The sequence below is a fragment of the Theobroma cacao genome, chromosome 10 (genome assembly GCF_000208745.1).
Source record: "Theobroma cacao cultivar B97-61/B2 chromosome 10, Criollo_cocoa_genome_V2, whole genome shotgun sequence".
Taxonomy (NCBI): Eukaryota; Viridiplantae; Streptophyta; class Magnoliopsida; order Malvales; family Malvaceae; genus Theobroma; species Theobroma cacao.
Window position 1 is genome coordinate 16,740,173 of NC_030859.1, and position 72,089 is coordinate 16,812,261.

Here is a 72,089-nt window from a genome sequence, read left to right on the forward strand (position 1 = left end):
TTGGGTTGAAATTCATAAGTTGTCATGGAAAATTTTTCCTCAAAGCTCGTCGCTTGTTCCTAAAATCATGCCAAAGATAGGATCAATACACTACCAAATGAGATTCTCCTTTACATTCTGTCTCTCACGACAATGAAAGAAGCAAGAAGAACATGTGTTCTCTCACACCGCTGGAAACAGCTTTGGAGTTTTATCCTGAGTTTTGAGTTTTGACGGTTCAAAGACACTATATGACAGAACATGATAATGCGGAAGAAAAGGAAATTTTAGCTTTAAAAAGGTTAGATGCATAAATTGGGTGAATTCTGCCCTGGAATTATGCCAGGGTCTTGCTATAAATAAATTGAGGATTTAATTTGACTTGGATCAATGCTACAGGATTTAATTTGACCTTGGCTGTGTAACTCAATAATATCATAAATAAAACGATACCTGTTCACTGAGAAAAAAAAATACTAAAAAAATGGTGTCTACATCCATCAGAGATAAAAAAAGTTTCCATTTTCGTCATATATTTCGAGATGAAACCCCATCAAAATCTTCGAATATATACAAACAGAATCTATTCGTAAATGAAGTTTATATAGGATGGCTAATTTGTTTAAAATTAAAGGTTGCTTTCCCCGTAAGCCTCTATCAAATTTGGGGAGATTGAGTAAACGAAGAAACCAGTGATTATGAAATCATGAGGTACCGGCAGCCAAGTATGACCTCTTCCAACCAAATTGACTCCTTCTTACACCCTACTCCAACATGGTTAGGTATATATTTAGGTTGGAAAAGACGGAAAAGCACATTCGAATATTGGAGGTAAAGCATCATTCATTTCACTAAGCATAAAACTCATGGTGCCAGAATTAAATGGTATCAAAGGAACCATTTTTTTCAAAGAAATTGACTTTTCTTTTTATTGTTTTGGAATGCGCCATAGACTTTTGTTCATCAATCATCATCATAATTTACGACCGGGAGAGGAGAGAAAAACTTATTTAGGATTTCTTTCATCTCTTTGATTTCAGTAATAACAATAAATCACCTGTTTAAAGTTGTTGACATTAATCACCTATATATATTTTGTCGAGACAACAATTTTAATTACTTTAACTTATTTCTATCGAACAACTAAAGAGCACTGACACATTTTAGGTTCTACCAAACAAAAAAAAAAAAATTAACCAGCTTATTTTTGAGCATACAATAGTAAACTTTCTTATTCTACCAAGATGAAAGAGGAGGGATGCTTTGCTCGTGCCTGAAAAAATTCTGAGGATCAACCAATGTCTTCACATGCACCAACTTATTGAAGTTATTCTTAAAATATTTAAAACCCCAAGTGCTAGCTTGTGCATAACTTGTATTACCTTTATTATTCACTCCGATGTCCAGATCCCTATAGTTGGCATATGCTTCTCGAGGAGATTTTGAAACGTAGGGAGTCATGTGACGATAAATTCTCCGAATCCAATTTATGTACTTCTGAAATTCCAAATTTTCTTCTTGAGCTCGACCAACATAGTATATGATTTTGTACATGTTGCCAGCTCTATGCGGGAATGGAGTTTCAGTCTCTGGAATCTCATCCATTCTCCCCCCATAAGGTATCAAGAAAATTATGCCATATTTTCCTTCTTCTTCGTAGAACTTTTGCCACATTCCCTCAAATACAATTTTTGGAATAGGTTCCTTCACATAGTCAGATTTTACTTTAAACAAAGTTTTGTTAACGGCAGTCCTGTCAAGCAAAATCTCCGGGCGTTCTATTGGAAATTGATCCAAGTATAGAAGAGACTGAATCCAACTCATTTCAATGCAGTCTTGTTTCACAACTCCGAGCTCAGGAAATCTTATTTCCATCAATGAAATGAGATTATCAACCCCACCCAAAAACAAGGCAGTAAAAGCAGCTTGAATTGTATCCTTTCCTTCTTGACCAGAATTTACCCTTGTTATGGTGACAATAAGGAATATATCATCAGGAAGCTTGTGTGCAACATACTGCCAACGATGGATAAGTTCGGTTGCATTTTGTTCCAGGGTCTTTGTGATTGAGAAAACAGTCACGGTTGCTGGAACAGGAACCAACTTCAATTTCCAAGCAAGGACAATCCCATAGCTACCTCCTCCACCTCCTCGGATCGCCCAAAACAAATCTTCTCCCATGGATTGTCTATCAAGAATTCTTCCGTTAGCATCAATTAATTGAGCATCAATAATGTTATCAGCCGCAAGACCATATTTTCTGAACAATCCGCCGTAACCCCCTCCACTAAAGTGGCCGCCAACACCAACAGTATGGCAAATACCGGCTGGGAAGGCAAGAGTTCTACTTTTTTCAGCAATCCTAAAATAGAGTTCACCTATAGTAGCCCCAGCTTCAACCCATGCAACGCCATTCTCAACATTGACATCAATTGATCGAAGATTAACCAGATCAATAAGGACAAATGGAACTTCTGAAACATAAGAAAGACCCTCAAAATCATGACCACCACTTCGAGATCGAATTTGCAAGCCAAGTTCCTTGGAACATTGAATTGTTGCTTGGATATGGGATGCATGCAATGGTGTAACAATGACTAAAGGCTTTGGGATATCTATTGTGGAAAACCTAAGATTTTGAATAGAAGATTCCAGAATAGATGAATACGAATAGTTGTTTTGTGAGTAAATGACTTTAGAAATAGATGATGAGTCGTTGGAACGAAGGGAAAGACAATGAAGGAATTTCTCAGGTGACTGAGCTGAGGTCTCCCATGAAAATGAGAAGAGAATGGCAAAAAGAAAGGCAAATGTTGAGTAATGAGCGGACTTCATTTTGTGGAGTTGGGATAGTTGTGCATGCAAGTTTGGTGGTGGAGTTGCCGTATTTATAGTGCAGAGTACTTTAAAAATGTGAGCCTTAATGGCCACGAAAACCAGGAGTGATGTGAGAACTGGATCAACCATATCTACATTGTCCTTATCGGTAAAAGTTTGAACGAGGAAAATTCTATGTAAATGTGATCGACTTTCGTGATGATTTCCTTTGACAATTGCCAAAATACAATTAAACAATCATCATAGTCAATAATATATATGCATTACATTTGGACGTGTCATCTATTTCATATTCAATGTTGGGTGACCTTTCATATAATATACTTAAAATTCTTGACTTCATTACTTTTCTTGTGATTTTTGTTTGAAACTTGAAGTAATAGTTTGTAGCAATCTTTGATTCTTATGTATAATAAACTTAAGGATGATAAAAGATTTTATATGCTTCATTGACTATTCAGGTGTGTTGAAAAAATAAATTACCATCTTGCAGAAGTCACATTAATGCACCTGATTCAACTGAAAAAGTCTATCACGTAGATGTGAATGAAGTTTCCTCGAAATTAAAGTTAAATCAAAAAAATTTTAAATCTGACAACATTTAATGGAATTTATAACCAATTTTATTATTAATTACGAATCATTTCAGGCAGTTTCTGCCACTTGCTCTAAGATGGTCCTATGTGACGTTCCATTCTTCTAGATTATACATTGATACTTCAGAGAAAAGAGTGATAAAATTTCAAACTGTCTGGTTTGGTTGTCCTTGCTTAAAAATTAAGTAAATGACAACAACCTTGTGTTTTACATTCATATCACGCAAGAGTACTAAGCTATTTATCAAAGGTTTTATTTTTTCTTTTGGCAAGAATCAAAGGTTTTTTCATTCTACCTGCCTATGGATAAGGATCAGCAAAGTCATCTTATACTTGGGTTTGTTTTTTATTTTCTTCTAAAGATAAATGTTTATGGAAATATGTCATCCAATGCCTTAATTAATGGACTGGTATTTCCTTCTTCTAAAACTTGAGTAAGAGCCTGTTTGGCTTAATCTCTTATGAGAAATAATAGTTTTGAAAATTAATATAAAGCTATTTGGAAAGCTATTCGAAAAAATAAATTATAATTTTGATTAAAATTAATATAAAATGTATTCATATCATCTTTAATTACCTAATAAACTAAAGCAAAACGAGTCTACTTCGAGTTTCATATGTTAAAATCGAAAAAATTCATACACAGAACACCTTTCAAACTTTGTAGTAATAATATTAGATTTTCGTTGATCTAGAAAGCAATCCGATCATGATGATTTAATTCCAAAAAGAATAAAAAAGAGGAAACGATGCACGTGACATTAAAATCCTTTTTTGTGAAGAAGAAAGAAAACCTTTAAATAAAACCTAAATACAGTTTTGACTTTTGGGTCTTCTTCTCTCTTAATCTTTGTAAGAATAAAAAAATTTTAGATTTTGCTATTTTATTGTTGGGTCTTTTTTTTTAGTATAAAGAAGATAGAGATTGCAATTTGCGTTGGAGAAGGGTGATTTGCAGAAAAAGGGAAAGGAAAGAGAGATCGATTGAGAGGGAGAGGGATATTTCTTGAAAAATTGGCATATTTTTAAAAGAAAAGAAGAGAAAGCTCCTCTTTAAAGCTTATCTTTAAGCTCTTTCTTTCTAAAAGAGCTTCTCAAAATCCTATTTGGTCTAGCTTATATTTTTAAGAGCTAGATAAACTAAAAAAACACTAAGCCAAACAAGCACTTATTCTCTTTTTTTCATTTATATATAAATACCATTTATTGATCAATTGCTTTAAAGTTATATACTTAATTATATGAATCTCAAAGATAATAACTATATATTTATGCTTACTTGATTTTGGGATATACATGCTTACTTCAAACAAATTACTTTAATTTTTTGAGGAAACAAATTACAAAATTTTAAAATTAAATATCTTAATTTATTATAAACTTTGTAGCATGTACTATTTATTTTTTTAAGGGAAACTTTGTATTTTTCAATTTGGTAAATGTAAAATATAAACAAGAAAAGTTTTTAACATGATTTTTTCTCATACTAATCTTCTTTTTGGTATCTATTGAAATTTATATTTGATGCTTGCATGTATACCATGGTAGTGCAAAGTGCATTGACCTCCTTGTATATATTACATGCATGTGCTGTCTGCGGAAAGATGGTAAACAGTATCACCTTCCTTACTAATATTGACAGATGTTTCATATTAGCATAATCATCATATTAGCATTGCAGATATGATGCTTTGGCGGTCCACCTCCTCTAATTATCATTCCTGTTTTCCTCCCTATTCATGCCACTAATAACTTGCACTCAGTCCTGGGCTGCCAAAGGAATGAAAATACAACATATATATTATCATCCGTTAAGCCTGGACAGAAGGCAGCAATCTTTTTCTTGTATGCCCAGTGAATGTATAATAACCTGTTATGCAACAGCATTGCTGTGTGATTTGGAACCATGGACTGATGTTCAACTATTACATATTGCTTACATAAAAATCATCTTGTCATCCTTTCTGTAATCATTGCCAATTTCATGCTGTAACTCAAGTTATTGTAAGAGGAACGTATGTCTATTATCTGGTATTTGCTAAACTTATTCATTCACTATAACAATTATAACAATTCATCATCATTAAATTGAATATCACTTGTAAATAATCTAAACATATTTACAATTTGAAACATTAACTGTAGAATAAAAAAATAAAATAAGATTGATAAGAAAAAAGCCTTCGGCTGTTCTACAATTTAGAATCTTGTATTCTTCGAAATCTTCCACTCATTACCTAATTAATTTCAGAGACCTCCTTCGCATCTTTAACCTTGATCATGGCAAAACCAAGCTGTGATTCAGGTCCAACTCGAAATGACCAAATTTGTACAACCGCCTCTGGCTTGAGAGTATCAGCATTGTTCCTGACAATTTGATTCCACTGAGTCTTGAAAACATATGCAAAGCTTCCTCCGATGAGCCACTTGGTCAAGTGCACTCTAGATACCTCAAGACATGGTTCTACCAATATAACATCCATTCCCTGATTATTCTTCAATTTTTCGTCCTCAGCTTCACTCAAAAACTTACTCCTAACTTGTTTCAATGTCATTGACAAGCGATTGTGCCCCGGATTCAAATCAGTAGGCTTTATGAACTTCTGTGTAACCAGCTTTATGTCAGTCCCACCCAAGTTTTCGATACGATTCTTGAACGCTTGAGGCATGTCAGGGGGTGGTTCTAAACCTAATGCAGTAAGCTCTGTGAATGGGTCGGTACCCTTTCTCTGGTTTTGCTTCTTCTCACTGCCTGTCTTGTGCTTCTGCTTCTGCTTCTTCCCACTGCCAGGCTTTTGCTTCTTGCCATCGCTTGTCTTCTGCTTCTTTTGCTCCCTAATCCAGTAGTCTTCGTTTTCTTCTTCAACAGAAGGACTTTTGCTTCCAAATCCAGTTCTGAAGCGACGCTTGATGCCTTTTTTCTCAACGATCATCTTCTTCTTCTTCCTTGCACAGTAATCTATAAACCCTAACAACACCATCACATATAGCTTGTTTTGCCGTTGGCTTTCATCATGAGTCCCTACTTCACTCTCCTTCTTCAGCTTCTCCCACAGACCACCATCATCAAGATTGTCTAAATCTTTTAACTTCAACATCTCTGATTCTTTTCAATTTCTTCAAGAACTTAAGAGATTTCTTGATAAAGAAATAATGAAAGAACGAGGATATATAGTTGCTGAATATGAATATGTGGAGGTTTTAGATTCCTAATTTTAACTGGAATCAAGTTACTCCTTGGAGTAGCTTAGTATTTGATTTTAACAAGGTAAGTGGGTTGAAGAGATGAAGTACAAGTATAGCTCTTCAAGTACACTTACTCACGGCTTAGCTTTCTAGAGTTTTGCTTCCTTGAAGCTTCCAATTGTTTATTTAATAACTTATTCTCTTTTAAATAAAATTAAAATTATGAAGCAATTTTGTTTCTTCCATTCTCGCTGATTTTCTCGAGAAAAAGAACGGCGAGCGAAGCTTGGTGGAATTGGAAAAATGTGGGGGACTCGTACATTGGAAGAAGGTAGTTGAGGATATGGATATGGACCGTATGCTTTTATTCATTTTCCCATCAACTCAAGTTTTAAGTTTTTTTTTCTTTCTTTCTTTACTTTTCTAATTAGCTTTTATATATTTATACTTTTCATATTGCTATTATAAACTCATATTTATTTCTACTTTCCTGGACTGGCCTATGAAAAACTTGTATCTATGCCATTGCTATCCACCATTTATTGCTCAACAAATCTCCTAAAACAGCAGATGATAATGGCTGTATGTTAATTCCATTCATCCCTTCTTGATATAGGCATATGGTTTTTCAATTTTAGTTTTACTCTTTGAAAGGAATATCAATCTCTTCACACAGGGCGGACTTGGAAAAATATTTCTTCATCAGCTTGCAAAGAATTTGATTTCTATTCTGCTGCAAGTTGATCTTGACAGAAAACCAACTGCTGAACAAGTATATGATCTGCAAAACTAGTTTGTTCATTGATTTGTTTCTTGGAATCTCAAATTTACAATATATACCTTCAAACAGTTTCTGGCTTATCCATGGGGGATCCAAGCACTTTACTTAGCTTGAGAGGTAAAAACATGTCTTCCTCTATTAAAATTATTGGGTTCCAATCTATTAAGTTGCTTCACAACAGACCAAATAAATCTTTATAGATTTAAAAGTTAAAAATATTTATGGTCTATACTTACCAAAAACTAATAATTATGGATTTATATTTCTATGGATAGCAAGTGGGGATAGAGTGAGGGCAGTATCATGTAGTATTAGCTCCTTATTATTTATGAATGAAAAAATAATAATAATCAAAGAATTATTTTGGGGTTTGAGGGGCTTTGTGAGAAGTGAAAGGTAGCTTAGAAGGTAATTAGATTTAAAATATTAAATCTGTAATGAATGAAAAGGCAATTTTTTTCTCATTGCCCTACATTTATATAGCTATATGTGGCATATCAAGTGAAGAAATTATGAAAACTGAAATCTGAATATATACTACACCAATTAATTAAGAACTACAAGTGATTTATGATTTAAGTGTATTTATGTTGTTGAAGCTGAAATGTAATTAACGTCTTTCAATAACTCTAAATGCATGTCACTTTCGTATTCCTATAACTTATAAATCATTAGTTTTGTTGTAAAGTGAATTATGAAGCAGCATCAAAGTCTCCTGTCAACAAAAATAAGGGAAAGAGTTCTTTTTTTAAATGGGTCCCATGCATAAGGTGTTTCTGACAATAGATCTTTTTATAATTTTAACTGTTTTTAGCTAAGAGAATTAAAATTTGAACAAAATTACCTTTAATGAAATCGACCCATTTATTTAGCTCAGCGCCTCAACCCGAAACCTATTAACAGGTCAAGTATGTTTAGGTCTGCGCCTCAAGACGACTCATATTTTTTGAGCTTTTCTTGCCAGACTATTCATCTCTGGAGTATTCTTTACCAGAAAGAAAAATGTTTAAGCATTTTGAGCATTTTAGAGTAGTTTTTGATACACGAAGAAAACTTGTAAGCGTTTTTGAGTATTTTTAAGCATTTTGGAGTGATTTTTGATATATGAAGAAAAACTTTTGAACATTTTGAGCATTCTTTGTCAAGTAGACATATTTGTTAATTATGTTGTTAAATGGAATATGGTGTATCGTTTGAAGTTGTTGATCTTGTTAAATGAAATACAGTAGTTTTGGTGATTTTTGAGAATTATGTTACTAGTTTTTAGGTATTGTGTGACTGACTTTGGACATTACGTGACTGACTTTGGGCATTGCATGACTAATTTTGGGCATTGCGTGACTGACTTTGGGCATTGCGTGACTAATTTTTAATAAGGCATTGCGTGATTAGTTTTTTATTAGACATTATGTGACTAGTTAGTAAGGCATTGTGTGAGTAGTTAGTAAGGCATTGTGTGACTTAGGCATTATTTAAAAATCAGTCACGTAATACCTAAAAACCAGTCACACAATGCCTAAAACCAATCACGTAATGTGTAAAAACCAATCACGCAGTGATTAAGTCACGTAATGCCTAACAATCAGTCTCGCAATACTTAAAAAACAACTAATCAATTTCAACTCTTTAACTTTGGAGTTATATGAATAAACCAATAAACTCAAGAACCTAAAACACTTTTTTTTTTTGCTAAGCCATGAAATTGTGCATTTCATAAAAGATAGGTTACAAAACTCCATAACCCCAAGACAAAATAAATCCCTATCAAGAGGGCCTTGCTCACTCTCCTTATGCAAAAACAAAATATACTCCTTTTACAAAATATTCCATAAACAATTTCAATTCAAAATCTCATAAAAAAATCAAACTCCCCAGCAATCATGCTTAACAATCATCCCAATCCCAGACACAACAAAACCGTGAACCACCATAAAACCCATCAAGCATACTTTAGCTATTTCTTCTCCTTGAGCCCATCATCTTAACCAATCTAATCCAACTCATCACCACAGGCATCTCCATTGCAGCACACGTTTCGAAGCAAGTCATCACCAAAAAGCATTCAATTATCAAATTCATCATGCTGCCTGCAATCACCATAGAAGAGTAAAATCGTTGTTCATCGTCTTTGAAAACCCTAAGATCCACCATCTAAAAAAATAAAACAAAATAAAAAAGAGCTTGATGTCATCTTTGGATGGCAAGATAGACAGTATTTGACTAGAGAGAGAAATTGAGATTTAATTTTAAAATTTTTGTTTGAATGGCAAGATAGAGAAAACTGAAATCATTTTAACTTGTCTGAAATTGTTTAAAGGGTATTGTCATCAACTCATGTCAAAAGTTAGCTAAAAATAGTTAAAATTATAAAAAATGATATTTTTAAATTGAGCTTATGAGAAAGGTTATTTCTCACAATTTTCTCTAAGAAAAATTATTTTTTAGAGTTCTTTTTTTAAATGGGCCCCATGCATAAGGTGTTTCTAACAATAGACCTCTTTATAATTTTAACAATTTTTAGCTAAGAGAATTAAAATTTGGACAAAATTACCCTTAATGAAATCGACCCATTTATTTGGCTCCACGTCTCATCCCGAAACCTATTAACGAGTCAAGTATATTTAGATCCGCGCCTCAAGCTAACTCATATTCTTTGAGCTTTTCTTCCCAGATTACTCATCTCTGGAGTAGTCCTTACTAGAAAGAAAAAAGTTTAAGCATTTTGAGCATTTAAGAGTAATTGTTGATACACAAAGAAAACCTGTGAGGGTTTTGAGCATTTTTAAGCATTTTGGAGTGATTTTTTATATATGAAGAAAAACTTTTGAACATTTTGAGCATTCTTTGTTAAGTAGGCATATTCGTCAATTATGTTGTTAAATGGAATATGGTGTATCGTTTGAAGTTGTTGATCTTATCAAATGGAATACAGTAGTTTTTGTGATTTTTAAAAATTGCGTAACTAGTTTTTAGGCATTGCGTGACTGATTTTGGACATTACGTGACTAGTTTTTGATAAGGCATTGCATGACTAGTTTTTGATAAGACATTGCATGACTAGTTGATAGGCATTGCGTGACTTGTTAGTAAGGCATTGCGTGACTTAGGCATTACTTAAAAATCAATCAGGCAATGCCTAAAACCAATCACGTAATGCCTAAAAACCAATCACGCAGTGATAAAGTCACGTAATGCCTAAAAATAAGTATCACAATACTTAAAAACCAGTTTAATCAATTTCAATTCCTTAACTTTGGGGTTCTATGAATAAACCAATAAACTCAAGAACCTAAAACACATACTTTGTTTTTTACTAAGCCATGAAATTGTGCATTTCATAAAATATAGGTTACAAAACTCCATAACCTTCTAAAGCAAGACAAAATAAATCCCTATCAGGAGGGCCTTGCTCACTCCCCTTATGCAAAAACAAAATATACTCCATTTACAAAATATTCCTTAAACAATTTCAATTCAAAATCCCATAAAAAAATCAAAATCCCCAGCAAACATGCATAACAATCATCTCAATCTCAAACACAACAAAACCGTGAACCACCATAAAACCCATCAAACATACTTTAGCTATTTCTTCTCCTTGAGCCAATCATCTTAACCAATCTAATCCAACTCATCAACACAGGCATCTCCATTACAGCACACGTTTCGAAGCAAGTCATCACCAGAAAGCATCCAATTACCAAATTCATCATGCTGCCTGCAATCACCATAGAAGAGCAAAATCGTTGTTCATCATCCTTGAAAACCCAAGATCCACCATCTAAAAAAATAAAACAAAATAAGAAAGAGCTTGATATCATCTTTAGATGACGAGATAGACAGTATTTGACCAGAGACAGAAATCAAGATTTAATTTTAAAATTTTTGTCTGGATGGCGGGATAGAGAAAACTGAAATCATTTTAACTTGTCTGAAATTGTTTAAAGGGTGTTGTTGTCAACTCATGCCAAAATTTGGTTAAAATAGTTAAAATTATAAAAAATGATATTTTTGAATTGAGCTTATGAGGAAGGTTATTTCTCACAATTTTCTCTATTTTTTATTCATAAAGATTACAATAACAAGTTTGAATGTTTATGTTCATTTAAGAATTTTGATCGTTGTGACAAGTGGAGCCATCATGGCTCAAGATATTGATCCAATCAAAGAAATTAATTGTGAAAGCAAGAGTAAAATGAGCAAGCATTATGTTACTCAAGTTTTCGCCAAACTTGGAAGGATTGTTATCAAGGTATAATAGTCTTTTGGCCAAAGTTTGATATGTAAAACATTAATTCATATCAAATAGCTTTTTTTCTTGTTTAGAAAATTTATGTCTATCTCGTGATCACCTTCATCTTGTTATATCTTTATGAATAAAAAAATAATTATATATAAGAATGCTTGGAAATGTTGGTTTGAGGTAATGATTATCTTGTCATTATGTAGACCCGATAATGTTTCAGTTTCGATACACTTGTAGAGGCAGAGTGCTTGATAAGAGTAAGCAAAGGTTGAACCGCGCTTCAAATGCTTAGAGAACAATGGTGATATGGTCTAGTTAATTGATATTACCATTGGTGAAGGAATAGAAGTGCACAACGGAATTTGTAGAGATCTTCTTAGGGAAGAGATGATGATTTGAGATTTCAATTACCCATATACGAGTAAAGATTTTGATAATGAGCCATGATCTAGAGTCAGGATACTAAAAGATGAATTTTGACAAAGTAATATCGAGATGAAATAAGAATATAACATATATGTTGGAAGTATGAAAGATAATTAAGAAGTAAAGATGACTTTTAGGAATTGTGGTATTGCATAAGATGCAATGATCAAGTAAAGATGAATTTTGAAGGATCAACAAGATCGTAAAACATACACAGATACCGGATGCTAATTTGATGAAAATGATAATTGGTAATTGCGACATGGTTTTGACATTGTAATGCAAGGATGCGCAATATGATGAAGCTTATACATATGATTAGAAATGATAAGAAAAGAGTATAAGTATGAAAATGATGTGAAGCTATGCATAGGCATAATGTAAATTTGTATGGATTACATAAATGATAACGTATAGTAGGGTGTGAGTTGAATGGTAACTTAAACATCCAAAGAATAATCTGAAATTGATTATACCCTAATGTTTATGGGTCAAACTTAATTTATGAGAATGAAGTGGAAAGGAAAATTAGAAAAGTCGAAATTGAGAAGAGCAAACAGCGAATCATGTGTTATAAGAATATGATAATGGATTTTGACTGTGGATTGGAATGAATAAAGGGAAATTTAGTCCGAATGTAATTGATACAAGGATTCCTACATATGGTGATGAATGTTGACATTCAAATGGGTGTACATATGCATAGGTGGAGTGGTTATGTGACTAACTAAAGTGAAGAATTATTCATAATGATTTGAGATTTGAGATTTGAATTCGATGTGTTTAATGAGTTGTATAGATGATACGATGATAAGAGATACCATTAGAAATTGAGCTATGTGTATAAAGGAGAATTCTGGAGCAATAGTTAAAGAAAGGATATTAAGGAATTGGAATCTATATCATGGCTAAGCCATACAAATGGATTAATATGATCAAGATGTAAGGATTAATGAAGTGTTATATCATAGTTAAGTTAAACTCTCCACGAAGCACTAGCGCCACGGACGGAGAATAAACGGTGAAAGTACTATAATGTGAGTATTTGGAGAAATGGATTAAGAAAGATGAAATTTAACTTTTTTAATAATGATGTCATGCCTTGAGACATGAAGGATTATAACTAATGAAAAGAAATTGATGGTGAATGAAAGAACTACAATTAAAGTTAAAGGTTGGCAAGTGAGTTGCCTTTTTGCATGATGTAAATCTCACTGGCTTAAGAATGATGTTGAAGTGTGAATCTTGGAACGTGCACGTAACGGAAAAACTAAAAAGAATTGAATTGCCTAGAAGCAAGGTAAATATGAAGTATGTGGGAATAATTGAAGGTTTAAACCTCCCCCAATGTTGAAAATATGTATAGGAATGAAATGACGTGTTTATAATGTTTTAAGTTATGTAGTAGTATATGGGAACAAGATGAATGAATGTCGAGAACCTTGGCACAAAATGAAGTAAACATATGATGATTGGGCATACATAAGTAAGTATGATTGTGATCGAAATCGGCATGATTGAGATGGAAATATGTTTAAAATTAATAATGGAGTTCAAGGCATACTCGGGATCATGGTGATAAAAGAAGACGATTGTGAAGGGTATCGTGATTTTGATTTCGAGGATGAGAAAAGACCTATGTAATGTGTTCTAGTTGAACCAAAAGTAAATGAGGTGGATAAATTAAAAACCCTATGAAAAAGGAAGTCAAGTACGATCGAAAAGTGCCATTAGTAACTCGACGCGGACATGAATTCGGGGATGAATTCTATTTAAGTGAGGGAGACTGTAACACCTCGTACCCCCGTATAGTATTCAACATAACTATATCAATAAGACGCAGGGGCAATTGACATAAATTTAAGTGACAAAGAGCGGTGATGAGTGAAAGGAATAGTTGGAATAAAATATTCTGCACGGGAGAAAATAATAATTAAATAATAATATTTTTATCAAGAATAAATTAGTGAGTTAAAAGGTGATTCAAAAGTAAATTGGGACAAAGTGAAACATTTTTGGTCCCGAGGAGACAAGTGGAGAATTTTGAAATAAAATAATATTAAAATATTAATATTTTAACTGTTATTGAAATTAGTCATGAAAGAGAATTTATGACTAATCTAAGTTGGGGAGAAGGAATAAGAAAGAATTTCGAAACAAAATGGCATTAATGGGGCCCATGTACCTTTATTAAATAGAGTAAGAGCGGGTAAGTATATATTTAAATATTATGGTGACACCTTGGTGAAGTGTAACTTTGATATTTTGATTGTACACGTGTAAAGGAAGAAAGATGGAAGGAAATTGGAATTGAATAAGTGTTGGAAGGACCAAATTGTGAAGGACGAAAGTTTGGAGGGTCACACGGTAAATAAAAAAAAGTTTGAAGACTTATGTATAAATTTTAATAGTTGGAGTTAAATGGGAATTTACTAACCAAGGAAGGTTAAATTATGTAGAATATGAGATATACATGTGAAATTCACTATTACATGTAAAAATGAGGAAGTTAGTAGGAGACATGTGGGACCTCACCATGTGATAGCTGGCAAAGAGAAAAAGAATAAAGAATATTTAAGTGGAAGAAAAACATGGTTTGGCAAGGATAGCCCATGGTAAACAAGCAAGATATAATGTGATTTGAAAAGAAAAAGGTATAATTATAGCATGAAATATTATTGGGTGATAAAGTGGCATTAAAAGGAAATGAAAGTGAAATAAAGAAAGAATGGCAAGTGAGGTGACTGGTGGAAAGGTTTCAAAAGCTTTTTACCTTTTGATTCTAACCACATGAAAGAAAAAGGAAAATGCCAAAATAAGCAAACCTTGGGCAATCTGCCCATGAGAGAATAAAAGGAAAGAAAAAAAATAATAGAAAAAGATGTGGTTTTGGGCAATCTGCCCATATGTGAGCAAAATGAGAAAGTGAAAGCCATTTTCAAGGCTTTTGCCTTGAGAAAACCCGCACCTTTGGAAAGAAAAAGAGAAAGAATCGGCTTGGAAGCAAAGAGAGAAAGGAAGAAAGGAAAAAAGGAGAAAGAAAAGAAAAGCTTGGTGGAGGTTCGGCTTAGAGAAGTTAAAGAAGAACCGAGAGGTTTTTCCTCCCCACCTACATGCCATTGTTGAAGTTTAAAGAGATTTGGTGGTTCGGTTTAGAAATTCCAAGCTAAGGAAGGTAAGTAGAACTTTGATTTTAGTTGTGATTTCTTGAGAAAATGAGTTGGTAATTGTGTGAGAATGTTTGTGGCAACAAAGGTCCTCCAAGAATTCAAAGAAATAGATGCATGCTTGTGGGTCAATCTTGGAACCCATGGTGATTTTGAGCTAGATAAGTTATGGGTAAGTATTTTGGTCTTGATATCACATGTAAATAAAAGAAATGAGATGTGTATTAATTGTTTATGTTTGTGGCAGCAATGATGACCATGGGTGTGAGGAAATTGTGAGCTATATGTATGGAATTCAAGCTAAAACCGAAAAGTGAGCATGCTATGTGAGTATAGTATATTGTGTTAACTATACTTGGTTGAAAGTGTGTGGATTATGTGTTAAATGATTGTGGATAATATTGATGAAAACTATAAAATTTGATTAAGGAATTGTTGATTTATGTGTTGCTCGTATATGAGCACAATTAAGTGTATTGGATTTGAATGGTTGCTAGAAGGCGTATAAGTAGAGAAAGTGTGCGGTAGTGGCGTACCGGACGAGGTAACGGGTGATCAGCAAGTAAAATTAACTAGATACGCATCCGAGTCAATAGCGACGTAGTATACCGCTATTGTACGGTGAGTAGGGGGTTCCTATTTCAAAATCTCCACACTATATATGGATTTACATTAATAAACATTGTCGATTTTCTTAAATGCAATTGTGGATAGCTTGAGCTGTTAGCCTTGATAGACAATCTTAAAATGGATTTACAATGATTAATATATTGTTATTGTGGAAAGGTTGAGTTGGTAGAAACCATAGGTATTTTGTGGATGCTTAAATGTTTGAAAGTTGTTTTGGATATATTTATAGATAAGCTATATGTGTAAAGTGTTTTAAAAATCGAGAAACAAGCCTTTTTATGATGTTTGCATCAAAATCCGTGCCTCGTATTTTTGTGTGATATGCATAGTTAAATGCGATTGTTAGATGATTTGAAACTGCAAGTTTTGAACACTAGTTATAGTCCAATCTTTGTATAAGAGAATACACCATGCCTTTTTATGTGAAAAGCAATTTGAAAGGTAATCAAAATTATTTTCAAATAGTTTTACATGAAAGACTTGGAAACCTCAATTTGATTTTGAAAATGGTTTTGACAAACCAATAGCGTCGAGAGTAGGCCGAATGTCACATCGGTATAGTGTGACCCTTGTGCACAAGTGAACTCTAGCTAGAGAACCTTTGGGTCACTGATGGGTTGTTAAGCGTGGCGGGAGCCACGACCTGTGATATATATATATATATATATATATGGCTAGGAGACCAGTGATATACGCAATTGCGACTACTTGATTTCTTCAATGTCGGCCAACATCGTCAAGACTACCATGGCTGTGGGAATCCGGTGGATCGAGCCTCCCAAATTGTTATTACATGGAAGTGGGTCCACGTGTGATTACTATGCTTACCTACTCGAGAGCTTTGTGAGTTTTTTGATGCGTACTCTTTTATATGGTGGAGAGTTAAGATTTTCTTTGCAACTCCCCTTATTTGAATAAAAGCTTTTAGTGCTTATTTGACGATCATGAGTTGGGTTATGTGGCTTTATAAGTTGATTTCTTTACATGCCACACATTCTGGGAGCGTGCATACTTTTGTACTGCTACTCGTATTTTGATAGCAAGTGATGTTTTCTATGATTGAACCTTGTCTTGCAACACTTGTTTTTAGCATCATTTTGCCAAGTGAAATATTGCATGATGATTTTACGGCATCATTTTTACAAGGCACAAACACTTTATTCGTGATTTGATTTTTCTAAGATTATTATTCTTATTCCGATTTTATCATTCAAATTTATCTACTTTATGCTTGTTTCCCATCTACGCCCTACTCACGGAACCGATGATCACTGAGTCTGTGAGACTCACCCCCTTATTTCCCTTTTGCAGATAGTAATCGGCTTAGTGTGCAATCATCGGCACTTATGGTTCATCGCGGATAGGTAAAGGCATCTCATAGCATTTCATTCTAAGTCACTCCACTGCTAAAGGTCGAGTCATTCGTAGCATAATTTGATTATAAAGAGTATTAATGTAAATGTATGGTTGGATATTAAAGACCTTGATGTACTTCTACAATTATGTTGAATAAAAGTTGAGTTGAGTTATCATAGCTATTGTTTAAGTTATGTTACATAAAGGATGTATGGTTCAAGTAATTAAATAAATTGGTGGAATGGGTTCATTGTTATACAAAGGTTTTGAATAAGGCTTGTTCAAGACTTGACGGGTTTTCCTGCAAGACTCGAACACCGGTAGCGATCGAAGAGTAATCGTTACAGAAAATGTTTCCACAGTAGTGTGAAAGGACAATAGAAGCGAAACTGCAAGGTGTACTTTGAAGAAATCTAGAAGAATAAACAAGGTATGGGTTTTTTTAATATGTTAGAAGTTTGTTTAGTGGTTAATTCTACGGATACTTAGATAGTAGATTTTGAGTAAAGGGTAGTTTCGGATGAGGATGGCAAATGGCACATTCGTTTTAGCATTAACAACGGAAGCCATTATTCTTCAATTTCCTTAAGGTCATACCTTAGTTTTGAAAAATGTTTATTACATTCTAGAGACTTATAGAAATTTGATTTTTGTCTTTTGTTTAATAAATTAAACAAAATGAATTAAAGATAAGAGTTGTTTTAAATTAAGATAATGTTAGGAGAACTCTTGCATAAGGAATCTAGACATCTATGTTGACAAAAAAATGCTCCATGTTTGACTAAGAATCTTTTATTTATTATTAATTCTTTTTAAATATTGATAGATTTTAATAAAATAAGAGTTATTATTTATTATTCAATAAAGAGTTTTATTTTATCAAGAACTCTAAATGATAATTAAAAAATTAAATTATTTATTTTTTAATTTAAATTTTGAGCAATATGGAGTATGTTTGATGCTTCCATAACTCTTAATGGATGGTCAAGATTGATTCGAAAATATTTGATTTTGATTAAACCTTTGAAGCAAGAGTTTAATAAAAAGAGAAGNGATGGTCAAGATTGATTCGAAAATATTTGATTTTGATTAAACCTTTGAAGCAAGAGTTTTAATAAAACGAGAAGAGATTGGAAGAAAAGAAACGTACGAATCTTTCTTACAAAAAGTTTCTACCGCCACTTTTCTCTTCCTCCTTCTAACTTTGCAACACCTTTCTTCTTCTCTCCCATTCTTAGCTAAATTATTGAAAGAAAAATAGCCATTAATTTTTAAGAAGGAAAAAGGATAAAATCGGTTGTCATCTTGTAGTTTAGCATTCCACATCTTGTCCACTCAAGGTTCAAGTTCAAAGCATTCTTGAAGAATGAATGGTAAGTTTATTTGGTTAAGAAACCAATCGTTGGTGTGGTGGTGAATTTACTATAACTTACTAGATGTTTGAAAATAAAAATCTCGAAATAAAAGTATGTTTTATCTTACTTTAATATATTCTTATTTGTTAAGATGTGATTATATTATTTGCAATATGAATAATGTGTTTTTCCGCTTGTGTAATTGAATTGCTTTCTTTCTTTATAAAAAAAAAATTTTGAAATCTATACTTTACACAAACACATCAATGCACTTATATCCAACTCCATCAAAGGTATCCTACATGAATCTTTGTTTTCTTTTTTTTTTTTGGGTAAAGGCTGATTTAAATGTGAATGGTGGAAGCACTTAAAAAATTACCAATGTTTCAAAGAAAATCCTTCACATGACAAGAAACGATCCTTGATTTGATTACACTTAAACATAAATTTTGTGCCTATTGATCTATTCCTACCCTAGCGTACATTACATACCTAGAAAAGCCCATGCTTGAAGAGCTCTCTTTTAAGATAATCATCATACAAGCAACGAGGCTTTGGCCTTTTTTCTTTGCTAAAATTGTTCTTCTGGATCCATCCATCCATTTCAAGAAAATTTTGAATTCTTCAAGTGCATGTGGGACCATCAATAAGGGCAATGATCAAGAAATTCAAGGACTTAGATTTTCAGTGTGTAAAATGAAATTTTTTTTACTTTTCTGTGGATTGGATGGGCTAGTTAATTACATAGAACAATTGTTCTTGGTCTTCATCTGTTTTCTCATCCTTTAAATGATTTTAAGTGATTGCTTTTTTATGATTTTTTTGGTGTACACTTGTTTAAGCTAAATTACTTCACTAGTCAGGTCACCAACTCCTTCGGAAAAAAAAAAATTTCACCATGTGACCATTGCATTTCCAAATTTGAGGGTTAAATATGTATGTATGGTCATATCTCGATAATTTGGAAAACAAATTTCTCCATTAAGTAAATATCTTTCCTATTGTGCATTGTATGTACCAATTGCAAAGGGGAAACATTATAGATTCATTTGAATTTCGTTGCACTTTCCTTATGGAATTATTTTGGTCAAAATATCCCACCTTATAAATTAATAGTTGGTGATTCATAGAAGCCTCAACGTCATCAGGCAACAAGAAGTAGCCCACATTTTACCAATTTATTTTCTCGAAAAACACATCCCAAAACAACATGGAAAAAGCTTCTTTTAACATGAAATTTTTTATCTTTTTGCTGCTTGCATCATCATGTAAGTCGATTCGTCTTTTACAGTTTTACTAATCTCATTCATTAACTAATTTTCATGTTAAATTTAATTCTGATATTATTACTACATTGTAATTTTGCAACAATGATACTCTCAATTGTACCTACAGTGCTAGGGTCTATATTTTTACCATGGCACAGTGAAGATGACTGCAAAGCAATTAGTTGTGGAGAGGGAACTGCACACTGCATCAATGGCCAATGCCAATGTTAAAACAAAAACAAGTTTTTCCAATGACTTTGACAGCAATAAGAAAATGCAACATCCATAGCTATGTTAATGGACAGTGCATATGTGGTTGTGCTGCCTAAACTACATAAATAAGGCGGGAATTGCTCTAAAGTGAAATAAAGTTCATATTTTTTTTCTCATCCAAATGATTTTATTAATAACACTGCAGCACAAGTAGTGGCATAATGCCAAGAAGTTGTCCCATGAAAACAAACATATGAAGGGCAATTTTTCCACCATAAAACAGAACACTTAAAAACAAGTAAATACAGAGCGCCTAGCACATGAAGAAACATACAATAAGCCCATTAACACATGGTTAATTAAGACCATAAATAAATTCTCCCAATGTTCTCGACCTGGTGGTAAGGTGCTCTACTTGATATCAATTTGGTTAAGTGTACTTATACTGTTGAAGCTGAAATGCAATTAATGTCTTTCAAGAACCCCTAAATGCATGTCATCTTCTTATTCCTATAACCTAAAATATGATCATTTTTGTTGTAAGTGAATTCCGCAAGAGTACCAAAGTCTTCTTCCAGCCAAAACAAGAGAAACCCATTGTTCATTCATAAAGGTTGCAGTGGCAAGTTTGAGTGTCGATGTTGCTTTCGGAATTTTGGTCATTGTGGCCGGTGAAACTGTAATGGCTCAAGATGTTGATCCAATAAAGGAAAATTACTGCAAAGTAAGAGCAAGATGAGCTAGCTTTGTGTTACTGGAGTTCCAAAGGTATATTCAAGACAGGAATTGTCAGCGATGACTATTGTAATGAACTTGTCAAGCTCGATCAAGTAAGTAACAAAGCATTAGTAAAAACAATAATTGATATCAAATACCTTTTTATCTATACCTTCTTTTTTTTTTTTTTCTTTTGAAAGCTTATGTCTATATTGTAACTTTGGTGTATGACATATCAAGTGAAATATGGTATTATAGACTTTAATTGGAAATTCTTATTCTTATTAAGCTGAAATCCATGTTTTGGTTAAAGCTAGTGAAGGCAGAAATGCAATTGATGACTAGTGGATGGAGTCTTGGTGAAATAAAAATTTTCTTGCACTTCAAGTCATTCTCGATATCTCATGAACCACCCCTAAAGTAGATGATTTGAAATTTAACGTCAATGGATCGACTAGAGAAAAACATAGTTCGACAGGTTATGGAGGAGTGCTTCAAGACTATGGTTACATCTTGAGTGTTTTCTACGGTCCTTTAAGCATCTAAGCTTCGAACTATGCAGAGCTTACGACTATTAAGAGTAAAATTCAACTCTTTGCCTCCTCTCCATAGGTGGGCACTAAAAGCTTAATATTTTAGTCTAACTTAATATTTTAAACAAGTATGAGATGAGTGTATTTTAGCTAGTGACATTTCGCCAAGTGTCTTTGAAAAGTTTCAATAATGGATGACATTAAAAGTAATAATAAAAAATACTACTGTTTTCTATCAATCGAAATGGTTTTTCACTTCTTATTACTAATGATAGAAACTATTACCATTAATTAACTAAGTAAAACATATTGTTTCTCGAATATAAGATCATTAAATTTTACTTATTAATACATTGTATTTGCCAATATTTATTTGTAAACTTTAAATTTTATTAAAATAATTTAATAAAAATTATCACTATCTCATGTAATTGACTTTTATGTCTCAATTAGGTTGGATCGGGTTCAGATTCAAACGAGTCGAGCGAGTTTTTTGCGTTCGGGTAAGCTTCGAAAACTCTAGTAAGGTTTATATCCTTCAAAGTTGAGACTTCATGTCTCATATCATTTCAAGTTGAGTGATGATTATCCCAAAAGTTTAAATGAATAGAATAGACCCAAATGTTATATTTAAGCTCTAACCATCATATAAACTATATTAGGGCCAAAACAGCAGCAGCAGCAACCTGGACAGGCAGAAAGACTGACCAATATTAGGAGAGAAATAGTAACCAACACTTATTATGCTTGATTATATAACTTCTCTGATTATGTGAAGTGGTAATAGGTCAAGAAAATGGTTTGCCAGAACAAATTCTGACATAAATTTTACTATTCACCATAGAGCAGAGCATAGAACAAATTCTGACAAATTTTACCATTCACTATACAGCAGAGCATTCATCTCTTGAAGGTTGAAAGAATTTTCTTCAAGCCAAGGCCCTGGAGGTGATGGCCATGCTATCATTTGCCATTCTTAGAAGACCAGTCACTATCACCCAAGGGCTAATTTCTAACTTCAAACTTGGTCTCAAAGTTTCATCAATCTAACCATTCTAGCCTTATATTGAAAGCATTGTTCATGTGAACATGAAATGCATACAATGAGATCATACTTGTCTTCTAGAAATTTTTTAAGTATGACAAATAATTTTACTAAGGGCAAACGAAACTTGGGAAACCAATTTATTGGCAGAGTCAAAGACAGCTAAAATAAAAATAATTCAAAAGTGATTCTTAAACAAGAATAAAGTGAAATACCAAGTATTTTGGCAAATCTGAAGTAACTGAACCATAAATTGACTTCCTGCAATGTAGACTACAAAAGACATCAGCACACATTGTTTCCATACATTGTCAGTTCTTCTGCATGTTACGGCAGCAACAGCATAAGTACAATCTGCATCCCTAATACAAGCTATAAACATTTGCATCCCTATTACAAGCTATAAACATTAGAAATGCAAATTGAGCTACATGATCTGGGAAAGATCAGTAAGATCCCAGACCTCTTTCAAAAAACCAAAAATTTAGCTTGTCTAAAGGATACAGGTATGCAACCTACACCTCAATAAAAAAACCTCGGCATTTTGGTGATCCACATAAGCATTTATTTTTTTCATGTGCTGCCTTACTTTGAGTCTCATCTGGGTGTGGAGTACCATAATCATATGTCAACTCTGTCATAGGAGGAATGTGTCTCTTTGCAAAGAAAGCAATATGGAGAAAAGCTTCATTGTTATGTTCATACATGATTGGCTGCCAGAAAACATTTGGAGAGCAACTATGATTCATAAATCGAGCTACATTTCCACTGTTCTTTGCACTTATGATTAGGGGAGATGGAATATCAAAATCTTCAGTCGGATCAGAACTTTCCTCTCCTACTAACCCAGTTTCATAATTCCACTTGAAGGATTCATAAAGACGGTTTGTACGAAAAACATAATCGTTTTTTTCACCATCTCCCCTATCCTGCCTTGCCTTAATTTCGTCAATAACTTCACCGGCATATTCACAAATAAATGTACCTGCACGAATAGGATCCCATGACCGGAGACCCCAACCCCTATCTCTTGTCTTAAAAACTTCTAAGTGAACTTTAAAACCAGTCTGTGAAACTTTGTTTTTGCAGTTACGAAAGCATAGGCACGAGGGACCACATTCATATATCAAGGGTTTACGACAGACTAAAATCCCATTGGCAGTGTAAGGGAAATCACCTCCATTTTTTTGATTGCAGGAGCAGTTAGAATTTCCTGCTTGGCATGCATCACGGCATTTGCAGCCAAATGAAGGTTGGACTAATTTGAATGATTTCGAATACTTGACAGTAGGGTTATATGTGAAGTGAGCGGGCCCTTTTTCATCATCAACCTCATTTACAAGTGAAACAGGTGTGCTTTCTGCACCTGAAGTGAGGTCAGGAAGAATAAGTCCAACCCTTGAAGACAAACCTTCTTTCCACTTCTGAATGGATTTCCAAATGGAAAAAGCACTTGTCTGCCCAGGGACCCTCACCAATTTATATTTGAACATATTGCAACCTGATTTCCCCTTCTCCATCCATGACTCCTGGAGTTTGAAAAGCCCATCATACACATAGACCTTAGACGTTTGATGGACAGCATCCTTCAGACCACGAATGACTCTTACTTCATTGGCTCGGTGCAAGCTCCTTTCTAAAGCAAGATTACCCCTCTCAAGCTTCTGATCAGATGCTTCTTTATCTTTATTGGCATTCCCACCTTGACCACTATATACCAAAACATCAGGATCTTCTGCATCATCATCATACCCTCCAGAAGACACAATGCTTAAAGCAACTGGCTCTCCCTCTGAATCACCCTTGACAACCATGTAGTCAATTCCAGCCATGGACTGAGAATGCAACCCCACCACACACAACTCCATTCGAAAGAAGAAAATGTCTCCAATTTCAACACCAGGGACAACCCCAATTCTCTTTTTCATGTTAGTCCGCACCCCTTTGCTCATCATTATGTTGCCAGCTTTCAAATCTGCACGCTTAATAATCCCAGAATGTGATTCCTTCGCATCCTCCATTTGGCTAAGCCTTCTCCTAAGTGCATCAAACCTCAAAAGCACATTTTCAACCAAGTCCCTGTTACCATCATCTCGTTCAGAAAAACTAATCCCAGGATTGAAATCACTAAGGGCAGTTATTGCAAACTCCAAATCTTTGTGCCTCTTCGCCTTCCTTTTAACAGAACTTGACCCAGCCGATTTGTGCTTATGACTGCCAAATGTATCCATTGGTGACATATTTTGGCCATTAGAAGCCGGTGGTTCTGCTCTAAATGACCGAATGGGCACAGCAGTTGCATTGAAGTCATTTTGGTTAAGGTCAGGAGTAGATTGAGATCCTTGTGGTCCACTAAATGGAAAAAATGGCGAAAACCCAGTTGGGAAAGGGCCATTAGGAGGTACACAAACAAAAGGAGAACCCTCAGACGCGTCTGGGAATAGAGGAACTAAGGTACGTAGTGGTTTTACATCCAAAACTTTAGACTTATCAAATGAATTTAGAGGAACAGAGTTTCCACCCAACCCTCCTTCCATTACAAACAAAAATCAAGCCTTTCAACCAAAGTTTTTTCCTTTTGATTTAAAAACAAAAACCCACTTCAGTTTTCACTATCCTTAACTCGATGACGCACAAACCAAGTTCCTATATTCACAAAAATCAGGCCATGCAATCAAAATTTACCTCCTTCTTCAAAACCAGGAAATAGCCACTTCATTTTTCTCCATCCTTGTCTTTCTTATTCCCTATGCGATACAAAATTACACAAAAGTCAAGCCTTTTAATAAAAAAAATCCATTTTTCTTCAAAAACAAGAGATACCCATTTAACTTTTCTCCACCCTTAGACTTTGTAATGCAAAAAAAGCAACAATCCAAATCAAAGAAATAAACAGAAACACAAAGAGGAAATAGAGACAAAGAGATCTAGGGTTCTCTCTTGAACAGAAATGAAAAGGAAGAAATTTTTATTATTTTAAAAGAAAACATAGAAAAGAGATGCCTACCTGTTGGGAAAGGCGAAGAGCATGAAAGGGATGAAGAGAAAACTGACTATGAGAGAGGGAAAGATATGAAGCTTTGCTGTCTAGGTTTTTTTTTTTTTTTTTAACCTTTTTATGGGTATTTGGGATTGCATTTGGTTTCAATTTATTCGCTTCCTTTACTTTCCTAAGTTTAATTTATACAGGACAATCCTATTTCCAAAAGGATTATGCTACACACAAACAGGTTACACATACTACATAATATTTAAACAAGTTTTTAAATTATTTAAAAAAAATTTATTTTTTATAATATTTTATTAATTTTTTATATTTTTATTTTAAATTAAATAAATTTTTATGATTAATAATTGATAAAAATATTGTGAGTCAAATGACATTTATTATTTTATAAAATATGACACTTACATGAAATATTAATATATCATAATGAATGATAACATGACATATTGATGTAACATGATAATATAATTATATGATATTTTTCACTATCTACGTCAATATCAAGTGAATATAAAATGACAAAAAATATTTTGATCAATGATAATTAATCAAATATTAAGGATAAGAACTTTTTGATTTAAAATAAAATATAAGAATTTAGTTAAATTTATAAAAGAATAATAAACGTTTATTTGAATTTTTTAAAATAATTTTAAGAGATTTTTTTAGATATTATGCCATTTGATTTTAGTAGCTAAAATGTGGGCTTGTTTATAGTGAGTTCACAATATAAGATATAATGATATCTTATGAAATATTGAATATATCATGATAAATTGAAAAATAACAAGAAAATGATTAAACAAGTTAACTGAAAACTTAAAATAAATAAAATTTTTATTTGTTTCATTATTTAACAAAAAAAACAATACTTTATCTTAGTTATTTTATATGTATTTTTATTGATTTTTATAAATAAATGTATTATAATTAAAATTTTAGTATAATCAACACTACAAAAAACATTGTATCTAAACCTTTAAACTTAAAAGAAATAATAATTCTAACAAGCAATTTTTTTTTTGAAAAATAATAATCAAGCAATTAAACTTAAAAGAAATATTAAAATGTTGACATTTCTTCCCATGATAACTATAAATTTAAACAAATTATGACCTACTATAAACAAAGTATATATTTTAACTTGATATTTAATATTCAATTTATTATTATACTAAAATGGTGCTCTTAGCTACAATACAAAAAAGATCACCAAAAAAAATATATTATGTTAAAGTGGACTTTAATTCGGTACCTTCAAAAGAGTTTGTAGGAAAACTTATATTATATTAGTCAACTGCATGAATGTATGATTTTTATTGGTAAAGGAAAAAATAAACTGATATTAATTGAAGATAGTTATTTGTTTTGGTTTCAATTACTAAAAGTTGCTCCTAAATATATGATTTTAAAATAGTAATTAACCAAAGAAGATAATAATCCTATTAAATATCTAGTAATTTTTTTCTCTTAAAAATATATTGTTCAAACAAAATGAATAACATTTGTGATTGAGAGATTTCCATTTTTGTTAGATGATGTATATCAACTTTCTAGATGCAGGACTTGAATTTAGTTAAATATTAAGGGAATATCAACTGTTACACAACTATCAGATGGTGTAACTATGGTGACAATTTGCTCTTCTTTTTGTCATATAAATTTGTTTTCATTTTCTTTAGATTCTATTGTTGTGCTATATTATATTACTGAATTACATGAATAAATGGTTCTTACTGGTATAAGAAAAAATAAGCTGGTATTAATTGAAAATAGTTATTTGCTCTGATTTCAATTACTGAAAACCTGCATCTACATGTATGGTTATGGAACAGTACTTATTCAAAAATAATAATCCTATCAAAGATTATTAGATATATAATAAAATATCAAGAAATTAGAGAGTAGATAACCTGTACTATTGGTAGATTAAAATTAATAGTTGTAAAATATAAGACAATAGTATAATGTAAATATACTATCGATATAAAATAATTACTAATTTCTAATAGTATTTGTCTTTATATATAAAATAAACGGCTGAAAATTGTCAAATTCAATTAATTTGTTTATTCAATGATAACTATATGCTATGTAATATTGAGAAATGAGTAGATTTTCTTCACTTTTTTATTTTGTTCAATGAATTAGATAGATATTTATTGAAACTTAAACATTCATGTATAAAAGAAATGCCTAAATACTATAGATTCAGATTCATGCAGAATAAGAGGATATAAACAGAAAATAATATTAAATTATAATTGATAAATATTAAATAAATTTATTCTCTAAGTATTAAAAGTTAAAAATTATTATTTTCAAGTATTTTTTATTGAAATAAATAAAAATAAAAAAACTCTTCAAATGTAAAAAATAGTGTAGTTTTGACATAAAGTATACAAAAAAATTAATTTAATTGAGAATGACAGATGTCAACCAATTAACCCAATCAGTTATCTTGATCGTCTTAACTTTTTTATTTTGTTCAATGAATTAGATGAATATTTATTGAAATTTAAACATTCATGCATAAAAGAGATGTTTAAATATTATAAATTCAAGTTCATGCAGAATAAGAGGATATAGACAAAAAATAATATTAAATTATAATTAATAAATATTAAATAAATTTATCCTCTAAACATTAAAAATTAAAAATTATTGTTTTCGAGTATTTTTTACTCAAATAAATAAATGTAAAAACAAACCCTTCAAGTGTCTAAAACAAAACATAAGATGTACAAAAAATTTAAGTCAATTAAAAATAACAAATGTCAACTAATTGACTCAATCAATTATCTTACTTTTGTATATATTATAAATATAATTAAATGAACATGTTCATGGAGTTTTCCTACTTCATTGTTTATACACTATAACAATGTTTTCCTTTCTTTTGAAAAAGATGTACTATTATAATTCTTTTTTTGCTCAATATTTGTATAATAATTGTAAAATAAATACAAATATAATCAAGTTCTGTGGTAAACTACCACATTAATTTATGAATTAGCATATTTTTAATTTTTTAATGAAAATATAAATTATTTTTGAGTAATTAAAATAAAGTTCATAATTAAAGGTAGAGAGAAGGGACTGAACTATCTCATGGATTATACTCAAGAACCAATAGTTGACATAAACCATTTGGCATGACAAAAGGGTGTTCTAAACCATTTAGCACCCAAACAAAATACAGATTAATTCCAAGGAGATTGGTCCTTGTGTTCTTTGCCTGAGAATCTATCTATGTTTCATTATAAGGATCATAAATTATCCTCTTTCCATAACCAAAATCCTCTTTAACATTTGTATTGTCTCCAAAACTCTTTATGGGGCAACCTACACTACCAAGAAATGCTCCTCAGCTATAAGGGAAGCATCGTCGGAGGCTGATGATGGAGAAAACCGAAAATCCTTCAGCAAACAGCCTTTCAACCACCGGACACAATCCGACCATCAAACCATCAATCTCCGCAACAGTAAAGTAGGGCAAAGCTGTCATTTCTTCCATATAATAAATTTGCTGGAATGCATAGTCTCCACTGAGTCAGAAGGCTGATAATTAGTTTTAAAAAGTCCGTGCTTGTTGTGTTAAACTGATTATAACTCGTCGTGGGGTTCTGATTCTACATTAACTTCTTCATTGGTTGAGCTGTCTGAGTCCCCAGCTGGTTTGTCATTTTGAGAGGTGTCCTTCTCGGGAGTTGAGTCAGAAGTATTCGCATTCTCTGAGTTGGTCTCAGTTTCATTCTTTATCGGCTTCTCAACTTTAGGCTTTGGCTTGGGGATTCTCTTAATGCTGGCAGCCTAAACAAATAGCAACACATCGACCACAAGTTAAGCGCATTTACAAGGAAAGAACTAACTAAGAGTATCCTCATTTCCAATATTAATCAACTAGAACCGGCATCCATACCTTGTCTTGCAAACTGAATAGCTTCTCATACACTTCTTCAGATGTGAAAACAGGTGCACTGAATCCAGATGTCCTGGAGAGATGGTTAGCATAAAAGTCATTAAGTGGAACAGGTAAGAACAAGGTTGGCAAGTAGGAGTAAAACAGAGAACCTTGATAGGTGACAGGAAATTCATGCTCTACTCCAAGCATGTAATTAAAATTTTATCAATTCTTGGATACAGAGGCAAACATTCAATGATAAAATGGTCAGAAAAATCTTTACCAACAATTATTTTGAAAGCTTAGCAGAAAAGAAACCAGAAGCAGAAAGCTATTGACTTTGACTACGTATAAGCTCTCAAACAAAATAATCCAAGGGGAAAAAGAAGATAGCGGAGGGATCACACGGGGTTATAATAAGTAGGCAGGTCTTATACCCCAATACGCCCACTACCTATTTCCATGGACAAAGCCCGATACACCTAATGAACTTTTACTATTTTTAAAATATGCACTTATAAGCTTTATTTAAAATAAAACTTTTTTCAGTTTAATATTTCATAGATCATTTGCATCAATAATAGGTAAAACAAAAAATTCATAACAAAAGAAAAATAAAAATAGTAAAAAGATATTACATCATAATCGTACTAGTCTTCAGTTAGAAATATCAATCCTGAATCTGGGATATTTCTCAGAGATTTGATGGATGTGGTCAGTTTCCTTTAACTCTCTTTAGAAGCTGGATTTCTACCATATGTCATCCATATATATATGGATATGGTGCCATTTTATTGGTTGTATCTCTCACTACCAACTTCAGCACTCATCACTGTATATTGATTCAATAATATGATACCATTTGATTGGTTAGGACACATAATAAAGGTGCTGCTGCCCTAATTTTTTTTAAATTCTCCACTTTTACCATTCATTCAGAAGATCAAATCCACAAAAATAAACAGGCTCATAGAAAACTGCTAATCCCATTGATTTGCTGAGTAAAACGACCAAATGGGCCTTTTCTATTATAACATGCATTTGCAAATGTATATGCACATACAGACATATAAAGAATTATTAAACATGATCTTACTCCCTACTTCAAAATTTTAGATATAGATGAGAATCCTAGTCCCAAAATGATAGCTTTGGCTTTATAGTTGTCCCATTTTTTCAACAAATGCACATATATAGCTAATACAGTCACTTTATTTAAATAGTAAGGGTCGTTCCCATCAACCATGACAGACTAAAACACGAGGGAACAATATTTCAAAGCTAGTTCTGGTTGGGTTTATTAGTGAATTTATCAGAAAAAAATTTGCAGAAAATTAAAATCATTCTAAAGCAGAGAGAGAGAGGGAGCTTAGTGTGTTTATCCTATCATGAGTATATTCAAAAAAACAAATAAGCAACCAATGTTATTAGGAAGATCCTACATGTCACCAGGCTATAAAAATGAATTTTAACATCATACTAATAGCAACAACTTACTTATTCCGCTCAGCCTCCTTCCCATCCAACCAAGTCTTGAAATTGTCCATATTGACTGACAGCTGAAAAATAAAATATTTATAACTTTCTGTCACAAGTATAAACAGATACCTACTCAAGAAAATACCACAGAGAAAGTTAAATGTGAACAAACACCTCATCTACTCTGTCTTTTGGCAGCCAAGGTTTGTCTGTCTCCCACCCACGAATGGTCTACACAAATACCCACAAAATTAAATATCAATGAAGCAATAAATTGTATCTTAAAGCCAACTAATCCATATGGCAAACATGACAAGAGTAGTCAAATGCAGAAACTCAATTTAATAATCAACGTGGCTCTACGAATTCATCAAAAAGATAATATACTTGAACAAAAGTAAATAATGCAATCCAAAAAGGACAAATGTTTCCTAAGGGCAGTTAGGAAACATAATAGAATGCTACGTAGCAACATTCATCTATGCTGATGCCAGAATAACGCATTTTCAAGGTTGACAATCAATATATATATTGGTACAAGAGGGAGAACTACGACTTGAACCTAAAATACCTACCCATACCAAATCCCACCATTATCACTTGAGCTAGGGCGAAGTGGATATAAATTCTTTGACATCTATGCAAAGTAAGGCCTGTCATACATATTACTTGGTGATGTTATCCAATAATGATTAAGTTTGGGGTTTGTTCATACATCTAGCTTGGACCTCTCCATTTTGATTAGATGGCAGAAGATAACTTCTTTATAGCAATTGTTACAGTGATTGAAGGAAATACGATAGTACATTCAAGGGGTGGAGAAAAGCAGGATGTAGAGGGTGCCTTAATTTCTAAAATTTCTTATATGGAGATGGGCAGTGAAGAACTTCAAACTAGTAAGTCAGAATAGGTCTTAAAAAGTTCAGATTGGTGAGTTAAAGGCCATGGGGTCTCTTTTACAGCGTTTGAAGACCAAGCCTTCAAATTATCTGTGAAAATTGGGAAGAAGAGAAGATTTGAATCTGTCCCTAGAAAGGAAGGGTAGCAGCCAGGAAGGCTAGTGAGACTAGCAGAGAATTAACAAGGTCAGAATTTTCCGGTCATTAGTACAATGGAGTAGCAGGAGGAAAGGATATAAAACAGGAATGTCGGATGTCTTTTGGTTTTATGGATCTGAGTTTGGTGTCTTGGAATTTGAGGAGAATGGCCCCTCCAAAAGATCTATTATTAAAGAATTAACTAAAAACAGTAATGATGTAGGACTACCTTAAAGAATTATTAAAGCATTTTATGGCTATATGTGGTATTTTTCAATCAAGTTAGAGTTTGTGGGTTGCAAGCTAAAAATACTTTGAGTTGATAATTTTTTAGCAGCTTGGGTATAGCTAGCACAACTGACCCAAATCTCTAAAACCCATCTAACACATCAAAGTCCAAATCCATCCCAACCTGACTTAATTAGGAAAAGTCAACAACCCGAACCCATCCAGCCTAAACCTGAAATAACCCAAGCCCAAATGACCCGAAAGCCTAACTCGAACCGACCCAAACTTAAATTGATTTTACTTTAAAAATCAACAAGTTGAACCCACATAACTTGAACAAAAATAACCCGAAGTCAAACCCAAATGATCCGAATCCGAAATGACTAGAACTGAAGATAACCCGTAACTGAAATGACCCAAACTCAAAATAACCTGAACCTAAGATGATCCAAACCTGAAACAATTTGTACTTGAAAATGACTCAAATTTCCTTCGACCTGAAGTGACCCAACCCGCCCAGCCGCCACCTCTAAGCTTGAGAGTATGAATTATTCAGATATTTAGTTACTGCAAATGGATTTTCTATCCACTTATTCTTCCCTTATAATTTCTCCCTCATTCTTTCTCTATCCTTCTACCTTTGCTCCTCTAATTCTCTAATTCTTCCAATTTTCAGCCTATTTCTCTAATTTCTCCTCTTGCCAATTTTCCATCCAACAACATGCAAAATCAAATAACCTTTGGTATCCATTTTGAATAGTCACAGAAGTACAAGATTAAGGAATTATTTATATGAACGTGAGATTTCTAACCTCCAAACAGTAACAACGACTAAACAAAACCTAGGTTGCTAGAAAACCTTTAGTATTAAGCATGTCACAAATAAACGATTTGAAGTACCTGTTGCAATTCAGTAACGTATAGTCGAGCAACTTCTACTGCTTCTGGCAGCGCAGTCAACTCTTTCAATCTAAACATTAGTCACAGTAATTGTTTTAGTCCGACATTCTTAAGCCCTTATAATGCAAGATCGTTCAGAATATAGTTGAATCAACTTAAAAAAATTACTCCCAAGAAAATGCAGGATACCTAAAAAATATTGGGTCAGCAGTGGCTTTTAACAAATTTAGGTGTTCCTGAAACTCAGTGGCAGTTGCATCTTCACCATCAGTATACAGCCACTCTTGAACCTGAAACAATAAAAAATGCCGCATGTATAAATTTTGATCAGAGTAAACTGACTAAAACAATCTCCAAAAAGATGGGACTGACCTCATCAAGTTTTTTGATAACAGATTGGCGTTCATCAATTGAAGATATTTTCTCAACATCTTCAGATGTTTCAAGCTGGTATAAGCAATAATACAACCAAATATAAAATTAAAATAATATCAGATTAACTAAAATTAACTTTTTATTCTTCAAAAGAAAGACCAAATGTCATTGACCCTATAATCAACCAGACATAATGAAAATTAAATAAAGAAAAGAAACTACAACAATTTCTAGTTATGCAGAAAAACTGAGTTTCATTTTAAAACAAATATGTGAGACATAGCTCAAAGAACAACCATCATGAGGAATGCACTCCAAAAACACCCATCATGATGAATGCAACTATGACAACTAAATAAAATAAAAAACAACAAAAAATCTGCACCTTCTCTTTTGTAGCATATATATATTCTTCAAGGTTATTTTTTAACTCAGCTGTTCTTCTTCGCTCTGCATCCTTCTTGTCCAATGCTTCCAATTTACGTTTAGCATCAGAAAAGGATTCTTTGGAAAGAGACATTCCAGGTCCCATTGTTTTCTCCACTATCTACAACGAAAAGAAGATATGGAAAGGATAAGATAACTATAAAACAACAATGAGCTAATACAGAAATATTTTCAACAAAGGCAAAGGAATAATGGCATATAATTAAATAAAGAAATGTTCTAACATAGTCTGCTATTGCACCTTCAGTGGAATTTTGTAGGTCCTCTTCTTTAGTTTTCTTTCTGTACCAAGATCCATTGTATTTGGTTCACTAGAGTTAGATGCATTACTAATCCCACCATCTGAATCCAAGCCATTGTTACTTTGTTCAGAAGTGTTTTTAGTTCCAACATCAACAGATACATTGAGGGAAGCACTGGTTGTATTCTCTACGGTCAAATTCCTTTTAGCAACTTCTATCCATTCTGATATCTGAATAACAGCCTCTGCTTGATCCAAAGAAAGAATTCCACTTCTACTAAGAGAGAAATGCAAGTTTGTTTTGATGGGAGAAGACAAATTCCGAGATGAATACCTACACAAGGCACAGATGAACAAAAGAACTCAGATTATTTATTGCAGAAAGAGTAATAGAAATATGCAATAAAGTGTTGAATAGGTATTTACTATTAATTATTAATTAATAACAATAATAATAATATTATTAACAACCATAATGATCTTTGGCCAACACAACAAACCATTACTGATTGATTGTTCAGTTCATACTCAGAAAATTTTTTTTTAGTTTGGTTCACTTCGAGCTTCCTTATATGTGAGATCAAAAGAAACCATAAGATAAATTCTTATTTGTATTGTAAATCAGCTATTAATCATTTATTTAACTATGCAATTTAATTATTTGATTTGAATTATTTAAGGTTTTCTAATAAATTAATACAATAATTATTTCAATAAATTTGTACAAATTCTAATCTGAAGTTGAAAATTAGGTTGAAATAGTCTAAAGTTTACATTTGGACCTTTAGTGAGGCACTCTCACCCCATATAGTCTAAATTAATTAATCCAAAGCAAACTACAAACCAAAAAGGTTTCAATAAATTTGGTTTCCACGCCTGCGTTTCATTTTCATTTGTTTCAAGCATTATGATACCAGAACCTTTATTAGGTTTCAAAATCCCTTTCAAAAGAAACTAAACTAAACCAAACCATGAACAGCCCAAGCACTGAAACAGGACAGATATCAGAATAGATCCTTACTTCTCAGCTGCATCTGTTAAACCGGACACTGCATACTGAGCAAAAATGGGGGAGGAAAGCCCTGGAGGTAAAAGATCTTCATGATCATAGGCAAGTGACACTTCAAAATCTTTGCTATGATTCAAGGACTTGAAAATCTGAAAATAGAAAGTTACACATAATCATTAGTAAAACTACAAAGAAGATGAGTAGTCTTTTTAATTCCACTAACTCTACAACATGGGTTCAAACAACACTTTGTTTTACCTTACTGGGAAGTTTTTTCATCCTTGGCACTAGTAAAAGCCTTGTGGCCCCATATTTTGAAAGATCAGGCCCATCTAATTCAACAATGAAACTGTAGGAGGAACCATCAACCATCCCCAGTTTACGATTCAACTTGATTCCATCACTTAAATTTGCAGCAAGTAGCGCTGCACCAAGAACAATAGCTTCATCAGCATCCAGATGTTTGTCAAGATCTTTCCTTCCAAAATATTCTTGGAGCTTAACCTGTTAAGGAACAACAGAGTTTGCTTTCACATCAGCTAATCACAATTCAATCTAAGGAATTACAAAGCAGAGACCCTTTTGGCAAGATCATCTTTCAGATAACTAATTAACTCACATTTCCACAAAACACAACTTATCATGATGCAGGGTCCCTGAATTTAAACCAAATATGCATCTTGCTTTTGTTGCTTTATTCTTTTCTTTTCTTTTCTTTTTTTGTGAGGTGGGTGCATGGTAAACTTAGCAGTCTAAAATTTTGCCTATGATGGAAGGTATTCAAGATCTTAAATGTACATAGATACAAACAGAAAAAGAAAAGAAAAATAAGAAGATCTCTTCTTATAGCTACATACATTTTGATAGCTGTGTATTAGGTTGCGACATTCAAAAAATTCATTTCATATTGAAAACTCCTCCAAATATGAGTTATGTATTCTATCAGCATATTGTTAATATATTAAAGGAAATGGAAGCTTCCTAAACATGACATGAAAACTTCAACTAGCTAAAAATAATTCTAGAAAATAGTCCTAGGAATTTCATGAAAAATGTTCACCAAGATTTCACAAGACTAGATTTGCATTAGTATTTGTAGCTCTTAATCAAACACAAACATGCTAAGAACAGGATTTCAATTCAACCAGATCAGGGGAAACAAGAATAAATATATCTTATATCAGCATGTCCACAGGTACAGAGATGTGAACCTTTAAATAAACAAGTGCAACTAAATTAATCCTACATGGAACTGTGTGTACCATAGAATTCAATATAAATAGCAAATGACACGACAAAAACTTCTTTATATGCTTTCTTAAATGATTTTGTTTCTGTATACATGCAAAAGTAGGGAGAAAATGTAGTACAAACCTGCAACTTTGGCACTCTAGTAGCACCTCCGATCAACTCCACAGCATATATATCATCAGTTTGCAAACCTGAATGCTTAAGCAATTCTTTCACAGGTAGAAGAGATTTATCCCAAAGGTCTCCACAGAGCTCTTCAAACTTCTCGCGAGTTATAGTGCTCCTGATGGGAAGGGGAAAAAAGAACAGAACCAATTTCAGACAAGCACATGTATTACACCCAAAGATTACCATAAATTTCAGATAACTTTCCAGCATATTTTCTCCGTAATTGTGTGATGAAATCAACCTCAGGCATGACTCCTAAAGCAGCATTTCTAGCTTAGAATTTTTTTTTTCTTTATTCATTTTTCTCTGTTTTATTCAGGATTCAAGTTTGAAAGTTGCCACATAACTTAGACACCTAGCTGTCCTCCGTCACTTATTCGACAAGAAAATTCAAAACAAATCATAACTTCTAAGGACTGTATGAGAATGAAGGGGCGAAATAACCAGGGAGAACCGAACAAGAAAAACTAATGTGCACACCGTCAGCAGTGTCCCGGAGAGCCAACTGATTATCATGAGCAACAAAAAGACAAGTACTCTATTCCTTTGCCCCTGCCTAAAATTGTAAAGAACAATTAATAGATATTTGTTTTTTTCTTATCATTGAGGCAAACTCCACCGCAACTATAATATTTTTTTGAAGGTATGATCAATGCCCCTATAGAGGAAAATAAAAGAAAGCAATGTCCAATTTAAATTGCCCAGGGGATGTTATGTGATATCATGGCATTAATAAGATAAAAATAAGAAAAAGGTTAAAAGAGAATAGCAAAGCAAGAAGAAGCAAATGCCGATCCCAGATAAGTTAGTATTGAAGCAGTTAAACTTGCATGCAGCTAAGACTAGTCAACAGTTTCAGAGAAACATCTAATATCTCAAAGCTTGGCTTTGATCATAAATTTACTTGTTAAAAAGAATATGTAACAATACAGATCTCATAGATAGTGACTCAAAATGTTTCAGTTATTTCTAGTGGCTCTTCAGTTCATACAACAAATTCTTAAGCTACCTCAAGGCACAAAGACTTGGAAACAGAAACCATGAACCCTTACAGAATCAATTTTCCTAGATACATTACAGAGTTGCACTCCACCTTATCTTTTCTTTCATGGAACAGAGATATACAAATCTATACAATAACAGGCAACGAGAAACATCAGAAATATATACTAAAAATTAGATAAGATGATTTAAAGCCTACATACCTGAAGTCCCTATCATCGTAGAGGGATTCAACAGATATTGGAGCCACTGTATTTGCACTTAAAATTTCTTTTGTACGTTTAACCTGTTTCTTCAACTTAGCCATTGCCTTGGGATACTTCCTCACGTCAATCCCATTTCCAACTTGTTTATTGAACTCATCTGCAAAGTACTCTACCAGCCGTAATTCCATGTTCTGTCCTCCTAGTTCTGAGTCCCATCTAACATCCTTCACCTGAAAAAAACATATTAAATATTAATGGCCACGGTAACAATAGCCAGCCGTGGTGCAATGCAATATTATAGAGTGGGACCAGTTCTGAACAAAAGGCACTAGCCCAATTGTCAGAGTAATCTGAAGGGTAAAATACACAGCCCAATTGATTATCCTGGGCATAATTAAGATGCACGAGCACTCTTCCTTTAGGAACAGCTACCATCAGTTGAAAAGCATTTCCAAAGGTGATGTGGTTGTGAAAAAGGTTCTTGTTAAGTGGAAACATAAGCCAACAACAAAGACCATATGGATTAGCATGATGAAGTTGCAGCAATTTGTTATCTGTTATCAAACTTTTTACAAAAATAAACTCAATGAGACCTGAGTTTTTCTCAGCATGAAAGATGTTGATGCAGTCAAAGAAAAGCCACCTCAAAAACTTTTCACAGCAAGAAGAAGAGATACACTTGCTAGAATATTATACAAGACAACTCACTATTTTATTTAATTACAATAACTAGTTTACTTAATTACGAGGGGATAACAATGCTTTTCTACTGTTTATTAAGCAAGGCTATAAAAGATTAGACAACAGCCACCTTTGGAAACATTGAAGCTTAAGAGCATTCTCCAGTTCTAGCCTCTTGGTATTTCTAATTTCTACTTATTCACTGATTTAATTACATATTGTCAATTATCGCCAGTCCAATGCTAACAAATACATTCATTCCAATCCCTATAACATTATGAACTTATTACCCACTACTGCCAATTGATTTTAAGTTGGATGCCCAACAGAATAAAGAAAATCTTGCAAGTAAAATACAAAGACTATAAAATGGTAAATTGCAAGCAAGTTGATATCGGAGATAACTTTTTTATTTTTACCTGAAATTGGTTGACAGAAACAGTTTTCCCAAACTCCTTAGCATTATAGGCAGAATAATAAACAAGAGCTGCGTAAGTACTACTCGAACCCATATCATAAAAAATCACATGCCTCGACTCATTTGAAAAATTCTTGTCAATCCCATACTGCAATGCCGCCCCGGAATGCTCATTTATCAACGAAACCACATTTATTCCGGCCAATTCCGCCGCCGCTAACAACCCTTTCCTCTCCGCTTGTCCAAAATAGGGCGGCACCGAAATCACCGCATCCTTAACGGTCACTTTTGAATGAAACTCCGCCAAATTGGCCGCGTACTTCAAAAGCATTCCCAGCAACTCCTCGACTGAGTAACTAACATCATCCGAAACTCGAATCCTCGCGGCGCCTCTAGAGTCTTCCATTATATCAAACGGAAGGTACATTGAATCAGCGAAGCGCTTGACGTCTTGATAGGGCTTTCCAATCATGTCTCGAAGATTGGAAAACACTTTGTCGGGGTAACGAGCTACGATTCCGGCTGCTTCTTCGGCGAGTAAGCGAGCTTCCGATTGGAATGCTACTAAGGCTGGGGACTTTCGCTTCGACATCTCGTTGATGGCAATGGTGATTGGACTTTGGCCGGGTTTTAGATTTACCACGGCGACTTTCATCCATTCTGAGCCTAGATCTATGCTCGAAACAGCGGATTCTGACTTAATCAGGAATAACGAGAGTAGGGATAAGAAAATCCCTACTCTGAATAACATATTCCTCATAAGAATACTTGTCCTAAATCTGTTGTTTTGATTCAAAGAGACGATCTGAATTTTGTAAGAAATGGAGAGGGGGAAGAGGCGAAGGATCTTGACTCAGGGGGTTTTATATAGAGCTGACGAGGGAGTTGTCTGCGTGGAATGTTCAAAGACAGCAGCCTATGAGAAGAGGCAACGTGGCAAATTTTACACGTGGCGAATTCTGAGATGCTTAGAAGTGCTGTGCTTTCGTGGCGCGCTCGTTCGTGTCTGTGGGGCTTTAGGTCAGTCGGTCGTTTGCGTCTTCTTCGGGCAAATTGCCTTTAGCCACGCTTTCACGTAAAAAGTCCAACGATTTTTTGCTTTGGACGCACTGTCACAGGTCTGGCGTCGCTAAAACATAATAAATTACATATATTTTAGATTTTAATAAAAAAAGAAAGGAACATTGATTTCTATTTGATAAACATATATATATATATTTTCATTGTAAATGTGAATTTGTAATAACTGATATCAAAACCAATCTCTTTCAGTCATAAAAGAAAACTTGAAAACTTAACTCATACAAAGCAGACTCATGATTATACACAAAGTCAATTGGAATTTAAGTTCATCTCTGATGCTTTTTGCATCAAATCTTTCTTCATAATTTCTACATCTCCTACCCAATTTGTATGATAAATTAAATCCAAAATTTGTCTTTCATGTTCACGTTCAAACCAAAGCATCAGGGCCCAACTTCCATAAATTACAAATACATGTTATTTATATGATGTTTGTATGTGTGCATATGTGTGTGTTTGTGTTGTATTACTCTGAACTTGAATAAAATGCCTGTCTGGAATAAACTTATAGAGAAATGGTCATATCAGGAGGTAAAAGAAAAGCTCAAAACTACACATTTAGGGACAAATCTTATACTTTCTTAACACTCAATGGTTAGACAGTACAAAGGGAACATGAAAATTTTCTAGTTAAAATTAATTTCACAGTCAAAAGTAGATACATGCAAAACCTCTCAGTAGGGAGAAGAAGCAACCATCACCACCAGCATATGAAACAACAGCTGCCTCTGGAAAAGATGCAGAAAGTCGCGCTCGCTCTCTTCACTTGTGCCTCAGTTCAAACTAGGAAACAGAAGCCCGTCGCTTGTGGGTATATGCAAAACTTTCATGCCAGGCAATTGTTAGAATGGGGCTGATGACGTTCTACGAAGCTGATATTTTGGTTCGGGAGGTGGTGCAGATGGCAGCTTCATCTCTTGCTCCTAAGAAATATAACAATAAGATAAAACATATTAATACGAATTTTACATGGAAGCACCAATGAGTAAAAAGAAGATGAGACTGTCAAATACATAGACATGTATTACACGTAAAAATTTTCATATAAGAAACCATGAGTGAAAACAAACTACATGCAGAAAAGCAAACGCAAGTTGGAAAAGAAAGAGTTTGGTACATATGAACACAAATCAAACACCTCCGGTCTTTAATTATCCAAAAACTTCTTCAATATCATTTCTTCTCACCTTACCCCCTAACCAAATTAACAAGGAATAGCTTTGCTATGTCTTACCGTGATCACAAAACAAGAGGACAGCATCAAAAAAAATTTTGGTGGCCAAAAAAGAGAGGGGGGGGGGGGGGATCTTGTTTGTATAAGAGCCAGAGAAAAAATCTGAACAAGCACCATTAGCATCCGAAACCATATAATTCTCAAAATCTAACATCAATCCCATGCCAATTTGGGGCCAGCTTCTGTTTCCTTTATTCATTTACTTGCTGAACCAAATTAATAAAAGGATATAGAAGACAAATGTGTACACGAGATAAGTGGAGTCTGGTAGACAACAAAATATATTACACCATCCCTCAAACCTGCTCAGATTCCGAGCATAATAGAATGTCCAAATAATGCTGGCATGGTATAGCATATTTGAGGCTAATTTTCAAAAAAAATTCTGAAATGAGCATGATTGCCAAGAGCCATGAGTGTGGGACTAAGTACAAAGAAACTTGAAAAGACCATAAAAACAAAGTTGATTCATTCAAGGAAATACTAGTTTTAAATCATGACAAGTCAAAGGAAACCAAGACCAAGTGAAGCATATTTAGAAAATGAAGAAACAAATAAATTGAGAAGGAGCATCTGCATTTTCCTTGTTACTATTGAAAAGGATTTGCCATCTTGCACTGTCAGCAATCCTGATATTTTGTAAACTAAAGAGTTTCAATAGCACAAGGTTACTGAATATTTCCTATTTAATAGGGGTTAACCTTGTACTGGGGTTGGAACCCAGGGGTGCCTCTTCAGTGCTTCCATTTGTTCACTTATCAAAAAGTACAAATAGATATATTACGACATCACTGAAACTCTAAATTCCAATCATTCCAATTGCTTGGGTTTCCTATTTAACAATGCAAGTTAAATGTGGATGGCTTGGGCTCAAGAATTGCACAAGAAAATGAAAGATGGGAACAAAGCAAACCAACAGTTCATCATTTTGTCCACAAACAAAGGCATTATTATCAAGCCAAGACCCCCAGGAAAAGAAAGCACTTCTCCACAGTTGATGGAATTTGTAGTTTTCAATTTCTTTATTTATAATTTCCCGGGTGCATGTGCAAGTGCAGTAGGACAGTTAGCAAGGAGTGGGGTGCCTCGAATCAAGTAACGTTGGTTGTATGATTGCAGTATGCTTTAGGGGGGCTTAATTAGATGAGAAAAGAAAATAAGGGTTTGGCAGTTGATTTTAGATGGGAAAGGTTGAAATTTGTGGGATGAAAACAAAAAACGAGGAAACAAACTTGGATGTTGTCTGGAGCTGTTTCCTGTACTTATCACAGTAAATTAAGGATGTTAGGGTTTGGTCTGATGGTAAACTGATTCAAGTAGAATAAGGGTTTGTAGGACGAATTCAAGGTTGAGGCATTTGCGTAGGATGGTGAATTACTAAGATTGCAGTAATGGAGGAAAAGAAAGGATAAGAAAATGAGATCCAAGCTTTGCACCAAGATTGCCTTACCCTATATTCAGGAACTACAAGAGCATGCAGACAAAATGGTAGGAAGGAAAAGATAGTCAAGGAGAGGGTAAGGATTGCTTTGTTTCGCTTGCTTAAAAAGGAAGGAAATAAAATAAAGGGGGAATCCATTACCAGCTTTGTTTGATTAGGGAGTGAAAAGCAAAGGAATGTTAGAATGAACCATTAAGATTGCTTTGTTTGGCTTGCTTGAAAAGGATGGAAATAAAATATGGGGGGAACACATTACCAGCTTTGTTTGATTAAGGAGTGAAAGAAGGAATGATAAAATGAACCTTTAAAATAAGGACTATGTTACAAAATAGTATTCTGCTGAGGAATCCTTCAGTCAAAATCCCCCCAATTTGAAGAATTAGACGAAATGAATGTTTGAAGGGTTTTGCAGGCTTCATGGACCCTCTTAACCCCCAACTTTCCATTAAAATGTTTTCCAAACAAGGGTATCATTCCCCCACCCCCCTTCTCTTTCCATCAATTCAAACAAAGCAGTAGACTTACCATCTGAAAGGGTTCACAGCTAGGTTTACAGTTGCTTCACATAAGACCTGAGAAGTATAACAGCTGCTGAAATTCTCATAAACTTGTTCCCAATTAAAAGTCCAATCTCACGTGCAGCCAATCTGTTGGACTGATTTAAGACGTCATTTACTAAGCTAGAATATATACAATTGAGTCATGTTGTTATATTTTTTTAGGATATGAGATTATTGGTACTATTTGCTTTGATTTTTCTTAGTTTTAGTTATGATATCTTCGTGATTTTAGAAAATCTGGAATTTGCAGATTCACTTATTAGAGTCTGAGACTAAGATTTGGTATCCATGAAGGAAGACCAAGTTAGAAAATGTTAACAGCTTCTAGAAGAGAATAACTTTTATACCAATCAAAAGAGCAGAACAAACTTTTGAATTCCCATAAACCAACAACCCTAGCTAAATTGAAAAATGCATCAAAGTTAATTTAGGATTCTCAGATAAAGCATTCTCAAGTAGGAGTAGAAGCGTAGAAGCTCTAGATCAGAAACTCATAAAAGAAAATTTTCACTAACTTGATCACATTAACAACAACAATGCAAATTAGAGGACTAAACCTTACAAACAACTCCATTTAGATATTTCTAAGCTCCCAACACAGTTTTGCGCACAGAGTAAGAAAACAAATAAATCTAAGCAACTGGAAAAATCCTAACAACTACAAACAGACACTTTCATAGTCCCAAGTGTCTTCATTCGGTAATGTTCATGTTCTACTATATGTTGTTTGACAAGATTTATCAATTTTCTGGTAAAAGTCATCTAAGAGCATCTCTAGCTACCATATGAAGAAACAGTTCATCATAAAGCACCACAATAAAGATCTCTATTAAGTGATTTATCCCACAAAAGTTTAGTTGGGGATTGCTGTGGACTTATATTCAGGGTGGCCTCCCATCTATTTCTATTTGGTTTTAAGTTGAATGTCTTAACATGCTACTACAGCCAAGATTCTTTATTGCCCCATTTATTGCTTGTGTTTGCTACCCTGTTTCTGAAATCCACATGATAAGCCCATTTGTCTCAGTTAATAATTTTGTTTGGGCCTACATGTAAAGGAGAGTTTTATTTGGTGTCATCTGCAGTAGTTGAGTATGGAGATTGTTCGAGTGTTATATTCACGTCGATCTCTCCCACTATTGTGAATTTGTTTGAGGTTAAGTGCCTTAACAATCTCAAAGGATACCAAGCATGGGAAAGTGACTATATTTCTTGATTACAAGTGCTCAGACTAAAATATTACTTCCCTTCTACTGGCAATGGATTTATAATTACAGAAAGGAAGATATTTCCTAAACAAGCTCTCTATCAGAAGTTTTCAACATAATTATTACACACAGAAGAAGATGAAGATATGTAGATAGATAATGGTTAAAAACCTTGCTTTAATACCACAACATTGCGAATTATTAACAAAAAGTGGTACATCAAGCACACTTTTCTTTTCAAAGGCTACATCAAGCATCAAGCACACTTCATGGTGTCAAGAGGCAACCATAGTAGCACGCACCCAACAGGATGAATGCATAGACTTCACAGTAGCCAGGTATTATATGATAGGGTAATGGCGAAGAATGCTGGATAGTTGTACGAGGAACAGCTACAAACCAATTAGGTATTCCATTAATATCATACAACCGAAATCATGCATAGATGGAAAGGATCAGTTCTCTAAACAGTTGGAGCATTTAATATCATCCACCAATCATAGAAATCAGGCAGTGAAAAGCAACCACTGTCAAATTGAATGTAAATGAATCAGGGAAGTATCTTATACAACAAATCTAACCTTCCGGTCCTTCAGCCTTGCATTTTCCTCTTCTAGACGTGAAACTTTGTTCTCCAGTTCATTAGTGTAAGCCTGTTTATAAATATCTTTCAGGTCACTAGATAATCTAGAAAACAAGACCATAAAACATTTAGAAAAAAAATGCAAAAATGAATGGCATCACTGTCAAATTTGAGAGATGAAAAAAAAAAATGAAAGCTGACCTGCTTCCTCGCTCGGGAACGTGCCGCAGATTCCCTGTTCTTTATCATCCTCTTCTGTCTCCTGTCAACATTTTTTTCAATCATATCCTCAGGGGCACCTCTTTTCCTTCCAGATGCCTGTGTATCTGATAATGTTCCCATTAATGGTGAAGGCAATGGCACCTGGTTATCTGGGTAAGAGACATCCATTACAGCAGTAGCCCCTATGGTTAAAGGCTGTGGCATAGGCTGGGCTGACATATAAACCCCCATCAAACTTTGTTGTGGGTGCTGATATTGTGGTTGTGGGTACTGCATCCACTGACCTTGCTGTGCAAACTGTGGTGCAACACTTAGATCAACACCAGCAACAGAACCACCACCTTTTTTATCCGTAGAAGCTTCAGCAACAACTCCTGCTTTCACAAGGAAATCCTCCAATGTCATCTCTCCGAGAGTAGGCTGCCTTTCTCTATATTTCTTTTCCCCATCATTTTTGCTTTGTTGAATATCTCTCCAAACCTCATCAACTGTCTTCTTGCTCAAAGCACTAGTTAGTGACAAACTCGACTGACGCTGCAAAGCAGTTTGATTGGTCAGTGCTGTGCCTTCAGTTTCCATACCATAATTCTGGTTAGCCTCAGCTGTCCATACATTCTTGAGAAGCTCATCTAGGTTCATGCTACTTAGAGGTTTGCCCAAGTCACCCAGCTGATTTTGAACCTCATCCAGCGTGAGACTATACATTGAATTTTGCCGCGTTAACTGCTGAAACTGTGACTCTTTGCCATTACTACCGCTATCACCTTGAGACACCATTGTTTGAATTCCCATGCAATTACCTTTATGTAAGCCACTTATTCCAAATTGCCAAACAAAAATTCCTTGGCCAACAATTATATCAATCCTAAAGTACACCTAATAACCAGCCCAATTACAGCACACTTAAAGCTTCACCAGTCAGCCCCAAAAATTAGAACCTGAAACACGGAAATCTGAACTCAGACCCAGCCAGTCATTCCACCCCCTCCTCAGTTCAAATGATTCGAAAACATCTTTTCTCATATACCTAACAAGATTATATGAAGACAAAACTAAATTCTCTTCTTCACTGAAAAGTGAATGAAAGTTATCAAATTAATTACATTGAAAGAACAAATGCATACATGCACAGGGCAGACCCCAAACTCCTCTCCAATTCAAAGTTCTTGAAACTCAAACCCTGTATTGAATAAACTAAGATACCCAGAAGCGTAATATAACAAATCCCACCTCAAAAAACCAATAAAAAGTAAATTTTTTCCGACAAAACAAAGGAAAACAACACAAAACCCTAAAATTGCAAAAGGATCCACATTTCAACAGTCATTCAAAAACAAACCCAGAAGGCAGAAAGCAAAAAGCTTGAGAGGAAAATAGTAAAGAAGTAAATCAGACCCATTGATTTACTGTCATCAAGATACACCAAAACAGGAAAAAAAATAAAATAAAGGCAATAAAAATTGATGGGACAAATACTAAAGAATATTTTTTTCCCTAAGAAAGAAGATTAAAAGCTGTAATGTTATAATCTGTTGCATGCAAATGGAAATGGAAAAACTTGAGCTTCCATTGAGCAAATTAGAAAACAAAAAATTCACAGAATCATAAGTATTAATAAATCCCCAGATTACACCATTAAATGAAAAAGGATAAACTTTTTGCATGAAACAAAAATCAGAGGCTTTGAAATGAGAGCTAAAAAGAAAAATATTGAAACAAATCTGAATGGAAAGACAAAGAAAAACCCAGAAGAGGATCAAAGCTAAGGACTTTTCTTTTCTTTATTACAAGACAAAGACCAAGGAAAAATAAAAAGAACCCAGAAAAGTAACTGCCCACAACAACAACCAAAAAGAACAAGATGAAATACAACCTTAAAACAAACAAAGTCAGTAAAAAAAATTGAAAAGGAGGGTTTGAAAGAAAATAACAAAAGAAAGAAAAGAAAGGAAAGCTTACTTGGATTTGGAGAGAGTGGAGATTGAGAGCGTGTGCATTTGCAGAGGAACAAAGCTTTGGTGGAAAGAGAGAAAAAGAGCAAGTCCCAAAAAAAAAAATGGAAATGCCCAATTTTTTTTTAAAGTTTTATACTAATATAGGGACCAAAAGTGTTCTAATTGGCCCAAATTTTTTTGTTTGCTTTGGTACTCATTGGGTTTGTCCCCATTGGAAATCATGAGACCTCCCACAGCCAAATGGCACTTTCACATGCNTCACAAACATCTCAGAAAATAACAAAATGAGATCTCATTGAATTTAAGGTTATTTACTTGTTATAATCAATATGTAAAGACATAATATTTAAAAAAAATCTTGAATTATTTAAAAATATTTTAATAAATTTTATTTTTTTATTATATTTAATTTAAAATTTTTATATTTTTATTTTTAAATTAAATAAAATTCATATAATTAATGATCGATTAATTATTATCAATTAAAATGTATATAACGTAAGATGTTGTAATATTATAATAAATAATAGTGTGATATATTAATATAATATGATAATATAATTATATAATATTTTTATTTTTTACGTTAGTATGATATCAATATTATATGAATATAAAAAAATAAGTGATATTTAAATTAATTATAATTAATTAATCATTATTTTTTAATTAATTTAAAATAAAAATATAAAATTTAATTAAATGTAATAAAAGAATACGAACCTATTAAAATCATAAATAGTCATTGAATTACTTTTAATAATACTTGTGGAATAAAGAAAAAGCATGTTTTAGTGGTTAATATAAGAGTAAATAGTGAAAGGATAAGGGAATAGAATGGCATTTGTTGGAATGGAAGAGATAAGTTTTGGCAGAATAATTCTACATATGATTGTTGCGTCGTTTTTTTTTTTTTTTTTTGTTGTTACCTTAAAATAGATTGGAAGATGAAGTTGAGTTGGCGTAAGGTGGTGACGTGTCATGTGGGGGCCACGCAGGATTGAAACAAGGGAAGGGAAAAGGTGGTCAAATAAGGAAGTACTTGACTTGTGCATGGGACAAAATCCAACAGAAAAAGACCTTTGTCCATTACCCAACACCGCAATTGCAACTTTTAACTCTGAAAAAAAAATAAAGATTAAATACTCAATTTGGGGGTTAAGTATTTTTTAATTAAGGATCAACTATTTTAATTATAATAATTAAAAATTAAAATTTTTTTATTTTTTAGAATTAAGGGTTAAGGTGAGAGGTGTCTAGCACGTGGATGCTAAATTTTTAATATGATGTGTAATAATTAAATTTTTAACATGACATGTAATAACTAAATTTTCAACATGATGTATAATAATTACATTTTTCAATATGACGTATAATAATTATATTTCAATATGGCATGTAACAATTAAATTTTAGAACATGACATATAACATTACATTTGTCAAAACTGTCATGTCATCAGCTCACATGATTTTCTATTACGTGTGATTCACGCTCTATCCATCTATCAACATTGTCCTTAATTGTAAATAATATAAACTGTTTGATCTTTAATTATTACAATTAAAAAGTTTGATCTTTAATTGAAAAAGTGCTCACATGTTTAGCTTCCATTTGAGCATTTAGTCATAAATAAATGAAGGGATTGCTTCAATTTTTACTAAGAAAGTGAAACTAAAAAATATAAAAAAATGAAGAGAGGATGAAAAGTTATTTTTGTTTTTTTCTTTCTTCATATTAAGTATGAAAGATGAAAAATAAATATGAAGTCTGATAAAAAATAAAATTGTAAACAAAAGACAGCATAATGCTTTAAAAAATTTTAAATTATTTCAAAAAATTTAAATAAATTTTTAATATTTTTCTATTACATTCAATTAAGGTCTTATCTTTTTATTTTAAATTAAATAAGTTTTTATGATTAACAGTTAATTAATTATCATTACTCAAAACGCTATTTATCATTTTATAGCTACGTGATATTGTTGTGGTGTTGACGTGAAAAATAAAAAATTGATATAGCTACAATGTTATTATGCCATATAAGCATACAAGGTCACCATTCATTATCATGTGTTAGTATGTCACATTTGTACTACGTGGCATAAAATGACAACTATCGTTTTGATTAACAACGATTAGTTGACCATTAGTTATAAAGACATATTTGATCCAAAATAAAAATGTAATGTTTGATTGAATATAATTAAAGAATATCAAATTATTTAAATAGTTTAAAAAATATTAAAAATATTATGCTTCAATAAAATAATTAAAATCAGTAGAAAAAAAAATTCCTATTAATTTGGAGAGAGAAAAAATGTGCAAATCCATCCATTTTCTTTCCCCTTTCCTATTTCACTCCTAACAAATAGAAGAAATGAAGAAAAAAAAATGCTATTTTCCTTCCACCTCTTTTTCCTTTCTCTTTTCTCCTACTAGACACAGTGCTAAAATTTTCCCAATAATATGCTAAAATTTCTTTTGTATATATATTTATTTTTACACAAATTAAATTTTATAATTTGGTTCCTAAAAGTTAAGTACAAGTTTGTACATTGATATTTTATATTATTTTTGTTAATTAGAATAGTTAAAATTACACAATTTTCATTATTTAAAAATATGTATATGACCGAGAGCAATTTTTTACTTAATAAATACATTTTTTTACTCAACCATATGTAAAATTAATTTATTTTGTGAAGTAATTTAAGGTAAATAATAATAAGAAAAAGAACTAATTACTTCTCCACTTAATTTTATAAAGAAGTCATGATACATAGCAGTTAACTGTAACTAGATGATTATTCAATTCTTCCGTCTAGTGGGACTCCTTCTTGATCTCCAAAAGTCAGCACATTTCATCATTTCTCTTGGCGACCCCTCGTATGACTTTTGTTACGGAAAAATGTTTTTAATTCGAAAAATATACTTATTTGGTGAAGGTAAGTTTTTATTTATAAGAGTAAGATCGATTTAATCTTTTATTAATGTAAGATTTGTCAACTTTAGTATCTTTTGTAGAAGTCTCACATTAAAAAAGATTTGAATTTACTTGATATCATTTATCATATACTCATATTTTTAATCTAAAAAACATATCTAATAAACAAAAAAAACTTTTATTTATAAATTTAAAATTCATCCAATCTCTTATTAATATAAAATCCGTAACATAAGTATCGAACGTGCAGAACCTTACAGATAACGATGCTACCAAAGAGAAAGCAAACCAAATATTGGGTGAATGAACTTACCACTAATAAAGTAATAAGTCTTTTGTGGATTAAGTGACAAATTGGGTCCCAAATGACATTATGCTTCTTCGAAATTTGGGCCTTATTAGTCAGACATTTTATAATGGAATTTATCCTTCCAACTTGTCTTTGGATTTGAGCCCATACCAAACTAGGCTTTCATGTTAAAAAGATGATAAACATGAACTGAGAAATGGGATGAAGAAGGAGGTAAATATATAAAAGAGGGAGGTAGCCATTGAGGGCATCGACTCACTTCCCTACAACAATTTGTGAATCTTTTTAAGAGCTGGGTTTGCTCCAAATACTTAAATCACAACAAGAACTAAATCAGCTTTAAAAGGCAACATTTCTTAACAAAGCCATTCTCATACCACGAGTAAATGCAACATGAACTTCAAGAGAGACAAAAAGAGAGAATCCCATCACAAATTAATACTAAATATTTGATGGTGAAATGATCTTACAACAACTCTTTTCACTTGTTCTATTATTGTTTCCAAGGGAAATGTGAGAGAATCCTATCACAACTCACACTGGGTACTCAAAATTTTTGGTGAAATGTGGCATTGCAACATCTCTCCTCATTATTGTCACGTTATTATTTAACAACTTAATGTATAAAGTTGAAAATTAAAAAGTTTATTGTATAAAATATTTACAAATATATTAAATTTATAATTTAATATAAATATAATTATGAAAATTAATATCACATTCTTAGTAAAACACTTGTAAATCAAATGTTTTAAGGTTATTTTCTAGGATTTCAATCAATATATTTTTATATATACCAAATATTATAATATTATCTTATGAACAATTACTTTTAAGAGACGATTGGTATGAGGATCTGTACTAACTTTTCTTACAATGTGACTTTTTAAATTATATTATAACATTTAGTAAGAAAAAAGATCAACAAAATGTCGTATTATATTGCAATTACACTACAGTTAATGGAAAATAATGTGATTGTCGTGAAAAATCAATGTAATTTTATATTGTAATTTACACTGTAAAATTTAAAAAATTGATTTATCATTTTTGCCTTTATTCTTTGCTGAGGATATTCTTGGGTTTAATTTGATGAACTACTTATAAAGTGAGGGTACTCAAGCAAAAAAGATAAAGGGTGAGTGCCCAATGATGGTAGGATTAGGTAGTAGTTTGTAATGCATATGCATGACAATGGACATGATGCCGACTATAGCTGGTAGTTTGTAGGCTTTTTGGGGGTTATGGAGATTTGTAGGATATGGGTTTTGTGAGTTGGGGGACTGAGCTGTGGAAGCAATCAAATGGATGTTTTGGCCATGATTTTCTTTGGTCATTTGGTATTGTTCCTCTTCTCTGATTTGACTTTATGATAGCATTTATGGGGTAATTTTGTTTTCTATTTTCTTTCGGAAAAGTGAAATTTTTTGTTTAGCTTTGATGCCTTCTATCTTTTGGAATATTGCTTTCCTAATTGGAACTTTTATTGGGTTTATTAGGTTTTTGGTATCTCAACCTTCATTCAGGTTCAACACTTGAAGGATAATTTCTATTGAGGGAAAATAAATTCCACATTCTTAATATATAACTAATAATTGGATTGTGATTTATAAATATGGGTTTACCTTTTTATATCTTAGTCTCAAAGCAAATAATATATCTTAGGAAGTAATCCTAAAAACCTTGACATTAACAAACGGTGTCGTTTGTGAAAAATCTCTTCGGGAATCTTAAAGAAATCACAATTCACACTCAACTAAGGAGCTATGATTTGAGAGGAAAAAATTCCACATCCTTAATAGCTAATGATTTGGACTTGTAAGCAAGAGTTACCAAAACCAAAAGCCTTTTTTCTCAAAAAACAAAAGCATGAGGATAACATCTCGTAGCTAGGTGTAGTCCAGAAATCTTTTCCATCAACATTTTCAATTTTTTTGAATTAAAAGTGAGAATAAAGGAGGAATAATACAAATTAAATCCTTTTCAAAATAAAAATACAAATTAAAACAAAAAACCCGAAACCATAAGAATATTTGGTTTTTTCTTTCTTTCTTCCCGGCTTTAAAGGTTTGATTAAAAGCATTTATGGTATATTTTTCCCTTCTTTTCCATTAAACTTTATTTTTTATTACAAACAAAATTGTGCCAATAATAGTGTTAATAATTTTATTAAGAAAACAAATTTCAGGGCTATTACATATCAATTTTTAAACCTTAGAGAGCAAGTTTAATCTGCCTTACAAGATGAGGTTTTGCAATTTTCCCCATTTTAAAATATATACTAAATCTTTTTTTTCTTGAGTTACGTCATGTAATTTTTTAATAAAAAAATTAATTAGTCAAAATTTTATACCGAGTTTTTCTTTTCAAATTATGGTAAATTACTGTAAATATTTTTAAAATATCTTTAGAAAATAAAGAAAGGAAAAAATAAACAATGAGAAAAACGATAATGATAAAAAAACTTTATTTTTTTCATTTTTCTTTTCTTTTGATTATCTAACCTTTCTTTTATGAAAAGCCATAGATTAGACTAAGTTATAATTTTTTATTAAAAAATAGGACAAAAACCAAAAAAAAAAGGTCTAAAATCTTTTCTTTCACAAAAGATTCAAAATTCCTTGGCTCCACCAAAACACCAATGACCACCTTTTTCTAATTCTTTGTTATTTATTATTATTATTATTATTATTATTATTATTATTATTATTATTTAAATTCTTCAATATTAAACTATAATATATAAACAAAACATATCTTTAATATAAAGAAAGGAAAGGTTAAACAAGGAGAAACACTATAATAATAAAAAAATTTATTTTTTTTTCTTTTCTTTGATTGTCTAACTTTCTTTTACCAAAAGCCACAAATTATTCTAAATTGTAATATTTTTTATTACAAATCTAGGAGAACAAGAGAAAAAAAAAGTCTAAAATAATTTATGGTAGACAAGATTTCAAAATTTCTTCACTCCACCAAAAAACCCACAACTACATTTATTTTTACTACTTTTTATTTATTATTAGGTAAATTTAAATTCTTTAATATTTAACTATAATTTTAATTTAAATTGATTATAAAAAAATGAATAATAAAATTTTACATATTTTTCCCTTTTTTTTTTCTGTGACGATCATAGTCTTTATTAGTATAATACCCTGTACTTTGATATGCTGACTAATAAAGCTTATCGGATGCCAATTGAGGTTAATTAAAATGTTTGAAAGTGAGTCGTAAGTGAATCGAAGCATAATAAGACGTTTTTGGTGCCAAGGAGACAAGTGAAAATTTTTGAAAAATTTTTTTTTATTAATAAAATAATATTAAAATATTAATATTTTATTCAATGTCGTAATTTTTTCATGAAGAAGGAGTATATGGTCAATCTAAGTGGGGAGAAGAGGAACGAAGAAATTTCAAAAAAAGATGAGGTTAATGGGACCTGCATGTCTTTATTAAATAAAGTTAGTGTGGGTAAGTAACTATTTAAATGTTGCGGTGATACCGTGTTGAAGCATAAACTTGATATTTTATTGATACAAGTGTTAAGAAAGAAAAATGGAAAGAAATTGAAATTAAAAAATTGTGGGAGGATACAATTAAAAAGGGTAAAAACCTTGGAGGGTAAAATGGTAATTTCACCCTTAGCTTGGTCAAAGCTTCATTTGGAAGCTTTGACTCTTCATCCTTATCCCATGGCTGGTTCTTATCTCCAGCCAAAAGATATTTTCTCCTCCACCTTCATGCTCCCAGCGCCATTTTCACCCACTTAACGCCATTTTCATGCTCCCATGTCATTTCACCTTGCCACCATGCATTTGAAAAGAAAAATAGAGAGAATCAGCCAAGGAAAGAAAGGAGAGAAAAGTGAGAGGCTTGGGTAGTAAGTTATTCAAGAGTAATTGAAGAAATATTAAGTGGGTCTCAAGACTCAAGAAACATAAGGTAAGGATTTTTGTGTTTTAAGCTCATGGTTGGTTAAATCTTTGGAGAAATAATGTGTGAACCATTTTACGGTAGCTATGGTGGCCATGGGTGTGAGGAAATTATGAATTTTGTTGGGTGAAATCCAAGCTAAAACCAAATGGTAAGCTTAATGTTACAATTTGAAGCCTATGATTGGTTTAATATGGTGAGAATGATTGTGTGCAATATGTAGGGTTATTGTGATGTCATGGGTATGGATGGAAGGCAATTTTATCAATTGTAAGCTTGTAAATAATTGAGTGAAAGTGAGGCTGATTGTTACTGCCATATATGTGGATTATGTGTGAAAATGTAAGACAAATTTGAATGAAAATGGCTAGAAAAGTTTAATATGGGTGCTAGAGTCATAATTTAGTTGTCGATAATTATAATTTAAAGAATTACGTAAGTAAAGGATAAAGGCAACTATGATAAAAATGTGTCAAGATATAAGTTAGTTGAATGAGGATTCATGATTGAAGGAAAAATAGAAGTAAAAATGATGTACACTAAAAATATTGAATTTGGATTATTGCTAGGAAGTGCAAAAGTAAAGATAGTAGACTGTGGTGGCATGTCGGAGGAAATAACGAGTGATCGACAAGTAGAAATAGCTAGATATGCCTCCGAACTAATAGCGATATAATATCCCGCTATCTTAAGGTGAGTGAACTTGCATTAAAATGTTTTGGGATAAATGCATATGTGTTTAATTGAATCACCTGAAATGTTTTATCGAACTTTTCTTTAAAACGTGCATGGGAACAAGCCCTTGATGAAATGTTTTTATGTGGTAAAATATGTGAGATAATGAAACCATATGTTCTTATATTATGTGGATATGTGTGTTATGCTTTGAGTGATAATGCTGTATAATAGCTATAATCGTGCATGTGTGGTGTGGGAGTGCACGTGATGGTGTCGGTGGTGTGCGGTGTGTGAGTGCACATGCCGGTAATGATGTGGGCGGGAGTGCGTGTGATGATATTGAAATGTGCGTGTAGGGAGTACACATGATGATATTGAAATGTGCGTGTAGGGCGTGCACATGATGATATTGCCTTGTGCGTGTAAGGAGTGCACATGAGATGAGTAAGGCAACGACAGTGTACATGTGTATATATATATGCTATAGACAAGTTATGAAAATAAAAAATATGATTATACTATATGCTATAGAATGCCTTTCCGCTGTAGCGAGATTCGCTCTGCTATGCTTGCCTTGCTTGAATTTCTTAAATGTTTTAAAATGAGTTGAAAAACATCACGGCATCGAGTTTTGTTAATAATATATAAAATTGCATTGTTTTAACACAAATGCATCATGTTTTCGAAAAGCTCTCCGTATCGTTTGCTTGTTCCCTTCTTATGTTCATTCACTGGGTTTGTACTTACTTTTTTTAACTTCATGTTTTAGATTCGAAGGTAGTTGGGACCTAGATTGAAGTGTCCATTTGTATTCACCATTTGGTAGGTACCATGGTATCCTGTAACGGCACCCACGCCTAGAGTCACTCCACTAATAGTCAAGGTCTCTTGTTAGTGTATATATTTACTGAAATGTAAATTATGAGATTGTTATGCACTCTGTATGTTGATTGATTACCCCTATCGGTTAGGGTTAAAGAATGATAACCATATTTTGGGGATGTATATATATATATATATATATATACTTGGTTCTCATGGTCTAATTTTGAAAGAACATTCATTAGAAATTTTGAGTAATAGATCTTAAAGAAAGAGAGGCTTGCTTGGGTCTAGTGGGCTATGCCTATTAGGCCCTTTGCACCGGTCATGGCTCAAGAATTGAGCTGTGACAACTAGCCCTTACAACTCCAATGTAGTTGTTAGAGCGAAGTCTTATTGTCATGGGTTTATATTTTCAACCCAAAAAACATGCCTAATAGATGGAGGAAAACCTTTATTTACAAATCCAAAACTCGTTTCATCTCTTACCAATATGAGATTCATTACGTTTTATCTCACCTAAGGATCTCACATCAGTAAGAGATAAGGTGAGTATTGAGTTTATAAATAAAGGATTTCTTTCACCTAATAGGCATATCTTTTGGGTTGAAAATGTAAGCCTGTGGCAAATGACATTAGAATAAACCCAAATCTTTATTGATGTGGGCCCTCATGAGAGATATCATGATCGAGGTAGACCCGGATCAAGGTGCAACTTCTTTCCTCTACGGGTAAAAGAGCCAACGTAATAAAGGTGTTGCATAATTTGGTAAAGTAAAATGTCACGAATCCCACATTAGTAAAAGATAAAGTGAGTCTTGAGTTTTGTAAAAAGGGCTTTCTTTCACCTATTAAGCATATTTTTTGAGTTGAAAATGTAAGCCCATCACACCTATCTACTGAAAATGGCATGAAACTTAGAGATAACAATTATCATATATAGCGAAAAATACAAATTTAAATGCATCATGTCATGCCGTCACCCATGGATCACTTTGGTGGTTTCAATGCAAACAAAATTTAAGAGGAGTAATAAAAAATATCATCTAATCAAGTGATGTCGTAATCATGATGACAAATCCTCTTAATTGAGAGAAGATATGACCCTACTCTTGTTTCTACTCAAACCCGTGAACACCACAAAGGGAGGAAAAACTCAAGCCACCCAAGCGTTTGGCCTTCAATGGTATCAACACAATTGCATTTGAACCTTTAGCAAGGTAAGAGCTTTTAACTACTCTCTGTGCTAGTAGAATGGACAACAATTGTCCTTTTCTTCAGACACATTATAGGCAAAACCACTTTAGAGAAATTCATCACAAAAATTTTCTTTTAAATACAAAAAATAGTAAGAGAATTTTTTTTCTGGTTTTGACAACTAGAGTTTCTTAGTCATATGTGAGAAATAGTTAAAGGTGATATTTATACCTAGGTTAAACAACTCTCATAGTTGCAACTAAAGATCCAATATTATATATTAGCCCAACACTTAATTAAACCCTTTTAATTTAGTAATTGGAAATTGAAATCAATTAATATCCTTTGTCATGTTTGCAATTAAGTCTAATATTATAACTATTTATGATATTAACCTTAGACTTAATTATTTAATTAAGTCTTTAGAAGTTAAAACCTAGAGTATGATTTAGATCCAACTTAAATCATTACACCCCCAATTTAATTCATAATACAACTTTTGTGTGTGACCAATTAGGTTCCTAACAAGTTGGCAATGAAATTAAATTATAATATTAATCGATTAATTCAGTTTCATAGACCAAGATTGGCATATAGCAATGCATCATGACCACCCAATTATTAAAAGAGTCAAAGGATTTTTTGAGAACCTTTTGATGTATAATTTATCAGTGTAATCCATTCCTTCATTATATATCTTAGAGATGATAAGAGCATGGTAAGTTTTTACTCTTATTGACTTTCATATTTGTTTATGCAATTAGATCATTAACTTTATAGATACTTATGAAACTCTTTTCATAATCTCTAAATCACTTTGGCCAAGGACTTCAATAAGCTAATGTCAGCCAAGAATTAATAAGATATGTCCTTTTGAATCACTTGGGGTAATGATATTTATCTTGACCACTCATTTATCTTCACAAGCTTCATGCTATACCCAAAAGTATTTTGTTTTGGCATCCTTGGTTAGGCACCCATGAGGATGAACTCAAAGCATAGAACTCCATACATAAGACAATATGGTGTCTCAAGTCTTGGGAGTATTTACACAACTGATACATGAGAAGTACTGTATAGAAACTTAAGTGAAATACCAAATGCACTTCTCATGACAATTCATGCTCAATGGACTTGTTCTTTTAGGTAAACACCTACATTCTAGTTCCAAGTCTCTCTATACTTCAAACTATGAGGTCAGTTGCTTACTTCCCAAGTAAGTAAAATAGAATGTACCAGTCTCTAGGCATTATTGATGTCCAATCTCAATGATACATTGACTAGGAATAGCTAGAGATTATGCTTTGATGAATAGAGATCTTATAAATGCAACTCGTTACAGTTCCCTTGCAAGGCATATTAATCTCATGGACTTCATTCAATTAAACTTATTATTGAAGAAAAACCTTTAATCATTAAACATGAATGATATTGTTAGATGATTGGAATCAAGTTTTAACCAATCTTAATTGGTTACAGGGCTCATCCAACATCTCTTACTAGCATAAAGCCAATTGCTACCTCATCGTTTGTGGATCAATCCATCTAGCAATCGTGTCTCCATGTAGACTTGCTTGTGCCTTTTAATGTAGTTAATTGCTTTTATCTATCTTTGTATTATCCATGCATCACATCATATCATATTACTAATTTAAATCTAATGAGACCCGAGTTCTTTTATTATGGTTTTATTGGTACATTAATAATGTTTTAAACCTTATATTAGTTCCATGAACTAATGATCTAAATATGCTCTTATTTGAGCCTTCAATAGGTTGTATATGGCCTTGATTATACACATGTATATAGTCTTATTTCTTTCTTTCTTTGAAACCATTCCAACTAGACTATACTGCATGCATTATATGCATTTGTCATTTTTCATTGTGCCATATGCCCCTTTTAAATTTGACAGTTTCTTGTATCACATTGCATCCTATGTAATTGTATTACCAAAGAATTGTATTCACTTCCACTATCCTCCTCATGTGTATGAGATAAATACATTTATACATTCAATTAAATCTAACCCTTTGGATCCCTTTTAATAGAACAAAGTGTATAACTCCAACGGAAAGCATATTTAGTAAATTCATCTCATATGAATAATACATCTTCAATGTATCCTACTAGGTCCATGGAGTTCTCATACATATTGTTTTTGATTTGTCACGCAAGTGCACGTATCGTTAACAAGTAATATAATAAAAAGTAGAATTCATTCCCACGGAGAACTAAATTAATTCCTAATTGATAACTACTAAAATTATAACACCCTAATCTTATCCAAACAACCTAATTATTGAAAAGAAAAATTAAAATTAATCTAAAATCCATCAGTAAAATTATTTTATTAAATTCGAGTGACTACCAGACCTAAGATTATGATATCCCTCATTACTTCTTCTACTTATTGTCTTTCTCTCTTAACTTAGTTTAATGGATTAAGTTGTTAAACTAGAATCTTAATTTATTTACAAGTCTCTATCCAGTTTCTTGTAAAAATATCTCTCCCAATCAACTTACTATATGTCTATGCAAATTAAATTGAAGAAAGATTTCATTAAGTTCGTACTCTAATTTTAACTATGTATGGCTTATAGGTGTATATCTACTTTATATGCAAATCAAATCATCTAATCAACTAAGTGTATTCGATCATACGCTATTCTATTCTAGGTCTACCTAAATCTCCTTCGTAAGGTTTAACCTATGTTTTCAATTCAATCTAATTAGTGATTAGGCAACTAGAAGCATTAATAATAGAATAAAATAAACAACTTAAATCCATCAAACATAAGAAAAAGAGAGATAAATAAATCGAACTACGTATTGAGTTCAATCATAATCTTAGATAAATGAATTAGTTCTCCATCAAGTCACACATTATCAACAAATAAAGTTTAAACATTGAAACTAAACCAAGAAAATAAAAAAAAAAGCAAATAGATAGAAAACACCAAGAATTGTAATCTTGAACTCCAAATCTCCTTGAATCCTTTAAATTCTTCTTAGTTTCAATGACTTTGCAGCTTGAATCTTAGTTTTTAATCTGATATTTCTTTATCTCCTAAAAGTCCTCCGAAAGGCTGTTTTTATACAGCTTTGAAGTTAGGCCAAGTTAGGTGAAGAAAGAAGTCAACTCCAATAAGGATTTCCTCATCAAACTACGTGAGTTGCAGCTTACCTCCTCCAAAGCTACGACCTTGATTTTAAATAGAAGAAATCACAATTATTCTAGGACTACTGTAGTGCTCTAACTTTGACAAGATTTTTTACCACCTTCCAAGTCGAACTGGGTGAAGTGGTAAATATAAAAGTTGTAGCTTTTTCACTTAGCTTTCCAATGGTCAAGAATCATCTCATTTGGAGCTCTTTAGAAAGAGTTATGGTTGAAATACGGGGACATGTGTTATGGAGTCTGCACCTTAAAATTGCTCTCATTCTTCCATTAAAATTCTTCCTTTATTAAACACCTACAAAAGCACGAATAAATTAACAATAAACTATCTTAATTACATTAACATCAAATTAAGTATAAAATTAACTAAGATTAGATTGACTCACTTAAATTAACTAACTTAAAATAATTTAAATAAAACTTATTAATTTTTATGCATTATTACAAGAACTACATTAAATTACTATTAAAATTAAGCTCAAATAACTCTACACTAGAGAGTTATCACATAGGCATCTCCATGTAAAATCTTAAGAGTTAAATTTCAATGTAACCATGTAATACTGAAGAAACTCTTTTTTAAGTGTCATCATGCTCTCACTAAATCTAAGTTCCTTTATAAGAGTAATATTTGAACTCTTTTGAATATTCCATGATGTTACATACATACATCTCAATGTATGTTTGGAATTGTATTGATTTGGAATAATATAATTTGGCTACATATATATTGGAGAGATATGGACCAAATTATATCACTATATGAATTTGCTTTCTTCTTTAAACAAACATCTTTATATTCTATTCATAAGAAAGTTCCATTTTACATGAATTTACATTTCATCTTTTGAATGATTAATTAATAAGTAAGAGTAATCTTCACTAAGATCATATCTTAATAAGAGTATTTCATACTATATAGCACATATGATCTTATATTTGAATTCTCTAAACATTTCAAGAATTCAAATTATATTTCTTTAAATATATGAGACAAAATCTTAATTTGGTCTTCTGTAAACTTAAGAATTAGGAATATTTGCAATAGCAATTTATGTTCAATAGTTCGTATGTATAAGACCTTTTGAACATACCAAGTCATTCACTTGTGCATGAAATGTGATTTAGTCATGTAGATAAGAATTACTAACTCATTTATGATTCTTAATCAAAAAGATCTAGGTATCTTCATACTCTAATTCTTATTTCAATGACCAAGACTCAAATGCCATAATTGTGATCGTATGCAATCAGTTTTCTTGACATTTATATTAAGCATTGACTTACTAACTATTGTTTTGCACTTTATGTCATTACTTAAATGCATTCAACATATAGTATCAAATACTTATGGTGCTAATACAACAATAGTAACTTCTAGCTCGATCATAAATTTTGGCAAAATAGAAACTTCTTTAAGCTTATTCTTCTTTAACTTTTTCAAGGAAACATTTTTAGTCCCTCCTTTATTCATCTTTACCATAAAGATGTTTGAGAACATTTTCAAGTTAGTGCCCTTATAGTGGTTGTCTTCCTAATTCATAATTAAGACAATGTAAATTCCATCTCATGCGAGCTCACTCTTAATTATGAATTGTATTTGGTGGAGATTATGGAACGAAGTCGATACTTAGCTCATGATAAACACATTGCTCTAGCATTCCCATCAATCCTAGCAACATTAAATCGTAGTTCTAATAGAACTATCTTCTGTCTTCTTACATAGAAATAATTTCTATGTTATCTCATACCTTTATATATGACATTGATTATAGAACAATTTTTTTGATTGCAAAGTAATACATGTCGCACAGATGTTCTCATGTTGCTTTTGAAGCTTTGTAGTCATAGTAGCCAACATCACATATGTGGCTTAATGAGTCAAATGAGCATCCCATGCTTTATCACTATTTGCCTCAACATGGGCTTATGGCAAAGCTTTTTATAGATAGACAACCTTTTACTTGAAAACATTTTTCAAGTCTTGGTACCTTTCAAAAGCGTTTGGTTTAGTGAGTTTGATTTGCATCTAAGATGCACGATAGTGATAGATTTTTAGCCATTTGCATTATATATAAACATGTTTGAATTAATAAATAACATACATAAACTATTTAAAACAAAGTTTTTAAATTTTAAATAGTTCTCCCATTATTTTTTACAAGATGATAACTCTCCATATCACCTCGAGAGATCTCTACTAAGATTCTTGTGACACCCCACTCACAAAAAAAAAAAGAGAAGAAGAAGAAGAAGAAGAAGTAAGTGGGGGCCAGCAAGAGAAGAGAAAAGAAAGAAGAAAAAAAAAGAAGAAGAAAAGGGGGGGTCGGCTAAAAAGAGAAGGAAGAAAGGAAAGAGAAGAAGAAAAGTCAAGCTGCCAAAAAAGGAGAAAAGACAAGAAAGAAAGAGAACAAGAAAGAGAAGAGGAAAGAGAAGGAAGAGAGTGGGGGGCTTGAGGGAGAGATATGAGAGAAAAAAAAAAAGATAGGGGGAGCAGCATCTTGGGGAGAAAAAAAAAGAAAGAAAGAGAAGAAGAAAGGGAGAATGAGCAAGACGATGAGGAGAAGAAGGAGAGGGAAAAAAGAAGAGAAAGAAAAATAAGAAGAAGGAGAGAAGAAGCAACGACAGAGGAGAAGAAGGAGAGAATGAGCAGCGATAGAAGATAAGAAAGAAAAAGAAAAAGAAAGAGAGAGAGAGCAACGACGGTGCCAGAGGAGAAAGAGGAAGAAAAGAAAGGAAAAAAAAAAAGAAAAAGAGAAAGAGAAGCACCGACAACAAGGGGAAAAAAAGGGAAGGAAGAGAAAATAGCTAAATACACACACGAAATAATAGCGAAGTAGCGTCCTGCTATTGTCAGGTGAGTAGGTGGTAAATTTCAAAATTATATCCTTATAATATAATATATATATGTCATATTTGATAGTTGACAAAATTGTGGACAACATGAGTTGGTAGAAAGCTTTAGATTGTTTGTGTTTGTGACAAGGATTTTAAATTTGTTTTTCTTTAAAAAATATATAAATATATATATCTACATGTTTTTAAATACGGGGAAACAAACCTTTGACTGACTTTCACTTCAAAATCATAGCTTGCAAGTTTGTGTGATGTTTAAGCCAATGGCCTTTGTTTTGATTCATAGAAGTTGATGATAAATTATTTATTTCATTTAGCATGCCGATTTGGTAAATATGCCATGCTTTGAAATAAATTATGCACAACATTCATTTTATAATTATACGACTTTTAATCTGTCATGTTATGCAAATGTATTAAATTGCAATGATTTTATTTTAACGTGATTAAGATACTCTGGGTAGGACCTGTTACCACACAAGGTCAAGAGTGGTCTTTGTGCACAAAGTAAGAATTGTTTATTATCACTATTTGATTGTAAAAAGGGAGACTTGGAGTCCCAATTTATATTTAGTGATGTGGGTAGTTCCCACGAGTAGGCAAAAGGGGACCTGAAGCCTCGATTTATATTTAGTGATATGGGTAGTTCCCACGAGTAGGTAAAGGGGGACTTGAAGCCCCAATTTATATTTGGTGACGTGGGTAGTTCCTACGAGTAGGCAAAGGGGGACCTGAAGCCCCGATTTATATTTTGTGACGTGGGTAATTCTCACGAGTAGGTAAAGGGGAACCTAAAGTCCCGATTCATATGATGACGTAGGTAGTTCCCATGAGTAGGTGATGATGTCTGAGATAGTAAGCCTAAGGGCTATACATTTTAGTTCTAAGTATATCTATACTTCAATCTATTAGACTGGTTGCTTACTTTCCAAGTAAGAAAAATAGAATGTATTAGTCTCTAAGCATCATTGATGTCCAGTCACAACGATATATCGATAAGGAACATTTAGATATTATGTTTTGATGCATAGAGATTTCATAACTATAACTCATTATAGTTCCTTGAAAGGCATATTAATTTCATGGACTTCACCCAATTAAACTTATAACACATTATAATTAGCATCTTATTGATGAAGGAAAACCTCTAATCATTAAACATTAATGATATTGTTACATGATTAGAATTAACCCTTAACCTATCACCATCTAATTTCGCATAGGGTCAAGATCGAGCATCACCTTTTTTTTCAAAAACCAGTAATTTGTCTCCTTCTAATGTTGATTGAAGGTGGCGATCGCCATTTTGTCTTTTAGTTGGCTAGATTTACAAAAAAGGGACCAATTTATTGCTGTAACCTTTTTTTTTAAGGACACGAAAACCATTTTGTCCATTTGTCGACCAAATTTGGAAAAAAGAGACCAATTTGTTCTGTAGCCTCCTTTTTCCTCCCATCTCGACTATTTATCTCTTTTCCAATCTTTTGTCTGTCCCCATTTCTCTCTTATCTCTCTCCAAAATATCCTTAAAACTCAAAAGAATTGAAATATTGCAAAATAATTTAAAAAATTTAAGACTAAGTGTTATTGTCACAGGTCATTACCTTCTCCCAAAAAACCTAACTTGATGGAGTGTACAGTACCACACTTACAAGTTTTCCAAGATCCTTTACTTTCTCCATGTGAGATTAAACACTCTGCTTAGTTATTTTGAAATGCTTGATGTGGCATCCTTTTTCGCCAAATTTGACAATATCCTCGCATTGTTGGCCACCCTACTTGCCTCCCCTTTGGAGGTGTTTGGCGTGGGTCGATTCTAGGTTAAGTTCGCTCTGATACAATTATATTACAAGACTATTACTTTCCCACCTAAAAGCTAACTGGATGAAAAGTATAATATTTTTTTTTTCAAAATTTTTTTATTTATTCGATATGAGATTGAAACATTTAATTTATTAATTTTTGAAATATTTGATATGAAATAAATACAACCACATTAATTAATACAAGCTTTACTTGTGACTGATTTTGATATATCGAGGATTCTCTTTGTCCCAAAATACATATATACTTCTCAAATGTTATAAAGTTTTAGTAATATAGTTTTTGTCTCTACCATTACATTTGTTATGCAGCAAATATCATGTAAAGTTACAAAGCCCACTTAAAAGTTGCAAAACAAAAGAAACTGCTGACAAGTGACAACAACTCACCATAACTTGGACCGGTGGGGCCCGAAATCCAAACGCCGCGATTCCAAAAATCATTTGAAAACACAGAAGCGCTCAAAAGTGCCTCTCGCTGACGGTTAAGATTCCCTCTTCCCTAATTTCTCGATCCCCTCCGAAAACCAGACCCACTTAGGGTATTATAATTCGTTTTCAATTCTGTTCTGGGGTTTAAATTTCGATTCTTTGGGGTTGATTGGATTCGAAACGACAATGTCGGCATCTAACGTCTCCATCTCTGCCACCCCCGCGGCGGTGGCTCGTCGTCGGCCGGTTGTCGTCGGCGAGAAGAAGTCGAGCATCGAATTATTGACCGCCGAACCGAACCCTAATGGAGTTAACATTGGGGATGATAAAGCAGGTGCGGCAGCCACTGCCGGTCACAGCAGAGATCTGAGCCACCATTCCGTCCGTGGCGAGGCGTCGAAGGACACGGTGCAAGCGAGAAAATCCGCTCTGGGTCAAAACTCGAACGCTACGCTGCGGCGGACACGGAAAGGAGTGGTCAACAAGACTGAGAAACCCCGGTGGTTGACTGTTGTTAGTATCTTTATTAAGAATTTAGTGCTTTTGCTTGTTTTGGTTGGGTTAGTTCAGATTATTAGGAGATTGGCTTTGAAAACTGGGGAGGTTAGTGGGGTTGGGACACAGATGGAATTAACTGAATTTGAGGGCAGGGTTGCTGAAGTTGAGAGTTTTTTGAAGACTACGGCGAAAATGATTCAGGTTCAGGTAGAGGTTGTTGATCGGAAAATTGAAAATGAAATCGGTGGGTTAAGGAGAGAATTGAATGAGAGAATTGATGATCAAATTGGGGTAGTGGAGAGTTCATTGAAAAAATTGGAAGAAAAGAGTGAGGGATTGGATAAGTCCTTGAGTGAATTGAGGAGTTCGAATTTGTTGACAAAGGAAGAGTTTGACAAGTTGTATGAGCAACTGATAAAAGAGAAGGGTGAAAATGGTGATAATGAAAATGCAGTGAGTTTGAGTGATCTAGGAGCCTATGCAAGAGAGATTGTTAAGAATGAGATTGAGAAGCATGCCTCAGATGGGCTTGCGAGGGCTGATTATGCTCTGTTTTCGGGTGGGGGAAAGGTTGTTAGGCATTCTGAGCCCTTACTTGTTGGAAAGGGTAGCAACTGGTTTTTGAAAAGTAGTCAAAATGGGGTTCATCGTGATGCAGACAAGATGTTGAAGCCAAGTTTTGGAGAGCCAGGACAGTGCTTTCCGTTGAAAGGAAGCAATGGGTTTGTTCAGATCAAACTCCGCACAGCTATTATTCCAGAGGCTATTACTTTGGAACATGTTGCCAAGGTAATGTTTTCATTATGATTACATTGTTGTAAACTTGTTAACTGTTTATTGTTCTACTTATGTTGATGCCTTAATTTTTGGTTTGGTTTGTCATGAAATGTCCAGTTAGACTTCAGTTTCTTTAGATATTGAGCCTGAAGCTCTAATATAAGATCCATAGGCTGTGAATATATGAACTCGAGCTCCAATAGCAAGTCTTTTTAGCCAAATAATTTACAAGTGATATGAGTTATAGCTCTATTCTCAACCCTTGATCTTCAATAACAGTCTGCCTCTTACTTCTTCAAGACCCTATTTTTCCACTAACTACTAGGTTATAACTTTTAATAGACTTCTTATAATTAGGAGATCTAGCCTAATTTGTTTTTTAATAGCCTCTAGTTTGACGGTGGAAACAATTCTTATAAAGTTGGATTGCATGGAACTTATGGAATCAAAGAAAAAAGCATAAACAAACATAATATTTATCTATTTATTTTCAGAGGTAGGATGCAGGATTGAGCAGGGTCTTAGTAGTCTGTTATAACACCCTGCTCAATCCTGCATCCTACCTCTGAAAATAAATAGATAAATATTTGTGTATTATTTTTCCTTTATACGTAAATAATGAGGTTTAGTAGCGTTTCCTTTCCCTTGATATTGGTTTCAGGCAGAGAGAAATAGGTTAATAATACAATGATGGGGCTTGATTGAGGAATATTTGTCAGATGAGAACTAATTAATTCATTAATATTTACTTTAGCAGAGGCACACTTTTGGAAGTAGTGGACGAAGATATAGATATTTCTAGCGTTGCTAGATTTGCATTGGGTAAAGAAAGCAAGTGCCACTTTTACATGTAGAAAAAATTTGGTATCTAGGACGGGACAGTTGATGGTTTGTTTTTCTTCTATTTCTCATTTTCAGTTTGCACTAGACATTTGCCACCTGATAAGATATTATCAGTTACTTTGAGAACAAAAACATACTTTTACTAGAATATTATTTAAGTGGTTAAGATTGCCTAAAAGCCTTGTTAGCTTTTGGCCTTTTTTTTTTTTTTTAATTTACAACATCAAACTTGAAGTTGCATTATTAATTCTTGTTAATTTGTTTGTCTTGTTGTTTTGCCTATCTCGACTAAACAAGCATTTTATAAGGAAATAAATATGCATTTTAAATTTGGAATAAGAAAAGCTTGCATTTGGATGAAGTCATCTTTGCATCTTTGATCTAAGTGCATCTTGTGTTGAGGTATAAGGGGTGAAGGACTGGCAAATTTGTAATTTACCTTTGTCACTCAATTAATGAATGGAAAAATCATTCTTTGTTGAAATTTCCATCTATCATTCCTGATGCCTAAATTAGGATGACTTGCCTCCTTCTCTTTCTTTCTTTCTTTATATATATATATATATGACTTGGTTTGATGTAGCATTGCCCTTTTCATAATTTTAAGATAATAGCTTCCAAACATATCATTGAAAATGTTGAAACATTGAGCCAAACAAACTAATATGACAACCAGTACTTTCACAAGAAAAATAGCCAAATATGCAACAAGAAATAATAGGCGTGAAAAATAAAAGCAGCAAGAACATTGGGATTTATGTGGTTTGGCTTTAACCCTATTGTTCATGGGTAGAGGCAATGAGGAATTTTCACTATAGTCAAAACAGGATGAAGACTACAAGTTTTGGTTCCTAGAACTCACCTGTGGATACCATGCACGCCGCAACCTAAGAGCAAGAGCTCTTACATATCTCTAAACTCCCTAAACTCTTTCTTTTTCTCTTTCTTGTGAGAAGCAAAAATGAAAACCAAATGGAATTTGATTACTCTTTTTGACTTTTATACTTGTCATTTCTTGCAACTCCAAAAATGTCATTAATGAAGGTAAAAATAAGGGCAAACAATGGCAAAGGGAAGAAAAAATGAAAACCAAGGGTGATGGAAAGAAAAGGAGAAAATGGAAGGGCAGCACTTGAGTTGTCTTATTTTTCAAAGTCATTTACAACAAATTTCAGAAATATCACTTTGTTATATTGGATTTGAGGGTTAATGGGCTATATAATTATTTCTTATTTCGATTAATCCAATTAACAAATTTTCAATCTTATAATCGACATCGGTTAATTGAAGGTCCATTTGGAAGTGCAGTGTAGTGCAGTGGGAGCCTCCTCCCACTGCATTGTACCACACGTCCAAATGGGCTTTTAGTCAAACAGAACAAGCTTGTGAAATTAATCGAATAGCTGAACAAATTGAATGGTTTTGATTGAATTCTTTGATTAATTCAATTTTGACCAAATAATGCTCACCCCTAGGAACAGTGTTTTGCCCAGCCATTTTTTCTTTTTCCTTGGTTTGCATCTTTGCCTTTGCCATTGTTTATCTTTATTTCTACCTTTGTTAATGACAATTTTTGGAGTTGCAAGAAATGGAAATGGCAAGTCAAGTAACAAAGGATGGACAAACTCAATTTGATTCATTTTTGCTTCTTACAAGAAAGGGAAAAAAAAGTGAGTTTAGGGAGTTTAGAAAATTGTAAGAGCCCTTGCTCTCGAGTTGTCTGGTGTAGCTAGGGATCACAGAATAACTTGTACTTGATAGGTTTTGCTTTAGTGTTTTTGTTTGAAATCAAGGGTGGGGTCGGGTTTTACAATAAAAAATGGGGAGAGTCGGTTTGGGTTTAGGGTTCCCTGCCTCACCCCCCCAGGGGTATATATAGAAATAATGTATTTTACATCTATAGATTTATGTGTATCATATTAAAAAATTAATTATTTAATTCTAATTAGAATGGTTAACTATAACACTATAATATATTAAAGGTAAGTAAGATGCAATTTACATTAAAAATAAAAATTTACATAACTATTAAACTAAAGTAATATCATAAAAAAACCAATTTTGTGGCAGGGCGGATGGGATGCGGGTTGTATATTTTTCTCAGGTCGGGGCAAGGTATTTTAGTTGATAACTTGGTGTGGGGGTGAGGCATAAAAGTTGATAACTTGGTGTTGGGGAAGGCAAAAAATCACCTTGCCCCATTTTATCAAGTTGAATTTTGAGCACCAATACTTGTGGTACGTTTATCTTATTTTGACTATAGTGGAAATTTCTCATTTCCTTTACTTGTATACTTAGGTTTAAAGTTGAACCATGTAAATTCTAATGTTTCTGTTTCTTTTTATTTTTTGCATTATCTCTTGCTGCATATTTGAATATATTTCTGGTGAACTTTTTTGTTGTCATTTTAGCTTGCTTAGCTTGGTGTTAAGGAAATTCTGCAAAAGAAAAGCCAGACCCTTAGGATTTCACTATGCACAGCTGATAGCTAACAGGGCAATTATTTTTTGCTGCAGCAAGTATAATTTTTAATAGAATAATGTTTTATTGTTGCTTTAATGTGCTTTATGCTTTTTGATTTTGAGCAAGATGTTGTGAAGTAAGTCTGAGGCAGACTGGCATGCCTGCAGTTTATTTAGTATAAATTTTGTTTATGTTTTATTGTTGAGTGATTCTCTGATTGGCACATATAAACTATTTTCTTGTTAATTGTAAATTTGTTAGTTTTTTTGGTTTTCTACATTTATGTTTTATTTGTTCAGTGGTTGTCTCTTGTGGACTTTTGCAGTTTATTTTTTCAATTTCACATTTCTAATCTATTTTTTTACTTCTTTTTCCTAAAATTTAGAAAGAAAGGATGATTTATTTATTTTCATTTGGAACTTTTTAGAAAATATTTGAAACCTATCTTGTGATTTTGCCAATAGAATGAAAGACTTACTGATGAGAATTCATATAGATTAGGATATGGTAGAGGTAATATTGAGGTGAAAAGAAGCAGCAATCCATTCAGAATAACAATGGTGGGTGGCCAATGAATGTCTCCCTCCTATGTGTAGAATTCTGTATATTTGTAGGAAGTTGATGATGAATTTTCACTTAGAGGAATCTAGCCTTTAGTTAAATCTCAACTAATGCAATTTTTATAGTTGGAGTGCAATTCTGCAGCTGGATTTGCCACCTAACCTAAGTTTCTCTGTACAGGCCCCAATGACATGCACCCCAAAGTGCTTGTCATCAAGGGAATGGCCTTTAGTTTAGCTATCAAAACTCACCTCAATTTGTAAATGAGCTTTATGTTACTGTTACAGAACCTGACTTTCTTCTATAAATGTCTCAGTAATATAAACCCTAAAATGCTTGTTTTCAAGAATGTAGCCTTTATGCTAGCTATCAAAACTCCTGTAATTTGTCGAGGTGGTTTATGAGGCTGTGCTTCAGTCTCCCTTTTGGTGTCTCCAGGTTTATAATATGGAGCTGTGTACTCATTTTTGTGGATGGGATGCCTATCTGCAGTACTGTTTCTTTTTCTCTTTGGAGTAAATCAGGATCCTATAAAGTAGAGACTGATGTCTTTTCTGTGTATATGCCCTGAATCTTTATTTGGGTCCTCAAATGGGTATTTAATGCTTCAATCAGGATGGTTCCCTCAAGAATTATGTAAAGCCACTTATCCTGCATTTATTGTTTGCAGTTAAAACAGCATAGATGCAAAGCACTTCTGAAAAAAGAAAAAGGTCTTATTTCATATCATGTGCATGCAAATAATTATGAGATAGACCTAGGAGAATGACTACATGAATCTCTTTTTTTTGCTCATCTATGATCTAAATACGCTAGTTCGTTTTCTGATTGCTTCAACTCATGTGCCCTTTAGTGTGCCTTGGTCTTCATTCTGGTGAAGCACCACGGTAAACAAATACACAAACATCTAGCTTCTAGGTTTTTTTATTTAATTAAAACATTTATTTTTGCAAAGATGGAACCTTCGTATGATTGAAAGTAAAGTTTCTGACAGTTTGAAATTTTGAAGTTTGCATTTATCATCATTTATCAACAGTGCTTGCCTTTGCTATTAGCTACCTTTTTCCAGCAAAAATAAATGAAGGGCTAATTTAAGAGAGCGCTCTTTCTGTTTCTGTTCTCTATCAACTTTATCACAAGTGCTAAATGTGTTGTTCTTGTACTGTGAACAGAGTGTGGCTTATGATAGATCCAGTGCACCCAAGGACTGCCGTGTCTCTGGCTGGCAGCAAGGTCGTGATCTTGATTCACCAGTTGATGGCTATAAGATGTTTCTTTTGGCAGAATTCACGTATGACCTTGAGAAGAGTAGTGCGCAGACCTTTGATGTATTGGATGCAGCAGGTGTTGGCATTATTGATACGGTCAGGCTGGATTTCTCTTCCAACCATGGAAGCCCCTCGCATACCTGCATTTACCGTTTGAGGGTGCATGGTCATGAGCCTGATTTTGTTTCAGTGGTGAAAATGCAGCCTTGAAGCAGATCATACTTTGCCATCTGCTGCATTCCTCTTGTAATTGTTGTTTTTTGTCTCTGTATTTAATTACTTAGGTCATTGTACTCACTAGATACGGACTTCTTACTGTGTTAAGATTTTCTTTTCTGGGTAGCAAATGAATGTGATCTACTTGTATGTTTTTAGTTAGGCTTTCCTTGAATTAAGAACATTGACATGTATGAAGTTTGAACCAGAAATAGATGAGCTTTAGTCTCTCCTCCTGGCAGGAAAAGTTTGATAGACCAAGACAATTTGCTTTAGTCTTTTGGTTCATTGGGTCTTGGTTATGTT

General features: G+C 33.0%; 6 protein-coding genes and 1 long non-coding RNA gene across 9 annotated transcripts in view; 2 read left to right on the top strand and 5 right to left on the bottom strand.

Annotated features, from left to right (window-relative positions):
- On the bottom strand, window positions 1,010-2,822 carry LOC18586975 (cannabidiolic acid synthase). Its single transcript, XM_007010599.2, has one exon. The coding sequence runs from the start codon at window positions 2,812-2,814 to the stop codon at window positions 1,216-1,218; it is 1,599 nt and encodes a 532-aa protein (XP_007010661.2). The 5' UTR covers window positions 2,815-2,822; the 3' UTR covers window positions 1,010-1,215.
- On the bottom strand, window positions 5,651-6,511 carry LOC108663635. The gene has a single exon (XM_018128856.1). It carries the CDS (start codon window positions 6,509-6,511, stop codon window positions 5,651-5,653), a length of 861 nt encoding a protein of 286 aa, XP_017984345.1.
- Window positions 14,950-17,379, top strand: LOC108663715. The gene is made up of 4 exons (XR_001929723.1): window positions 14,950-15,227; window positions 15,308-15,391; window positions 15,467-15,545; window positions 17,161-17,379. It is a non-coding gene; the product is annotated as an uncharacterized LOC108663715 (long non-coding RNA).
- Window positions 22,558-25,490, bottom strand: LOC18586976 (histone-lysine N-methyltransferase, H3 lysine-9 specific SUVH1). The gene is made up of 2 exons (XM_007010600.2): window positions 25,344-25,490; window positions 22,558-25,083 (listed from the first exon to the last, which is right to left on the bottom strand). Exon 2 carries the CDS (start codon window positions 24,871-24,873, stop codon window positions 22,852-22,854), a length of 2,022 nt encoding a protein of 673 aa, XP_007010662.2. The 5' UTR covers window positions 24,874-25,083; window positions 25,344-25,490; the 3' UTR covers window positions 22,558-22,851.
- LOC18586977 (heat shock 70 kDa protein 17) lies at window positions 28,439-39,595 on the bottom strand. Its single transcript, XM_007010601.2, has 14 exons — window positions 38,691-39,595; window positions 37,588-37,820; window positions 36,338-36,497; window positions 35,222-35,467; window positions 34,976-35,112; window positions 33,955-34,288; window positions 33,652-33,813; window positions 33,264-33,338; window positions 33,081-33,181; window positions 32,892-32,961; window positions 30,901-30,957; window positions 30,745-30,806; window positions 29,266-29,338; window positions 28,439-29,156 (listed from the first exon to the last, which is right to left on the bottom strand). The coding sequence occupies exons 1-14, from the start codon at window positions 39,447-39,449 to the stop codon at window positions 28,950-28,952; spliced, it is 2,676 nt and encodes an 891-aa protein (XP_007010663.1). The 5' UTR covers window positions 39,450-39,595; the 3' UTR covers window positions 28,439-28,949.
- LOC18586978 (ABSCISIC ACID-INSENSITIVE 5-like protein 2) lies at window positions 40,250-47,246 on the bottom strand. Of its 3 annotated transcripts, none has more exons than XM_007010604.2 (4): window positions 46,980-47,246; window positions 45,000-46,047; window positions 44,797-44,868; window positions 40,250-40,695 (listed from the first exon to the last, which is right to left on the bottom strand). In XM_007010604.2, exons 2-4 carry the CDS (start codon window positions 45,810-45,812, stop codon window positions 40,615-40,617), a joined length of 966 nt encoding a protein of 321 aa, XP_007010666.1. In that variant the 5' UTR covers window positions 45,813-46,047; window positions 46,980-47,246; the 3' UTR covers window positions 40,250-40,614. The 3 variants fall into 3 exon arrangements, with proteins under 3 accessions (XP_007010666.1, XP_007010665.1, XP_017985137.1); XM_007010603.2 differs by having other exon boundaries at window positions 45,000-45,958; window positions 46,980-47,197; XM_018129648.1 differs by lacking the exon at window positions 40,250-40,695 and adding an exon at window positions 44,234-44,607.
- LOC18586979 (protein SAD1/UNC-84 domain protein 2) overlaps window positions 65,119-72,089 on the top strand; it is a 7,017-nt gene continuing 46 nt past the window's right edge. Inside the window, exons 1-2 of the mRNA XM_007010609.2 lie at window positions 65,119-66,444; window positions 71,472-72,089. The exon at window positions 71,472-72,089 is cut by the window's right edge and continues 46 nt beyond it. Of these exons, the coding sequence (XP_007010671.2) occupies window positions 65,344-66,444; window positions 71,472-71,777 (1,407 nt within the window). The 5' untranslated portion in view covers window positions 65,119-65,343 and the 3' untranslated portion in view covers window positions 71,778-72,089. The remainder of the gene's footprint in view (window positions 66,445-71,471) is intronic.

Excerpts from the sequence above, each read along its gene's own strand:
- LOC108663635 (XM_018128856.1), bottom strand. The coding sequence starts at position 6,511 with ATGTTGAAGTTAAAAGATTTAGACAATCTTGATGATGGTGGTCTGTGG.
- LOC18586976 (XM_007010600.2), bottom strand. The coding sequence starts at position 24,873 with ATGGAAGGAGGGTTGGGTGGAAACTCTGTTCCTCTAAATTCATTTGAT.
- LOC18586977 (XM_007010601.2), bottom strand. The coding sequence starts at position 39,449 with ATGAGGAATATGTTATTCAGAGTAGGGATTTTCTTATCCCTACTCTCG. Across the intron at positions 34,289-34,975 it reads TTAACAGATGCAGCTGAGAA|GTATTCATCTCGGAATTTGT; the intron begins GTAAGGATCTAT and ends TGCCTTGTGTAG. Across the intron at positions 33,339-33,651 it reads TATATGCTACAAAAGAGAAG|CTTGAAACATCTGAAGATGT; the intron begins GTGCAGATTTTT and ends TGCTTATACCAG.
- LOC18586975 (XM_007010599.2), bottom strand. The coding sequence starts at position 2,814 with ATGAAGTCCGCTCATTACTCAACATTTGCCTTTCTTTTTGCCATTCTC.
- LOC18586978 (XM_007010604.2), bottom strand. The coding sequence starts at position 45,812 with ATGGGAATTCAAACAATGGTGTCTCAAGGTGATAGCGGTAGTAATGGC. Across the intron at positions 44,869-44,999 it reads GTTCCCGAGCGAGGAAGCAG|GCTTACACTAATGAACTGGA; the intron begins GTCAGCTTTCAT and ends ATTTATAAACAG. Across the intron at positions 40,696-44,796 it reads CAAGGCTGAAGGACCGGAAG|GAGCAAGAGATGAAGCTGCC; the intron begins GTTAGATTTGTT and ends TATATTTCTTAG.